At 31.6% G+C, this 72,089-nt stretch overlaps 1 protein-coding gene across 1 annotated transcript; it reads left to right on the top strand.

Moving 5' to 3' along the window:
• Positions 1-42,547: 42,547 nt before the first annotated feature.
• LOC137810772 (uncharacterized) lies at positions 42,548-43,500 on the top strand. Its single transcript, XM_068612193.1, has one exon. The coding sequence runs from the start codon at positions 42,650-42,652 to the stop codon at positions 43,220-43,222; it is 573 nt and encodes a 190-aa protein (XP_068468294.1). The 5' UTR covers positions 42,548-42,649; the 3' UTR covers positions 43,223-43,500.
• The last annotated feature ends 28,589 nt before the right edge of the window (positions 43,501-72,089 follow it).

Here is a 72,089-nt window from a genome sequence, read left to right as displayed (position 1 = left end):
TTTTGGAAATGTTGCTCTTGAAAAGATTGGAACGCGCAACTTCTCTTCCTCTTTTTATTTTATACTTGTTTTTGGTTTATGTAAATAAGATGTCCATAATTTTTGTCATTCATATTTTCATTTGCCTCCAATTATCACAAAAAGTTTGGGATTTAAATTAAATGATCATTTGACAATTATGTTTGGAACTTAAATCTACTTCTACTTAAACAAATTGTAGTTACTTTTATACCTTCACAATTAAAAGCAAGTAAGGACTCCTACAAAAACTAAGAACATATGACTCAAGCAAAAATAGTAAGAACAAAAATGGAAATAACATAAACATTCAAAAGTGAAAAAGAAGTGCTAATGAATAAAAATGCCGAAAAGTAAAGACAAGAAAGTAAAGGCTGAATTTAAATTTGCTTGAATGTAAAGGAAAAAATTTAAATTTTCTTGAATGTAAAGGCAAGAATTTAAAGATACAAGAAAAGTAAAGTGCCAAATCAACTCAAAGCAAATATGCTAAATAAACCAAAGCTCTGAATACCACATGATGTGAGTTGATTTTAGATTTATCCATTTTAGATGTGACACTTTATTTATGATTGAGATTTTATCAATTATATGGTGAGAACCCAAAGATGATCCCCACTGGATACGAACTTAACCAAGTGGTTAAGTAAGTATGAAGGTTCACTTTTAGAGGGCAAAGGAAAAATACAAGTATATGGTGATTGATAATGAAGCACGAAAATTAAATGAACATGGAAGGAAACATAAAAGCATGATGGAAACCAAATTGACAATGGAGAAAAATAAGAACATAAGAACACAAAGATAAGTGGAATAGTGGAAAAATGGAAGAGATGAAGGAAGGAAATGCTTATGTGGTGGAAGAGAGTTGGTCACGTCACTTGAAGTGTGGTTTTCCTCCAAGATAGTGTTGATGGTCGCCACTTGGAAGCTCTCCAATCACTCAAGGTGAGACTTAATACTAAGAGGAAACAAACCTCACAAACACCTTACATAATTTGTGCGTAGTAACTTTTCTATTGTAAATACATGGAGTAAGGCACCATATTCTAGCCTATCTTGCTATTTTGGACCCTCGAAGTGAGCCCAAACATGTTTTTATTTTTAAGAAGACCAGAAGAAAGAACATTTGATGTTCTGGTCTTTGCCCATTTCTCCTTCTGATGAGGTCTGCTAGATCCTTGGTGGGGTCTTCATTTGAAAGTTGAGATGACTTCTCATAGTATGAATGGAAATTTGAGGCCTTGTTCATCTCCTTATTGGCTTGGATTGTATCACAAAGTATCAACCCCCCACCTTGCCATTAAGTTCCCCTCAAAGAGTAAGATTCGCAACAAGAGTATCGTGACTCTTCATGTGGATTAAAAGACTACGAGAGAGTGTTATGTGGCAAGCTTGAGAATTCCTGATGGAGATCAAGCTCAAGTGGACATGGAGGCCAATCATCAAGAGCAAGAAGAGGTTGAGGCTCAAGTGGAGGACGCCCATGGAGGTCAAAGCCCACCTCAAAGGCTTACAAGGAGCATGTTCAAAGCTTTAGGAGCTAATGGACGTTTATTTTCTCTTTTTGTAATTTCTTTGTTTGAAGGTGCTTAGAGGGAAACATTAGAAACCTCTTTTGTTAAAGCATCTTTAGGTCTTTAGTTAGGAGTCTTAGGGGGGGTGTGCGTTAGTAGATAGGTGTAGGAGTAATAGGGAGGTGCCAAAGTGAGAGAGAAGGCCACACCTTCCTCATGACTATAGTTGGCGCCACTTTCATTTGTATTTGGGGGGAATTTTGAATTTAATTAACTTTGCATTTTAGCACCTTTAGGCTATAAATTAAGGTGCTGCCTTTGTTTTTTTCATATTTGAATTTTGATTAGAGAAACTATACTCAATTTTTGAGAGAGCATTGGAGAGCTTTGTGCCTTCCTCACTAGTCTTATCTTGAGAGTCCCATGGTTACCTCAAGTGGCGGCTTGCACACTCATCTTGGAGTCACCATCTTCTAAGTGGCGTGATCATCCAACCATTCCTCCATCTTCATGAGCTTTCTCTTCTCCTTCCTTCCTTCTCTTTTATGTTCATGTCTTACCTTGTTGTTCTTGCATTTTTCAGTTCGGAAATTCTAGTTCCTATGGTTTGCTTCGGTTCATTTTAAATTCTGCTGTTCATCTTCGGTTCTTCTTCCTTTTCTAGCTATTTGATCAGTGCAATTTAGTTTTTACACATTTTATTCGGTGCCTTTGCTTTTTCACTCCATTTGTTCGGTTCAATTTGACAATACATGGAACTTCCATATGATTTTGGGTTTTGGTGCTAGTTTTGGTGAGTTCTTGATTATAGAACCTTGATCCAATTCTATCTTAAAGTGCCTATCTCATATCCAACTCAAGATGATTCCTAAGAATGTCAAGAATCATTCAAATTGTGCTATTGGAGTCATATCAATTCCTCCCTAGGTTACCATTATGAATGGCCTGGACCTTAGAACGAATGATGAGAAGTGGAATCCAAGGAGGAGACCACCTCATGGCAGATGGGTCAACCAGGACAGAACATCCTCCTAGGAACAAACCTGAAGAAAGAAAAGAATAAGGTAATCACAACCATGCTGGTAGAGAACTGCGACCTATCCGCTTAAGCGTCCACCGACATGCCAGGAATAGGTCCCAAGTTATTTCCCTTAAACTCTCAATTTTCAAGGAGGCTAAACCTATAGCCCAGAAGAAGAGAAGGATGGGAAGGAGAAGAGGTTGGCCACAGAGCAAAAAGTTCGTAAACTCTGTAAGCGGGTTTTATCTCAGAGGTACAATATACCACGTGGTTGGGGAATGTGGTGTTAGTCAAAATAATAATGGGCAATGACGGATATGTACTAACTACACAAATCTTAATAAGGCTTGCCCTAAGGATTCATACCCATTTTCAAGTATTCATCGACTAGTGGACGGAGTTGCCGACCATAAGGTACTAAATTTTATCGATGCATACTCTAGGTATAACCAAATATCTATGAATAGGGAATATCAGAGAAGACAACTTTCCTGACCGAAAGAGCCACTTATTTTTATGAGGTCATGTCCTTCGGGCTGAAAAACACGGGGAAAACCTACCAGAGATTGATGAATTGAATATTTAAGGAACATATAGGAAGGATGGTAGAAGTGTATGTCGATGACATGATTGTGAAGTCCAACAGTGCCAAACAACATGTGGTCGACCTGGCCGAGATATTTGGTCGACTCCGGCAGTATGGCATGCGGCTCAATCCGAAGAAGTGTGTGTTCGGTGTTGAGGGAGGAAAATTTCTAGGCTTTATGTTAACCAGCCAAGGGATAAAGGCAAATATTGACAAATATCAAACCCTTGAGAAAATGAGAAGCCCGCATAACCTAACGGAGGTCCAGCGACTAGAGGGAAGACTCACGTTGCTCTCCAAGTTCATTATTGCAAGTTATATACACTTTCAAATGGTGTGAAATTTTATATATGAGAACTCAATATGTTAATGATATCCTGTTAAAAAAGCATATCCTAATTCCCAATAGAAAATATTGATAAATTTTAAAAGACTGAATGTTAGGACTAGAAAAGTTTGAAAGAAGTGTGAAAATTGCTTAGTTTGTGTTAGAAATATGTGGTTAAAATTTGGGAGAAAAATTCAATTTATAAAAATTCACATAAATCCTGGATGTATCATTGACAATTCTGCTCTAGCTTTGTTTTTATTTTTTGTGTAATCCAATCTAAGACATATCTTTAGGTATTTCTTCTTTAGTGCCTATTTCTTTGATTACCTTTAATTTTTTGCTTGTCTTAATTTTTGGTTAATCTTTGTCACTTGTCTCAACTCTAATATTTCTTGAGTTTTGCTTTTCAAATTGAGCTTTTATTGCTTTTATTATTGACCTCTTAAAGTGGAATACAACTTGGCAATTCGTTCTTTATGAGAATTGAGCTAACTTCTAGGTATCATCTTAAGAGAAGGAAAATGAAATTGCAAGGAGTACTCTCATTTGGAGGACAAACAAGTAGAGGCTTGGAGAGAAAACACTAGTGAGAGAAGAGAATTTATGAAGATAGTTTTGTGCTATTTCAAAAATTTTACTTGACCATTTTTTACTTTAACCGCTTTCTTTATAAAATGTTTTTAGATGGTGAGTGTGTCTTGAAGGCTCACAAGTTCCAAAAAGTCTCGCCATTAGGAGTTGTCTAGTTAAATTTTTGCAATTTAAATTCTTAGGTTTTAGATTTTCTTTTAGTTTCTTTCTTTAGAAATCTCTTTGTTTGTGTTGGAGAAGTTTCTTTAGAAGGAGATTTGTGTAGTGCATTTGGAAAAGTTCTGGCTAGGAAAAACCTTAGTACTTAAGAGATCTACAGTGATTTAGCTCTCTTTCTTGGGAACTTGCCTTGCGTACTAAACCTATTTTCTTTCTTGAAAAAAATATTTAAATATGACATTTAAAATGTTTAAGTACACTTCTCATCATAGTGTAAGTGACTCAAGTTCTTCATCAAAAAGTTTGAAAATTCATCTAAAGAACTTAAGTCACATAAACTGTGTAGAAGGAAAAAAGGAAATTTTGAAAGAAAGAGATGTTAAACTTGCCATTCTTAAGGAGAAACTTAGAATCTTAAGGAAAAAAAAAGATAACATACAAAAAAAGAAATAGAAAAGTAGAAAAAATTCGCAAAAGAGTATAAACAATTCTACTCCAGAGATTACATTGGGGGACACCCAGGCACAAGAAATTTCACACCATTTAAAATTTATCAATATTTTCTATTGGGAATTAGGATATGCTTTTTTAACAGGATATCATTAACATATTGAGTTCTCATATATAAAATTTCACACCATTTGAAAGTGTATATAACTCCAAGGAACTTCTTAATGGCTTAATAACAAGTAAACAAATCAAATAAAAAAAATTAAAAGCACACGAAGCACCAAATTACTATAGTTTTATCAAACAATTTTTTGGAAAAAAAAATGTTGTTGGACATAAAAAGTAAGAAAATAAATTTGAACAAAAGTATTACTAGAATTTTATGACATTTATGGAATCACATGACTTTGACAAAGTGGGTAGATTTTAAAAATAAAAATGAAACACAATTAAATTGAATTAGCCAACTAAAATAAAATAAAAAGACTCAAAAGAAAACAGAAAAAAACATGGTTTCACAAAAATAGAGCACATAAAACAACATCTGGATTGTTCAAGTAGGAACTAGTGATTTGAACCAAAAATTTGAAAAAAAAAATATCAATGGATAGAATGAAACCAAAACATGTTCTAGACAATCTAAAAACAGTGAAGATAACACAAAATATATGGAAATAAAATTTTGAAGAAGAAGAAGAAGAAGAAACACTTCGCTCACAAAACCATGAATCTATTACCAAATGATAGAAAAAGTTCTTCTTCTAGTAGTGATATTTTTAATTTCTTCTTTGGATGGATGATGAAGGAGTTTTGAGGAGAGGAAGCATTATAAGAAACTTAAGAAGAGTATCAATGGTTTGAGGTGGAGTTAGGAATTTGTTTGAGTGAGAGGTGAGGTCAACTCACTAGGAAAGAGTCTATGCTAACCTAGGGAGAACTTAGGAAGAATTAGAATGGCAAAAAATGTGCAGCATTTCATTACTGATTCCATGTTAAAAAATACAAGAGAGGTTCACTCCTGTTTCTAGGAGACTTGGTTGTCTAAAACGAATTTTAACCTAAAACACTCTCAATTGGCAAGGTGACAAGTGGTGCACATGTTCCATGCTCATGATCCTTTCAAATGAGAGGGTAACAAATTTCTTTCTCTCATTTGAGAGATTCCTCTCAAAATGAGAGGTTGACAAATGTCACCTCTTAATTGGTGAGGATCCTCCCAATTGAAGAAAAGTCATGTGGACATTCATGCTTCTCATGCCACACCAATGTTTTCCATGCCAAGTGGTGAGTCACTCTACAATACGCACTCACTTTATTACTATACACATCCACTCTTCTATTAACACAAAAAAAAGGTCAAGAATTAAACCAAGGCTTTATAGATGGCCCAAATAAAATCCTAAAATAATTTTTACAATTATTTAAACTAAAGCCTGACCCTAAAAGATATTGACTTGGTTTTGCTGAAGCCAACTGAGTTTCAGTCTCCTTGCACTCCTCTGACCAAGACTCTAGAACTCTTTTATGGTGTTGAGGTCTTCTCTGATATGATATGTACATTCCTTCCTCCTAGATTTGTCCTTTTTTGGGGCCTACAAAAGATAGACAAAAGTCAAATTAGGCCCATTTATGCTAATAAGTCTATGAAAAAAGCTCTAGGTATTTATCCTCCTTATTCTCTGGATGTTGTTGTTGGACGGTTTCTATCAACCTATTAATATGATATTTATGAGAAGACTTCTACCTTCTTTTGTATTTCTTCGTAAGAACCACTTTAATAGACATATTGTGTCGAATTCTTTTTGGCTAATTTTTTCTACTTCTTAACAACAACACATTTCATCCTTAGTTATTTGAATAAATTCTTGAGTCTACCATTTGCAATTGTCATCGTTTCAAAGAAGAAGAAAAATCAATCAAGTTAAAACCATACGAAAAAAGTAAAAAATAGTACAATAGAGCATACCAACCAAATTTGAATGGTGTTGAGGAGATAAATAAATACTGACAAGTTGTTGAGTGGCTAGGAGACATGAAAAATTGTCTAGTATATTCAACATCTTGATTTCTGCTAAGGTCATGTTAGATTAGGGTCAAACATTATACCTTAGTGGATTCTTTGTCAAGTAAAATGAAAACTTTGGTGTATCACTATTATTAAAAAAACTTGCAACCATACAATTCAACTAACACCTTAATGAATCTACATTTGAAATTTTTGTAAGATGAAGTGAAAGGAGTGAGTAGTGAAGTATACAATTTTGGTAGTGCCACATTCCCTAGTAGAGTACTGAAGTAATGCAAAAAAAACTTGGGGGTCGAGTAAAAACGTAATGCCTTACATATAAGACTTAGAATGATGCCTAAGTGTTTGGATACAACTGTGTTAGTGCCACATTCAACACACACCTATTGTAAACTCATTAAAAGGGAAATTGATGAAAGACCCTGGTGGAAATCTATTTGTCACAACATTCATAAAATAAGGGATTTATGACCTAGAGCCTTTTTTAGGGACTTAATTGGTGAAATGCATATAATTGGTCTTTTACTTGTCTTTTGTAGGCCCAATAAAGAGGAAAGCTCTAGTAAGAAAGCATGCATATAATATATTAAAGAAGATATACATTCCAAAGAAGAACAACTATAGCATTGGACAATACACTTACATGAAGAGTGGAACTTATTTGAGCCCAACAAGGTTAAACTCTTATCATTTTGGGTCAAACTTGTGTTTGAATAATTGTATAGAGTAGAATATGATTTATTTCATTTTAAAAAATGTTAAATAAATTGGGCCTTGTATTTGGGGCAAGTAAAGTAGGATTTTTGGTTTTGTATTTTGACCTAGGAAAGATTAGGGTTAAGGTTTGCGTTAGGGTTCTAAACCTACATAGGGTTTCAATTGGGCTTCCATTGGCCCTAAGGAAACCCGAGGATGGTCTTGGAGGAGAAAATAAATGCACCAATCAGCTGCAAATACAAGGAAGCACACACATTACACATGAAAGGGTATGGAGAGTGTGACTCACCACATGACACTCTCTCATTGGCTCTTATAAATCTAGGGTTTATTTGTGAATTTGAATTTTGGCTCCCTTTTGGGTTGACCATAGCACTATAAATAAATATGTTCAACTCATGTATTTTAACTTCTATTTTAGTATTGAAATGTTGTATAAATTTTGAGATACTTCTACTTGTCAAAGTTCACTCTATGTTAGCACATTTACTTGTGCCTAGCCTAGCCACTTCTAGGAGTTGGCCTCAACTCTTCTAGACTTTCTTCTTCCCAAATTACTTCATTTTCTCCACTGAATTTTCATTTCTCCATAGCTTTCTCAAGGCAATACCCAACTCCATTCAAAGACAACTCTAAAACAAAATAATGGAGTTAATCTCAGTTTGCATCAGACCCCTAAGCAAAGGACCAACCACTAGAGCTATTGCCAAAAGAATACAAGAGTGCGAGTTAGCTTACCCCAGCAGAGCCAAACACTTACCATGTTCATTCAAACTTTAGTTTGTACAAATGTATAAAGTATAATAGGTTTTCTTTGAGATTGTACTTATTAAATAATTTGCACCTTGCATTTGAGTAAAACAATATAGGTTTTGGGCTTGTATTTGGACCTATTGTAGACTATGGTTGAAATTAGGGTTTCTAAACCTACTTAGGGTTTTAATTTTGCTTCTCTTGTCCCAAGAATAACTCTAGGCCGGTCCTAGAGATAACCTTGCGTGCCAAGCTAGGGTTAAAATTTGTTTAACATGTACGCCTAATCACATGGAAGGTGTGACTAGGTTTAATTTGAATTTACCCTCCATTTTCTTCTTGACCGAGTTTTGCACCTATAAATAGAGGTGTTAAGGTTATGTAATTTTCAGCATGAATGAATATTGTTATGCTGCCTAATTTTTGCCATACAACTTGTTCTTAAGCTCTCTCTAGGGTAGTCTCCAAGTTAGTTAACCCTAAACTTCTTCTTAGTGAGTTAGCATCACCTCTCACTTTGCTTCTTACCTTCTCTCCACTTCAAACATTGAATACTCTCCTTATGATTCATTGCTTACATCATTCAACTTCCATGTTTACATCTAAAGATACAAATTCAAACAAATGCAAAAAGAAGAAACCTATAAAAAATAACAAGAATATTGTCAGGTCTAAAAATATAAATTCATATACATATAAAATATTCTTGTTATAAAGTGAGATCGGGATATATTGGATAAAAGTATAATCATGTTAATTATTCAACAATTTTATTCAAATCAAATACAAAGTTCTATCTTAGTCAAAACTTCATATAATATTTGTAAGATTACTCATTTAACAAATGGTTCCATCTAAAAAAAAATTGTTAGACGACAAAGTTTGGTATGTTGAAATTTTTTCTCAATTTTACCTATTGAGTAAGAACTGAAATTTCAATTTTTGTTTTGTTTTAAGAGTATGATTCATAAAATACATATCTATATTTACATATTTTCATAAGATACATAGTTATAATTGCATATATTTACATGTGTATCTACAAAATTTAACATCCATAATTACATCTTATTAAGAAATTTGATCCATTAGTATAATATAAAATGGATTAACATATGTTATGGTGGCTAGAACAATAAAAAATTATGGTGATTGATTCAGTGATAGAGATGTTTGTGGCTCTAGCTGATAAATTTAAGAAAGACGATTCATGGTCTCTAAATGTCACGATATTATTTTGTGCATCTACATTACACTGGAATCTTGGAAATGCAGCATTCACCATCACAAAGATTGTCCTATAAATGGAGATGTTATCAGTATGTATTTAAAATTTCTGTATTATCTCACAAGAAGAAAACAATACACAGAAAAAAAAAGGAAGTGAGAAAAATTATCAGATAGTGGGATATGTACCATTAGACTCACTAGTTTATTTATATGCATCAATTTAAATTATTCATGTAGTGACTAGTAAGGATAAACGAGCTTTAATGTAAATGATCATTCACTCTGAATCATATACCATTCATTTTGAATCCCCAGACAACATCTCCAACCACATATAATTTAATTTGCACTTCTAAAAGTAGAGTTCAACAAAAAGGAACTTAACTCAAATTCAATAATATCAATCAATAATAATAATATGGTTCAGGACACTTTTCTTGACAAAATATAAATTAAATAATATACCAAATAACAAAGTGTATCCAATAGCACTTTATGCAATATCAAATCGAGCATATTAATGGGTTAGGGACACTTACTTGACATAAGGATATATATATATATATATAACGCACATATATAAATATACATAAAAACACACATATACATAATAATACTTTTCTCATTCCCTTATTAATATTTTTTAAGATTGATATGTTCATCCAGGGACATTTCCTACCTTCTAAGTTTGTTTCTCTTTCAAGAGTGTGTGTACCCATGGTAATGATCGTATTTATAGTGTGTTATGTAATGATTACATCTCTCTTAATTCGAATTCTGGTTTTAAATTTTGGTTCTAATTGAATTCAAATTTTAATGGTTAGTTTGTAAGAGATAAATCCTCTAGATAATTGGTAAAAACATAATTAAGTAATTTACACATGTAAGGTTTTCAATGGAGTAGAAGAAAATAATCTTAGTAATCTTATCTCTTACATTAAATTTTTCATATCATGAACATTAATTAAGAACTTCTTTATTTGTATCCTCGTAAGAAAGATCGTAATATATAGCCTTGAACTCTCCAACATACGACCACCTATACTTTAAGAAATACTCTCCTAAACTAGGCTCCAACCACTCATAACCTTCCCTTATTGATAAATTACTCATTGTCTCCTCTATTGAATTGAATTAGAAAGTGTAAAATTTTATTATTGTTAATTTTTCAAATCCTGCTTGAATGTTGGACTTTGGTCAAGTGATAACATTTATTTAAAAAACAAAGAATTAATGTTGAAGTTCCTATCTAGTCACCCAAGCGATAAAGTCATTCATTCAAATTGTGACTTGAAGGTTGAACAAAAGAAACTACATCAATTTTGTTTCCTCATGTACTTTGGTCGTTTAAAATATGTATTATCACTCAAGTGATGATTGATCAGTTTTTTTATAGTTGTTGTACTAAGTTAGGACGCTTAAGCACTAGTATGACACTTAAGTGATAGTGTTATTTCTCACTCTAGTAGAAGGTTGGATACTCAAGCATTGGTGAGTATTAAGTGAGGGAGTTTAATGGGATTCCAAGTTCTAATGATACATTAAGTTAGATAAACAAATATATCATATGGTGAAAGTTAATGGAGAACTTTGACATCAAGTTGGGGTGAAGAGTCAGTGATACCAATAGTATGTGTAAGAAATTACATTGTTATAGGAAATTGTTAAATGAAATCTATATCGAAAAGGATTGATTGTTAGGCAAAATAGGTATTGTTGATTTTTTGATGCATTGTGTGAATATTAAGTTATTATATTCAATGAGATTCTAAGTTATAATGATACCTTAAATCAAATAAACAAATATATCATGTGGTGAGTGTCAATAAAAAGTTTTGATATCAAAAGGTAGGGGTGAAAAGTTGGTCAAACCCATCAAGATATGTAAGAAATTTCATTGTTATAGGAGATTTCTAAGTGGAACTATATTGGATTGAACGTTTACCAAGCTATAATTAATAGTCAAGGTGCAACTCTTTCTACTGAGCGTAGCAGTCCAAGCACCACGCCTCAATTATGACTTGGCCCACCTAGCCTTCACCACAGGACAATTGATGTCACCTGCAAAAGTCCCCCCCTTAACAAATGTTTCACTTGCCCCACAGGACAATTGTGCAACCTGTAACAATCTCCCCTTGAAAAATTATCCCATTGGGAATCAAACTCGACCTTGGCTCTGAAACTAATTGTTGGATTGATCATTTACCCCTAGGCCAAAAGTTATAGTTAATAGTTAGAGTGCAACTCTTTCTACTTAAGGACGTAGCAACTTAAGTATCACGATTCAATTGTGACTTGACCCGCCTGACCTCTATAACAGGATGATTGCAATTGATGTTACGTACAACAATCTATACTGAAAAGAGTATATTGTTAAACAAATATAAATATTGTGACAAACGTTAATCTCTAAATTTGAACTTAATATTAATCTTTTAGAAGCATCAGGTATTATATATTTAATGTTGATGAGATAAATTACCTTTGATTGACTAAATGAATAATTATACATATATTAATATTATTATAAATTAAATGATTAAATGATCCTTGTATTATATATATATATATATATATATATATCTTTATTTTGTGATTTTATTATAATTATATTTTAACACATAAGAAGATAATTCTATAAATATTAAACCTGAAAAAAATTATAATATTTTATGATGTGTATTAAAAATAGGTATGACAAACTTATATTGAATATATGGTTGACAATATTATATGTAATTTCTAAGTTCTCACATATGTTTAAACAACTAAATGAAGGTGTTACATATTTTATATCATTTCTTAAAATTTATTTTGAGTGGTTATAAATTAATATATATTTTTTTAGTTCAAATAAAATAAAAAATAATATAATATGTGAATAGGTATCATAGAGGAGTGAGTTGGGAATAAGTTTGGCCTATTCTATTTTTATCCTTACGAAGGGCGTGTGGGAATGAATTCATATTTAATAAATACGAGTTTAAAATTTTAATACAAGTTCATAATATATTTATTTTTATATTTTTCATTCATTTCTTCTTCTTTCTTTTACTTCTTTTCATACATAGGATTGAACACATGACAAAATTTATAAATAAAGTACGGTATTTACTCAACTAGTTGCCTCCTTGGTCTTTATTTTTTTTACTTTATTCAATTAACAAAACTTATTTTTTCATTCATTTTTATCATATTTTGTTTGTCTTCTAATCCGTCAATTTTAATCCCAAAAATAAAGACTTAAGCTGAATTAATTAATCCGTATACATTAGGCAGAGTGGCAGTATTATGGGCTGTTATATTATTACTTACACCTACTCACGTTCTAGATCCTAACCCTAGCAAACTTATAATTAAAATAACATCTACAGTAGCTGTTTGGCTAAGATTTTATGTAACACTACACGTGATTTACGATCCTAACTTCTAATTGATTACAAACAATTTGATCGTGTGTAATAAAATTCAATTTATTTCTCATACTTTTTAGTTTGGGTGCACGAGCCACCATTTTAAAATTAAGGTGCATGGTTACTTGTACTATTACTTTATGTTATGGTTTGGTTAATGAACCTCGAAGATTTCGTGATGAAACAAATTGATTAACTACTTGCATTGGTTTTCAAAAGATGCACTTTGCATGAAGTTTTGACCACCCAAAAGTTTTGGATATTAATTAACTTTTTTAAATATTTAAAATCAAAGCAATTTTTTTTTAAATACACTTTTTCTTTCTAAGTTACATTTCCGGACTCCGATAATACATAATATGCAATTATTAGCTCTAATAATATTATTTTAATAAATTTGAGGTTAAAAATATTGACATAGGAACCAAAAAATAGATGAATATTCGTTTTTGGAAAATGAAAAGTGGTTTAAGATGAATTAAGAGTCTCAAAATCTAGAAATCAACCAACATTAAAAATAATTTAAATACACATCTTTTTAAAAACTTTTTTATAGGATAAAACTATTATATAACTCTAAGCTTTAAATTTTAACGTTAATAATTTTTTATAAAAAATTATGCTAACAATATTATAATAAAATAATAACATAAAATATTACTATTTAATATTATAAAAGGCCATGTTGATATTTAATTTTCAAAAGATCAACTTAATTTGTTGTATATATTTAAGTAGTAAAAAAACTATCTTAGGTGTTTTTCAGAAAAATAATAAAGAAATTTAGAAATAATTAATCGGGGGTGTCCTATTTCTTTTTGTAATCCTAGAATGCTGCTGGGATGGCTTTCTAGCTAGATGCGAGTTATTATTCATCAACCGACACTCTTAAAACGAAGGATAATATTTTTATGCTTCAATAATTCTAAATATGTAATTTTAATTCTTATTTATCAAAAGTGATACGGTTTAAATTTATTGAAAATTAAATTTATTTTGTTGTTAAAATGTAAAAACTAAAAATTATATTATTTTTCGTGTAAATTAAAATCCAAATTTAAAATATTTTTGAGGAAATGAAAAAAAAAACCTACACTAACATAGTAAGTTCTCGTGAGAAGTGCATGAAAGTTAATTTTGAATATTATTTAGAATGAATTATTGTATAAAATATTTTGGTTTTAAAATGGTGTAATGAAAAAGAGAGTGGAAAAATAAGAATGTGTTTAACATTTTGGTTTTAAAATGGTGAAGAAATAAGGAGAAGTAGTGAGTGAGAAGTGGAAACTGTGTAACTGTGTTTGAATATTGTACGAATATAATAATGAATTGTCTTTCTTTCGCAGCCTCAAAATTAATTTCTACCTCCTCACTAAGGTGATTTATATGGGAAAAATTATTGTAGTAAGTTTTAATTTTTTTTTTTAGTTTAGTTGAGCTACATATTTTTGAATTTTTTTTACTATTTTTATTTCAATATAATAATCTATTTTTATAACACACACACTCTAATTAATATTTTATTTACTTATTAATAAAAACATATATTTTAATTTTTTAATATAGAATTTTAAATTTTATAACATATCACACCCTTAAATAAAAATACTTTATAAGTTTTAAATTTTAAACTTATTACCGTATTTATAACTTTTACTAATAAAATATCTAAAACATTTATGATATTTGTTCAAATAAATACATTATAAGAAAAACACTAAATAGAAACAAATTTTAGATAAAAAAAATAATTAGTTGTTATAGTAACTAAATTAGAAACTATTTTAGAAACTAAAAATTATTGGTTTCTAAGTTAATTTCTATTATTAATAAATAGTTTTTAAATTGGTATTTAATTAGCTACCAGATTTTAACTACCAATTATTTAGATTTTAAATTGGTAGTAAAACCTGGTAGCTAATTAGATACCAATTTAAAAATTATTTATCAATAATAAAAACTAATTTAAAAACTAAAATTGGTCTTTAATTTAGTTATTACAACAACTAATTATTATTTTTTTCTAAAATTGGTTTTTATTCAATAATTTTTTTTAGTCAATAATTTCAAATTTTTAAAATATCTTCAGATTTTTTTTTTATTTCTAAATGTCACTTTCATACGAAAACATTGTCACCTGACCTAAAATTTAAATAAGATTTCAATACCCATTCTAAGAATAAACCTAAGATTAGAAATACTCTTAGATAATAGTGATTTTTTAAGATTATTTATAAGTATAGTATTAAGAGAGAAAAGATAAAAAAAAGATTTTTTTTAATGAAAAAGAGAGGATGAAAATCTTTTTATTTAACTTAGTCGTTATATATCACTACTAAAAAAATTATTAAATAGAAACTAATTTTATAGAAAAAAATAATTAATTATTATATCAACTAAATTAAATATTATCTTATAAACTAAAATATTATTGATATCTAAAGTAATTCTTATTATTGAAAAAAATTTATAAATCAATTTCTAAATTGGTATCTAATTAGCTACCAAGATTTTACGTACCAAATTTAGAATCTAAAGTAATTTGTTTCCTTGTAATTTTTCATTGAATTCTGAGGTTGTATTGAATAAAATTTTGTTCTAAAATTGTATGTAGTATTTTGTTTTAATTCTATAGTCTTTTTTAATTCAAGTTTTTGTCAAAGAAATTGTTTTTTAACACTTGTTTAGAATTAATATTTTTCTTTAATTATAATATTTGATTAGTTCTTTTAATTCTATTTAATCTATATAGAAATGAATATCAGAATAGATGATTGAAGACGAGTGAAATAAGCGATTGGAGACAAAAATGAGATAGTGAATATGTCAGTGAGTTACTAAATATGTTCAGTAAACCATCTAGTAATGGGAAGTGTATTTTAAAGAAGAAGATCATTTATGAAGTGTATAATGGGAAGTCATCTAGTGAAGTAAAGCTCCGACATGGCGTGGACCACAGTAATATTTTCTCTCTGGTAGTCATGCACAGGTCAAGATATGGAGCTTGAGAAATTATATGTAAAAGTGTTCCTTCATGGCCACATGAATGAATGATGTTCCAGCCGAAAGGTTTTTAGGTGCCGAAACAATCTCCTATAATAAAAGGTTTTATCAGCTCATCATCTCTTAGACAATGGTAAGAAATTTTATACCAGTTCATCGTCTCTTAAGGGTACGATAACAAACTTTTTGATCCATCTATCTATTATAAGAAGGTGGAGAATGTTGAATTTATCTTCTTATTGTATGTAGACGACATTGATAACATCTCGTAAAGAAACTAAGTGGTTAGTCTACTAAAAAAATATGTGAACAACCCTAAGAATGATCATTGATAGACATTCCTAAAATATGTTAAGGGAACAGGTGACATTGAAATTATCTTCAAGGGTGATTTGTAATGTACTCCAACAGGTTTCTCATACTTTGACTTTATGTGGACTCAGATGCTAGATGACCCATAATAGGCTACTCATTCACAATTATCGGGTCATTGCTTAGTTGGAAAGCTACTCCCCGACCAACAATATCTCTATCAATTACTAAAGTTGAGTATATGGTATAAGCCAATATGATTAAAGAGGGTGCCTCTTTTGCAGTAGTTTAAGCACGATATTTTCTGGCAAGGAACATGTGTGACATGGTAGAACAAATCATATCTACATTAGACATGACTTCATTTGTACTAAGGAGAGGAGGATTGAAATGAAGAATATTGACACCAAGAAGTAAAAGAAGGAAGTTCATGTATTACTTGGACTTACTGAATGTAGATTCTTGGTAGTAATTATAGAAGAAAAAGAGTGCAATCTAAGGTGGAGTTTCGTAAATTTTGGTGTTTCAAACTTATTATAAGATATATTGCCTTATATTTTAGATTTCCTCTAGTAGTAGATTTGTATGATGGTTGCAAACTTTGTGTAGTAGTAAGGTAATATAATGACTCAGATTTATATAGTCTGATGAACTAATCATCTTTTACATATATTATTTTTAGTTAGTTAGTCTTTTATATTAATTTTAACTAACTTGTAATCACTTTTCACTCCTATATAGGAAGTAATGGAAGATTCCTGAGTAAGGGACCAATAATTAGAGTTATGACCAAGAGAATAGATGAAGAGTGGGACTCAGCCGAGCTTAGTAACTTTTATCTTTTTGGGTTAAACTTTACTTTGTATATATGTATAAAGTATAATGAGATTTATTTGAGTTTATAATTGTTAAATAAATTAGTCATGTATTTGGGTCAAGTAGAGTAGGAATTTTGGTCTTGTATTTTGATTTAGGGTAGATTAGGATTAGGGTTCTTAATCTTCCTAGGGTTTCATTTAGGCTTCCTTTGGCCCAAATAAAAGCATAGGTCCGTCTTGTGATGAAGTTTGTGTACCAAGGAAGGTTAGACAATTAGAAGGGTGCATGGAAAGCATGTGAGAAGTAGGGAGTGTGTGACTATCCACATGGCACAATCTCATTTGCTCATATAGATCTAGGGGTTATATTTTGAATTTTATTTTCAGAATTTGGCCCCAATTTTTATTGACCATGACACTATATGTAAGTGTGCTCATCTCTTATATTTTTCAACTTGAATGAGAAGAGTTATACTTCCCATTTTTTGTCATAAACACTTGTTCTTAAACTATCCTAGGGTAGTCTCTTGTGCAGTCTCTCCCCTAGACTCCATCCTACTGAGTTGGTCTCACCTCTCACTCTTCCAAACCCATCTCCACTTCAAACCCAGATTATTCATTATTCAATCCAAGCAGCCAAGAAGATGACCAAGGACTCAAGAGACAAATCACACTGTAAACAGTCATCTGAGTAGTCAAGTCAAAGCCCCACCAAATATCAAACGGACCTCACCAAAAGAAGAATTGGGCCTAGACCAAAACATCAACTGTTATTTCTTCTGGTCTTCTTAAAAATAAAATAAAAACATGTTGTAAATAATTTGGACTCACTTTAGGGGTCCAAATAGGAAAATAGGCTAAAGTAGGTTCATTTAGAATAATAGGAGGGTGTGCTTATCATTTTAGCTTGTGCCTAGCCCTTTAGGAAGGAAGGTTGACCTACCTTCTAGAAGACCTAGTCAAAGGGGCGGTTTTGACCTTAGTCAACCCCCATTGGCTGACCCTTCCTTTGCCCCTTTCTACCCTTGCTCAACTTGCCTATCAAGGCACCCTTTCCTATAAATAGGGTGCTTTGCCTCATGTATTAAGACATTGAAAATTGAAGTAAAGAAACTCTACATAAGTGAATTTTTGAGTTTGAGTACTCTCAGTTTTATCTGGATCTTATCTTGAGTGAGTGATATCTCAAGTGGCGACTTTTGCACCACTCATCTTGGAGTTCATCTGTTCCAAGTGGCGTGACATCTTCCATTCCATAAGTTTCCTCTATCTCTTCATCTTTTTACCTTTTTAATTCCTTTTGCTTCCTTTTTGCGCTATCTTCATCTCATCTTCATTTTATTATCTTCTTTTAATTTCGGCCCATATCTTGTCATCTTCTTCTTGTTATCTTTTAATTTTCGCCCTCTTTGCATCATCCACACCATATATCTGTATTTTTCTCTTTACCCTTCTGAAGTGAACCTTCACACTATCACTTGGTTAAGTTCGTGTTCAGTGGGAATCTTCTTAGGGTTCTCCCCTTTAATTTGCTAATCCACAAATTCTAAACAAAAGTGAAACCTTTAAAATGTGAAATCTAAAATCAACTCACATCAATTCTACATCCATTTTTAGCAGCTTCCATAGCTTCATACAAAATTAAAAATCAAAACAATGCAATGAGAATAATGCAGCCATCATTTGGTATCTAGAGCCATGGTTTTATGTGCTAAGTGTTTCTTCTTCTTATATTTTCTTTCTTCATTTCTGTGTTGTGTTCACTATTTTTTTTACGTGTCTTGAACATCTCATTTTAACATTTGATCTGTAGTTATTATCCATTCTATTATTTTCAAATTAATAGTTCCTTCTGGAACATGTGTTGCTTTTAGGTTTTGTTATATTGTGTGTGCTTTTGTTTTTGCTTGACTCTTGTTTCATTTTATTCGGTTAATTCAATTTAATTTTGTGTCATTTTGATTTTCTAAATCTGTTCCACGTTGTCAAGTCATGTTGAATTCATGATTTTCATAAAATTCTTGTAGTACTTTGTTTAAATTTTATTTTCTTGCTTTTGTGTCCAACAACAACAAAAATTCATAAAATTATTAGAAGTGATTGGAGTATTATGTGCTTTTGTTTGTTTTTAATTTTTTGTATTTGAGTTCATATGCTTGTTATTAGACCATTGACAAGTTCTTTAGAGTTAGGTTCCTTTGTGTCTTGATTTAATCATATCCTTTTTTCATTTTCAAGGGTTTCTTTCTCTTTGTTGTTTGCTGATTTTGGGTACTTACTGAAAAAAAAATTGTGAACTAAGTGTTAAGAAATTTTATATGTTAAATTTATATGTTAGAAAGTTTGTGTTAAAAAGGGGCATCAAAATCCAGATGCACAAATTGAAAAAGCTAGCGAGAAATGTAATGCCTAGTGTTTTAAACAATAGTGTGACATTTAGTTTTTTTAGGTCCAATTCCAAATTGATATAAAAATTGTGTGAATATTTTTCATTTGATTTCATCTTGTAAGGATTAAATTTTCAAGGCCCATCATTTATGAATCAAAAGAGATAAACCAGTCAAGTACCACTGCCCAAAGTTTTAGTTTTTAATTTTTGTCGTTTTGTAATCCATTCTAGTGTCATTCTTAGATTTCTTTTGAGTACTTGCTTTACTTTACTATCTTTAATTTTTAATCCTTCTGTCACGAAGAAAGGAAGGTGAATTTAGACTTGCTCGACGAGGTGAGGGAGAAACCACGCATCAAGGCTGAAGCCTTGAAGAGAAAAGTGGAATATAAGCAGAAGTCCAAGTTGAGACCCTGGCAGTTCCAGGTCACCGATCAGGTAATGCGGAAAGCTCACCCCTATCAGTTGAAGAATAAGTTGTCTCCCAAATGGACTGACCCATTCTGTGTGATAGAGGTACTCGAGAATGGAGCATATAGACTCGAGACCTTGGAAGGTGGGATTATTCCCCGAACATGGAACAGGGCCAATCTTAAGTTTTATTTCATTTTATTATGCTAGTGTATGCTAGTGTATGCAGTGTGAACGTTTAAGGGGACACTTTTTTTCCCTTATCAGGGTTTTTTAATGAGGTCACCCAATAAAAAAGTTATTTGAAAAATATGCTTGCAGTATACTTTGATAACATCGGAAATATCTCCCTTAAGGGAGCAAAAAGGTTCATAGCGATTCAGGTGCGAATACCTTTTCCCCAAAGAAGCTCTGAGCTCAGGTACCCCTGATCGTCGCTCACCATTATATTGGCACGAACCATAGTGAAATCTCCCTCTAGGGAGCAAAAAGGTTCATAGCGATTCAGGTGCGAATACCTTTTGCTCAGAGAGGCTCTGAGCTCAGGTACCCCTGATCGCCGCTCGCCATTATATTGGCACGAACCAGAGTGAAATCTCCCTTTAGGAAGTAGAAAGGTTCAGAGTGATTCAGGTGCGAATACCTTTTTCTCAGAGAGGCTCTGAGCTCAGGTACCCCTGATCGTCGCTCGCCATATATTGGCACAAACCGCAGTGAAATCTCCCTCTAGGGAGCAGAAAGGTTCATAACGATTCAGGTGCGAATACCTTTTGCTTAGAGAGGCTCTGAGCTCAGGTACCCCTGATCACCGTTCGCCATTGTATTGGCATGAACCACAGTGGAACCTCCCTTTAGGGAGTATAAACAGTTATAGTGATTCATGTAAGAGAACTTATTGCCTAGAGCGGCTCTGAGCTTAGGTACCTTGAATCACAGTTTACCATTGGTTGGTTTATCATGAGAACCACGTTGAAATCTCCCTTTAGGGAGTAAAAGGTTCATAGCGATTCAGGCATGAATACCTCTTGCTTAGAGAGCTCAGGTACCCCTGATCGCCACTCGCTATTGTATTGGCTCGAACCACGTTGAGATCTCCCTTTAGAGAGTAAAAGGTTCGTAGTGATTCAGGCGTGAATACCTCTTGCTCAGAGAGCTTAGGTACCCCTGATCGCCGCTCGCCATTGTATTGGCTCGAACCACGTTGAAACATCCCTTTAGCAAGTATAAACATTCATAGCAATTCACGTAAGAGGACCTGTTGCCCAGAGAGGCTCTGAGCTCAGGTGTATCAAAAGAATTTGTCTTCTGTAAGTGAAATTGTTTAAGCCGGGGACGTTGTCCTGTCATGGTAAAGACTTCACGGCTCGGGAGTGCAGGTAAAGGGTGCAGAGCAACCCACATCGGCACAGGAAATATGGATTTGAGGGGAGAATTAACTCCTCGACCAGCCATCCTTATATTCAGGGAGGGAAGCATGAAAAGAAGGTAAAGTGGAATACCCACTACAGCCATGAGGTCCAGGTCGACCATGTCAAGAGTACGGTAACTCTTTACAGTAAATCAAAATGATTATCTTGTTAAGACAGTTAGTTGTGCATCGCCAATCACCTTTGTCATGTTAGTATTAATCATTAGATTTAATCATGATATCAGTATTGCTTAAGCGTGAAGCGTCCAAATGCGTTATCATTAGCTGGTTAAAGTTATGGTAGTCGTGTCTATTAGAAAGCAGGCATTATCAATGTGCTAGTCAAGCTATGTAAAGGGAAAGCATAATGACATAAATAAATTGTGCATACATATATACAAAGAATGGGAAATTGTTTTGAAGGCTACAGAAGGAGGTTGATCACAAGGAAACCTAAGGATGCTTTTCCTCTTCGTCTACTATTCGACCATCTACCACGATCTTGCCCACTCCAAGTTGGGAGAAGTATGACTCGGGGTAGATACATGTGGCTTGGGCAACAGCATCCTCAAAGCCTGCCATGTAGGAGTCAGCGGCATCACTCATCAGGTCTTCTTGGTTTTCTGCAAGAGCTCATCCTTATGTGCCAGCTCCTCCTTCTGCCTGGCCACATCCTTGTCCCTCCCAGCCAACTCTTCCTTTAGATTCTCCACCTTAGTGCGAAGATCATTATTCCTCGCATATAGCCCCAAGGCCTCTTGGAACTTCCCAAACAGGAGAGCCTTGGTCTCTTCAAGAACTTTTCGAAGCTCCTCCACCTCTAGCATGAGTCCGCTGACTTGTCGTTTGAGCCCTGCAGCTTGGAGGGCTTCCTCTTTGGCTAGTTCCTTCATTTTCCACAACTTGGAAAGGATAAGATAGTTTGAAACTAGGGTTTCCCCCAGTTGCCTTGTAGTGTGATCCATCAACGGACCCTCCTCCAGGTTTTCCAGTTTTCCTTTAACTTTGGAGGAAAGCAGCATTCTTTGAAGGAAGGAAGTTGGGTCTGAGGAGGGATCGCACTGACCTTCCTCAGATAAAGAAGCACATGCATTTTAAACAAAGGCACGATGAACTAAAAAACAGAGGCATTTGCAATCATAAAACACGAGAAATGTAAACATTCCTAGCGCAATTATGAGCAGATTAAATGCATTTGAATATGTGGCAAGTTAAAAGCAGTTACTAGATAAAAAAAGGCACCTTGAGGGGATTGATGAAGTGAGGCGAGGAGGTGGGTTTGAGGAAGAAAGAGAGCAGAGTATTCGAAAGAGAAGCGCGAAGGGGAATGAAACTGTGAAGGGAGCGTAAGATTTCGAAGGGTTAACGTATAGTGGAAACGCAAGCGGCAACATTTCCCAACCATTGGTAATAGCCACGTGTATGCTTGTGATGGAGTGTAGTGCGACGTCACCTCAAAACATTGTGTGCATCGCTTCGCTCATAAGACACGTAGGTCACCATGGGTGAGAAATTAGCCTCTTCACTGAAACAAGTTTCAGCTTGAGCATGCGGGGCTTGTGTACTGGACCAAAGCACAGGGCTCAACGCTCGGGTGATCGGACATCGACACCTAGGTTAAGCAGGTTAGCTCAGTGGTTTGGTCGAGTTAATGGGCCACGTAAGTAAATATTTGGGTTGATCATTCATATATATAAGGTCTGATCAGCGAAAAAGTGCATGTGGTGTGTATAGTACATTTGGGTCTAGCACAAGTAAATATTTCCCAAGACGCCTAAGCCCAAGAGCGCTAGGGTTTTTTGGGATAAGCTGCATGCGTGATATGTGAAGGCTAGTACGCCTACAGTAAACAGATGGGCCACATGATGTTGGTACATGAGTTGGTACCCTAGCGGCCATGCTGTTAAGATTATGCACTCCAAGGAGGAAGATTTTGTGTAGTTGTTGTACGAAGGTTGTGCACATTGTAACAGACTCTCCTCCCATCAAACCTACTTTCACTCGAGATAAGGTTCTCATGAGAAAAGGGTTGTTACAAGAAGTAACCTAAAAGTAGTCTATAAAAAGGACTTGAGATCCCTGGTAAAGGTACACTGTTTCTAAGACTGAAACTACTTGCTTACTTACTCATTGTTTATTAGCCTAATACTAACTTGATCGTCGGAGTGCAATCAACAGGTAGGGCCCCCTCTGTTTCAACCGGAGTCGCATTCCAACACCCAAGGGAAAGATCAAAATCCAGCAGAGGCAAAAGAAGTTACAACCTGTTCCTAGAGTCAACCGGCGACCAGGTCAATCGGCAAGAACAATATTGATAATATTAATAATAATGATAATTAATAATATTAATAATAATTAATATTATTAATAATGTTAATAATATTATTATTATTAATATTAATATTAATTTTAATTTTTAACAAGTCAGTTTTTATAATTCGTATGTAAAATTAGTAGGTAACACATTACTTTATTTACTCGTGAATCTAATTACCATTACATATGGATAAAATTGGTTGGTAAATTTTCCTGCCATAACGCACAAAAATTAAGTATGGATTGTTGCCGCCAAACAACTTTATTGTTACATACGAAAAATTCTGTAGAGAACTCAATTTTGCGTACGGATAATAATTCATATGTAAAATTCGTAGGCAAGTCCTAATTTATGTAAAAATCCAAATTTGTAGCTAATTTTTAGTCGGTAACTTGAAAATTCCTTGTAGTATTGAAATAAATTTTAATAATAAGAAGAAGTATATATATATATAAAGAAAATTGCAATCAACAGATCACAATTATTCAATCTCCTTCAAATACCAACCATACAACATCAATAGAGACCACACATAGATCTATACCATTAAGGATATTCAACAAGCGGAATATTGACTAACATTCTTTAGAAGACTAATATTAAGTATGCCCTACTAGATACCACAACATCTAATTCAATACCCAAGACTTAGATTTATAAGCAAGCCTAAGAGAAATCGTCAAGGTAAGTTCATTATAACCCAAGTCATATATGTACAAGTGATCACAATTTGAGAAATCCATCATTAACTTCTCACCATCTGATCTTAGTCTATGCGACTTAGACCATAAGCGGAGCTAGAGGATCTCTATTACAACATAAGCATTCATACTTAACACACAATCAAACGATACATAACATTTAAAAAAATTCACAAATCAATTAAATATACAAACAAGTATTCACTTTACATTTTGATAAGTGTCAATTCTACTTGTTTTGGACACTTAAGTTGCTTGAATTGAATCAAATATTGACATTAGAAAGTTGTAGTCACTTACAATTTGCAAAATGATTTACGAAGATTCAATTGAATTTCATGAACTATAGAAAAAAATAAAGAGGCAGTTGATCAAAAAATGACTTTCGGCCAACCTTTTGGCCTAGTCAGTACACTAGCCCTCCTAGGTATAAGGAATTGAAAAGACGATATTCCTTTTTGAGAAAACGAAATGTCGCCTTATATGCTTATCAGATTTTGGGAAATGATTTTGATTTTGGCATTTATAAGATTTTGTGTATTAAATGCACTTTTGTACGAAAGATTGCATCGTCTTGTGTGTGTCACAATTACTGTACCGTTGAGGTGAAGGCTTGTCAATTCTTGATAATTGGATGCATTAAAATTTGACGAAGGTGATGTTATGGTGTTTCTCTTGAAATGGGTTTAGAAACACTATAAATATTTGGTATCAAATGGTATACCCCACTGCTTCTACTACATTCATATTCTTGTGTCCAAGAGATATTAGCAACTATTCTTAGAAGATATTATGTCTTCCTCAAGCTTTGTTTCCGTTTCTGATAGGTTTTCGGGGTTTTTGAGCGCAAGTGATGGGGCTACCGAGAAAGTGATTGAAACCAATAAAGATATTCATTCAGTTGCTTCATCAACTACCGTATCTCTTGTAACAAATAAAATTGGTACTGGTATGAGTTCAAGTGATGAAGCAGTGGATCTTGAGGCTGAGAGAGCATAAGATAATTGGAGCCTCCCTCTCAGTTATGACTAGGTTAACCCTAAAGTCCAGGAATACTTCTCTCGGTATCGCTATTCTTCAGCCCTTCGTAGTTTTTTGTCTAAAAATTGATAAGTGCCAATGTGTAGTTTTTATGATTATAAATTTAACACTATGGAACTTAATTGTTGCTTAATATAAGAAAATTACCCTAATCTGAGAATTATTGAATCTGATTATATATTTTGAACCAAGAAACAAATGAAGAAATTTAATCTCAATTTTTGTTTAAATTGCAGATGAATATGAAGCATTGAAAGAATGTATTCAAGTTGGCATTGAAATAAAGAAAGCAAAAACTTAATTGGATCACAAGACGATTTAGCTCAAGCTAGAGGATTTAGCTCAAGCTAAAACTGTCCAGAGTTGATTAAAGGTGCAGTACTGATCTAGCCCAGACTAGAATTGCTAACTCAAGCTAAAACTGTCCAGAGTTGATTAAAGGTGCAGTACTGATCTAGCTCAGGCTAGAATCGCTAGCTCAAGCTAAAAATGCACCGAAAGATCTAGCTTACGCTAAATTGGCTAGCTTGAGCTAAAGTTCGATATATAAATTTTGAAACACAACTCAAAAGGAAGCAGGGGAGAAAGATTGAATTTTTATAGAGAGAGATTAGTGAGAGAAGAAGGAAAAACCTTTGTTCTTAGGAGAAGAACTTGCTCAGATCAACCCTTCTTATGCAATCCAAATCAAGAATGAAGATTGGAGGAGTTGTCATGAGTGGCTAAGTTCTTTCTAACTTGGGATTGAATATAATTTACCTTGATCAAATGTATTCTTGGTGATATATATATATATATATATATATATATATAATATTCTCTTTTCTACTTGTTCTTGGTATTTTCGTTTTATGCTTATTGCTTGATTCTGTCTGATCAATAGAGTCTTGATTTTGATCCTTAAATTTAACTAGAAAGTACCTTTAAGGATCTGAAATAGACGAAAATACTTGATAACTTGTAATGTTAGGAATAGATTCCAGGTTATTAATTGCATCATACTTTTGTTCATAAAGCTGGATGATTTGTTAGATATATGAGGAATCAGTATTTGAGAAATTATCTTATGAATTTAATTTGTGAGGAATCAAGGTGAATGACTTTAAATTAAGCATCAAGAATAAGTAGTTTTGAGTATTATATATTGTATTATTCAAAATACAAATGATTGAGATAAACGCAATTCAATCCCAAGTATCTTTCTCTATATTTGATAAGTTAGTTTTGGTTTTGGTTGAATCAAACCCTAAATTTCTGAGTTACTTGTAAAATCTTTAAATTGGTTATGAACATGTTCTCAAAATTATTTTCTATACTTAATGAGTTTTATAACAGAACATCTTAATTAGAATTGTTCCCTGTGGGTTCGACATTCGTACTTTAAAGAGTACTATATTACAGTTGATTTGGTACACTTGCCGAGAAAAATCAACAAATTTCTATTTATTCTTCTGATGCTACCAAATGAATTATTTGTTTTCAGCATGTCTGAGCTATCGACAATGTTTGCCATGGTCGTGAAGGCGAGTCTTGTGATTTCTTTTATTTTTATGAAATTCATGTTCGATTTCCTTTGGATGAATTTCAAATGGGTGTTCTTCGTCTCTTTAACGTTGCTCTCACTCAAATGCATCCCAACAGTTGAGCTTTTATGCAAGCTTTTAGTGTTTTGTGTAAATATCTTTCGTTGTCTCCTACTCCAGGAGTTTTTCTTTACTACTATAGTTCTCGGCCAAACGATCAAGTTGGTTGTCTCTGATCAGTAGGTCTAAAGTTTGTCTACTTGCCCCATTTACCTCTTCGTATAAAAACTTTAAAGGCGGTTTTTTCAAAATTCTGATTGACAAAAATGGGAAGAACTATTTTTATAATGGTGACATCCCAAAATTTCCACACAATCCCCTTTAAAATTCAATTCATGGTCATATCATTCAATGAATGCGGAAGATCGACATGCTCTTTCAATTTTTAATCACTTATCTCAGAAAATTCCTACTCCCACTCTGCTACGAATATATCTTTCTCGAAAATCGGAAAAGGATTTTATCGCTATGTATTTTTCTACAATTTTTCTTTTTTTAGCAAGAGAATTTTAACTTTGCTAAATTTTCTCTTGGATTTCAGGTTTGATGGTCGCCACTAATTTGAAGGGACGAGCATATTTCTCAAAGCTATTAAATAAAACTAGTGGTTCAACCACACCTCAACCCGAAAGGAAAGTTCAACCCGAGAGAGAAGTTGAAATTGCGGAACCTATCTCTCAGGTTGAAGCTATTATTGAGACTGTTGATGTTGGTAATACTATTGTTGAGCCTTCTAAGAAGAGTAAAAAGAGAGATAGAATTAGTAGGCAGTCACATTCTTCTTCCAAGCGTCGTCGTCATGTTGTCGGAAGTTCCTCTCAACCTCTTCCCGAAACTATTTTCGGTGCTTCAACATGATTCTCAAAATTCGTGCACACTAATCTTGATGGACCATCTCGAAACATGTTTCAGGCGACCAATGTGTCTTCTCTGAAGGATTCAGTGGTTGAGTTTGCCACTCGATCTTTATTGATTGCGAAAAGACTAAGAGAAGAAATTGCTAATGGTATCTCTACCACTGAATTTGAACACATGTAGAAAGAGTTGGTTAAATCTAGCAAAAGTCTTGAGTCTACTCTTGAGCAACCAAGTCAAGGAGCTATCAAATGTTCATGCTCATTGCGAAGCTAAAAAAGAATAATTAAAGGATGAAATTGCTAGCTTAACCGCCGAAAGGTTAGGATTTCAAGGTGAAATCCAAAAGTTGAAGGGAGGCTTATCTAATTTATCAGTTGCCAAACATTTTGGCGCCGAAAAGATAAATCAATCGGAGCTTGAGATAAGACAGTTGAAGAAAAACCTATCAGAAGCTGAAAACATTGTTGTTGATCAACATAAATTTGTTTCTCCAAGGCTCTTCAACAAGTCAAATACTTTTACAAGATTCCTTTCGACGAAGGAAATTTTGATATTGACTTGACAAGCTCATTCCTATTAATGACATTTCTTATGATGAAGCACTGGGAGTGGAAGTCAAAGATGACGACGAGGATATTAATGTTGAAGAATGATTTAGTTATAATTTATTTTTTGTTATACTTCCCGGTCATTAGCTACCGGTTTGATATATTTTGACTTGGCCTCTGTTTGCCATTTTTGTAGTTGTTAAACTTTAATATAATAGTTTTAGCTTTCACATTTTCCTTTCAACCTTTCGACTTAACGTGACGAGTATATGAAACGAAATGACTAAGTATGTACTTGAAACAAACTTTGTTATTTTTTACCTAGGGGAGTTCTCAACTAATGATAAAACAACTCAAACGTTAAACAACTTAACATATGCTTAAACCTTTCTACTTTTCGACCTCCCGGCCTTTTAACATTTTGAAAATAACTTGTTGGAAAAATAAATTACATAAAATATTGTTTAAAAGTTCTTAGTCCTTTCAACCTTTAGCCCCTTTTGAATGTATCATCATAATAAATTATTAAATGATTAAAAGAGATAAGTTATTTTCTCAAAATTAAAGATTTTTTAATTAATCCGGAAAGTTTATCTTAACATTTAGATGTTGCAAAGAGTTTCTAAGTGTTGGATTATAGAGATTCGCTTAGTATACGTAGATAATACTGATTTTATTTTAGTGAATTAAGGTATCCAAACATAACAAAATTTCAATATGGCAAAACAAAACAAGTTAAGAACATGATTTTTCTCAATTGACCACCAAGATTATGAGAAATCATAAAAAAAATAGAGAAACATAAATATTTAGAGTAAATAGGAATTTATTTTATTTAAAAATATGATTAAATAAAAAATGATATTTGGTTCATGAGGTTCTATGAGGTATAGAAAAAGAAAAGTTAGAGAGAAGTTTGAAAAAAACTTGTTTTTGTTTAAATGTCTTGCTTGCCCTTTTCATCTCTCCTCGTTTCATTTTTCAATTTTCCCTGTTGTTTTCCAACAGGAATGAATGTTCTATTATTTTCCACTTTCACCCGAAAAGTGAAGTTAATTCAGGAGTCCCCCACTAGCCACTCCCTAGTTTATAAAATTGAAGCAAACCAACAACCACCTTTTTTTATCCACAAAGAGTACCACAATAATGCATTGACTAAGGATCCGTGAGGGCACTTCCACAGCTTTTAGTCGCTTATTTGAGAATTTAGTAGTGGGAGAGAAATTTAGAGTGATAAAGATACAAAACTTTAGCTTCAAGTTTTTCATATAGGTATTTATGGTGAGTTTTTTTTGTTGTAACTAAATATAATTGCATAAGTTTTGAAGAATGAGAAAAAAAATTATAGTTATTTTATCTTTTACAATAAATATTTTTTTTATGAATTTATGATTATTTTTTTAATATTGAATGTTTATAAATATATTGAGAAATAAAATATTATTTGAAATGAAATTTATTGGAAATTATGTAAAATGTATCCAATATTAAAAATAAGAAATACCAAAAATAGAAAATGCATGAAAATAGTAAAAGAAACTTACAAAATGTATAAAGTAAAGGATGGAAAATGAAATGGTTGAAACAAATAAAGTGTAGAAAAATAAGAGATAAAGGGTCCAAATATAAATTATTAAAATGAGATAGTTAAAACATTGTCGTAACTCATCCAAATTTAAGTGAGTATTGCAAATTCTAATATTTTATTACAATTATAATATTTATAGTGTACAAATCATAATTACTTTTAACCTCGAACCATTTCTATCTTTGTTAGATTTAATCTTCAATCTCAAATGTTAAGGATATAATGACCTTCATTCTTTAAAATTTTGGAATATAATAATGTTGTTTGGGACTATTCGATCATATCAAAATAAGGTGTTTTTGGTGTTATTTGTTAAGCAATGATAAGTGTATATTTTTTTTTTGAAATGTGTAAATAAAAAAAATAAAAAAAAGAGACAGATAATTGTATATAAAAATATTCAATTTCATACCAAATTAAGCTTTATAGAGTACGTAACATTTTTTTTCTTTATGAAATGCATGCAAATTATAAAATCTTGACCAATACTTCGCTTGTAATATTTTTTTATTAAGTTAAATATAATTTTAGTCTATATAAAGTTTAAAAAAATCTATTTTAGTACTTATTGTTATAACATATGGCTAAAACAAGAGGCGGTGAATAATTTCGCAAAGACTGAAGTTAGATTGAAAAAATCAGTTAAAATATTTACAGTTATGTATATAAAACAATGTTTATTAGACTAAAGAAGAGAGATTCACACATAGAAATTTATATTGGTTTAATCTTAACAAAAAACTACATTCAATCCTCAGCACATCACTAAGAATTCACTAAGTAATCAAAACTAGATTACAACATAGCCAAAAGTCTTGAACCCTTCAAGAACACACAAACTCTCAACAAAACTATATTTTTCAAAAATACTATCGAAAACTATTTTAAGAGAGAGAAAGAGAGAAAGGAACTCTTAGTGTAAACATGGCAGATATTACGTTCTTGTCACTAATTTCCCTAGTGATTTCCATGAAAAGGAACTATGGAGATTTTTGCAGAGGTGGGGAAGAGTCCTAGATGTCTTCATTTCCATAAGGTTAAACACAAAAAAGTCGTTTTGGGTTCGTTAAAGGGATAAGGGATGCATTTTTCTTAGAGAAACAGTTGGACTCCATCTGGATAGGAACTTGGAAACTACAGGCAAATTTACCACAATACAGTAGGCAGGTGATTCCAAAGAAAGACTAGATGTCTAAACAACAACACATTGTACCCCGAAAAGTTTGGAGTCAGAAGGATAATCAACGGTCTTTCGCTCAGGTGGTTAAGAGTGGGAGTGTGAGTAATTCCCTGGAGGTAGCCATTGACACTACGCCCCATATTAGGGTGAAGGTGGAGACGACTTCGTGGTTGAAAAAGTGTTTCGCAGGAAGGCTATCAGAGGCAGCGGGTTTGTAGTTTGTCAAAGAAAGTTTTTGTCTGGGAGGGTTCAATTTTGTGAGAATATGATATCTTAGGGAGAAGTTCGTGCTTCTGTTTTGTGAAGAAGAGGGCACTATTGAAAGGGCTATTATGAAGAACAAAGAATGGTTTGATGGTGTTTTCGATTCTTTAGTTCCCTGGAACGATTCTTTTGTGGTGCCTGAGAAGTTTGTCTGGGTTTGGTGTAGAGGTATTTCGTTGTCTCTCTGGAGCAATCAGTACTTTGAACGCATTGGGGCTCTTGTTGGCACTCTTATAGAGGTAGATGAGGTAACCATTACAAGAGAGGTGCTGGAGTACGCGAGGCTACGTATTAGAATTTTGGTGGGAGAGGAGGCAAGATCGGTGAAATCAGTTAGAATTAACGATACATTGTGTCAGGTGTCTTTTGAAGAAGAGATTTGTTTTCTAGACCATTTGAGAGAGTCTTTCCTCAAGGAGTGCCACACAGGTAACGAGGATGATTCAGAGGCTTGTTCAGATGCCAGTCTTGGTGAAGAAGGCTTTTTCCGAATCAGAGTGCTTGGATTATGGAGTAGGTTTGGTGAGAAAGGTGGAGAGGAACAAACCTTTCAGTTTTCGGAGGAGGAAGGAGAAATTCCAAATGGCGGCACGTGCATTATCGAAAAAATTAATTCTGTAGTAAATAATTAGAACGTGGCATTGGAAATGAGGAAAGAGAGTAATGATTGTCTGGGGAAAGTGTTGGGGAGTAAGATGAACAACTTCGTGCTCGTGTCTCATTGTGGATCTATTTTTAAGGAGTTTGGTTTGATGACCTAATTTGTAGTGGGTCTCTCCCGGCCCAACAAAGGGTGGAAAGCTGGGTGGGGGGAATCAGTAGTCATTCTGCTGATGTGGCAGAGCATGTGGGGAATGTTGCTCCGCCTTTGGTCGTGGATGATGGGGCAACATTCGCAATAGTGAGGATGGGCGGTGGGGGACTCGCGAGGAGCGGAGATGGCGTTGCAATTATTGTAACACCGGTTTCTCCTCCCAGAGTAGTGCTTGGCAGGTCAGAGTCTCTTTTTGTTAGTTGCCCTTATGAGAAGGATGGTCGACACTGGCAAAGGAGAAGGTCTTACATCTTTTCCGATTAAAAGAAGCTCTACTATGGTTGGGAGGGCATCTAAGTCCGCTTCTACTTGGGAGTTGAGGCCAGTAAATTCTATTACGGACAGTGGGGATAGAAATTGTAACAGATTGTTCTGGACGAATAATGATTTTGGTAAAGTTAGAAGTATGTGGAGTATTGGCAAGGAGTTGGGTTTTTCTTTCTTAAGGGAAGAAGAATTTGCTATAAACAGGTTGCGTTCTATGGAAAACCGGGACAATAGGAGTAATAGGATGGAGTTTAGTGTTTCTAAAGATGAATTTGCTTAGTATGAATATAAGGGGGTTAGGAGGAAGAGTCAAAAGAAAATATTTGTGCGATTTGATCCACAAAGAAGAGGTAGGAATGGTTTGCCTACAAGAAACAAAATGTTCTGGGTTCGAAAAGGAGAACTATTTTCTTCTTTGGGGTTCTAATGATATTGATTGGGTAGAAAATGGTGCAGTAAATAATCTCGGAATGTTTATCACTATGTGGAGAAGAACTGCTTCCAAATGACTAGTTCTTTTAAAATGGAGAAATTTCTCTATTCTAGAAAGGGTTTGGAAGGTTGGAGATGGGTTACAAGTAATAATAATAAATGTATATTGTGCTGGTTCGTTGAGGGAAAAAAATGAGGTGTGGGTAGAGATTAGCGAAATCAGGAAGAATCAACATGACAGGGCTTGGTGTGTCGTTGGAGATTTTAACTCTACCAGGTGTAAAGAGGAAAGGAGAAGTGTGATCTCGATTTTTTATTATAGTAGAGAAATCATAGGGTTTAATGATTTCATCGAAAAAACAGATTTGGTGGAACCGAACGGAGCAATAAAGAGCATAACTGACAAGATTTTGGTGTTCAAGGAGTGATGTGAGTTGATTTTAAGATTGCACATTTTATGGTGTCACTTTGTTTATGAATTTTTTATTTTTAGCAATTATGGTGACAACCTTTCCCACTGGACACAAACTTAACCAAGTGGTTAAGTAAGTGTGAAGGTTCACTTCAGAAAGAGAAAGAGAAAAAGACAATAATATGGTGTGGATGATGCAAGGATAGAAATTAAGACAAGGATAAGTAAAGAAGAAGAATAAAACAAAGAACAAATTAAAGACTAGAAGAAAACATACATGGAATGGAATGGAAGGTGCAAATAGAGATAAAAAAAGGAAGAGTTGAAGAGAGCTTATGGAGGAAGAAAGATATTATGCCACTTGGAGAAGAGAGGACTCCAAGATGAGTGGTGTAAAGAGTCGCCACTTGAATCACCCTTGCAGAGTTTCTTTACTTCAAATTTATAATGTGTCAATACATGGAGGAAGGCACCCTTTACATAGGAAGAAGTGACGTGGAGGGCAAGATGACTTAGGTCGAGAACAACCTTTGTTGTTTGTGTGGGGGTCTAGAGGAGTCGACTAGTCATTTTGTTCTTTGGATGTAGGATTTCTTGGCTAGTTTGGAATCTTTGCTACGCGTGGTTAGGAGTGAGCTCGATTGACCCTCTTTTGCCTGTCTCACATTTTATGCAGTTCATTTTTATTGATGCGCCTTTATCTGTCAACCTTATTATGGGTAATATTTGGATTGTGGTGGTAAGCGAGATCTAGAGACATAGGAATAATCATATGTTTAAGGGCGGAGTGATCGACCATCCCGAAATTTTTTCCTTGGCACAATTAAATGTTTGGTCCTGAATATTTCAAAGTTGCCTTCAATGGGTTTTTTCTTCTCTGATTGGTGCTTAGAACCACAGGTTTGTATGCTCTCATTAAAAGAGGTTTTTAGGGTGGCAGGATGTTGTCTTTTGTTTTTTAAGGGAGTTAGCTTTTGAAGCAGTTGGGTGAGGTAGGCCTTTGCTATTCGATTTTGCCAGTGATGGTAATGGAGGTTTCATGTGGGGTTTGGTGTGTTCGGAGAGTGGAGTGTTTGTTTCTATGTACTGTATAAGGGTTGGATCACCCTTTAAGTGGGTCACATATATTTATTTTTTCTTGACGAAAAAAAAATAACACAATTTAAAAAGAGTGAATTAGAATACACTTGGGCTTTACACAATTGAAGAACAAAAGATGAAATAACCCAGGATCCTATTTCAAACAAAAGCAATGATCCAAGACTTCAAGAATGATTAACAATTCTTTGATCTTCTCTCTTGAAAAACGTTTTCAATAAATTTTTTTTTTTAATGTTTAGAAAACCGTCCTTATAAAGACTTTAAAAAATGGTTAAAACGGTTTGATCATTAAATAAGATGTGTTAAAAGCATTTAAAAACGGTTTGAAAATCATAACAAAATTTTGTTAAAATTACTTAATTGATTTTTAAAACAAACGGATTGTTTTCGTTTTCTATTCAAAATAACTGACTGATTTTACTTTATAAAAAAGACAAAAGAAAACAAATCATTTTTAAATCCTTTTAAATATTTTAAATGTTATTCAATCGATTGTCACGATAAATTAGTCTGTTGAAAAACTTGTTATAGTCACCAAACTTGAATAGAAACTTTTTCAACTTATTTAAAACACGAAATAACTAATTAAAATCAACACGGATTTGAAAAACAAACAAAAATAGATTTTAAATCATACGAACTTAGATTATAACTAAGTGCAAATTAACAATTCAAAATTTACTTAACTACACACATCAGCAGATTCTTCAAGCTCTACACACATCAGCAGATTTTTCAAGCTGAATTTAGAAATCATCAAAGCAATCTTGGTGAACACTTGTACCTTTTTTTTTCATTTATGTAGAATTTGAAATCACTTTTTTAATCCTTATAAAATGTGTGACTTTTAGTTTTAGTTAATGTAAAATATTTTTCTTTGATTTCAATTCTCCAAAACTGTGAATCACTAATTTTAGATTTTACTATTCATTTTACAATAGATTAATAACGTTTATTTTACAAATCATAAAAAGTCTTTTTTAAGAAGTTAAATATATTGCCATAAACCCTACACTCTAATCATTATATTTCACCATCAATATATGTTTGATGAAATGTTCTTTTAACATTCTGTTCAACACATAAGTAACTAGCTAATATTATATAACATTTAGGATAAAAAAAAGTGATAATTTAGAAGGCCAAAATACAAAATAGCTTTACTAATACTCATTTTACATAAAATAAAAATATTTTATTTTTTTTATTTTTGTTTTCCATTAATTAGATAATACATCTTATTTTAGTTAAGTTGTACAAATTATTATTGAAAATGTGTGAAAATATAATTATTTTAAATGGTATGTGGTGATAAATGGATTGTACACGTACTATACTAATATGTTTCTACTAAATTTTCCTTTGTTCCAGTAGTTATAAATTCTCTCATATATTAAATGGATTAGAGAGTTCAATTACTTTCTTCATTGCAAAATGTTAATATTAACTTTAATAATAAATAATAATATTACTATGCTTTAAATTGAAAAAGATTATTTTTACCATTACAATGTAATGCCGTAAAAGATTAATGTTATAATAATATTTATAAAAAATATTATGATAAAAGTCAACGTTGTCAAGGTCGTTTTATGATTAAAATGAAATTGGAGCACTAAATGGAAATTTAAATAAATGGAGTCTCCACTCCCACCCAACTGACAACATAGCCGTTCTCGTATTTGTCCTTTAAACTTTCATTTCTTTTAACATTATATTAGATAATAGATAATGATTTCAAATCATTATGCCGTGAATTTTATTCACCCTCAAACATAAAGTTCATGGAATTGTATTTACAAATCTTAGTAATTTCACTAATTTAATATTTTGAAAATAATAAATATACCTTTATTATTATTATTATTATTTATCCATAAAAAATAAACTTATGTTAGGGCCTACAAAACTTATTCAATAGAATCATTTTAATTCTGAGATAGCTTCGTTATTTTTTAACTTTTTATAAAATTATAAAATTCAGTTAGCCTTTATCTTATCCAGGAGTGTTGGACAAATCAAATTTATATTATTTACATCTAAACATATTAGAATTTCAACTTTAGAAGATGACTATTGGATAAAATACTTTTTGGAATGAGGAAATTATAATTTATTGTTATATTAAATTTTGTTTTATAATGTATTTATTAAAATATTTCTTATAAATATAAATTTATTTTAGTAGTTATAATGTTTTTAATGTTTTATTTACTTTTACTCCTTAACTTACTTATGTTGGGTCATCTTATTTGCAAACATTTTCACTCTCATGTAACACCTTATAATCATAGTTGATACACAAATAAGAAAATAATATAAGTTAGAATTTGAAAAAACATTCATACAACACTTTGTATTAAACATTAGTAAGTGTGCATCTCAAATTAAATCTCATTCATTTAGATATTTCACATAATAAAGTGTATTATGTTAAATGACATTGAAGAGATCATACAAATGTGGGGTTGACCTTATTTGTCAACAACTTCTTCTTAAACATTCTAGAGAACTAAGGGAAAGAGGTGATATGTCCATCCGGGATTCCACTTAACCATATTAGAATTATTCTAGTGAATGTGCCCATGAACATCGTACATCGGACTGCATCCGACCCCTCAGAGATAATCATTTGAGCCCTTAACGCTTTTAAATGATTTTCTTGGTCCTCTACACCCGAAAAAAGGCGATCTTGGGTGTGATATAATGAGGTGGTACAAGCTCTTCAATGATTTGCTGAGAGAACGAGTTTGGATCGTACCTTGATGACAAGTCCGAGGAATGTTCCCGGGTGGGTTGTCGACCATGGCAATGCATGTCCCTACGCAACTCCTCATTAGCCCTACGCAACTCCTCATTAGCTTGTGTGTGTTCTTCCATAACTCTTCGGGAAGCTTCAATTTCTGCCATAAGGCGTGCCTGGTTCAGTCGTATTTCCTCACGAAGGCGTTCTTGCTCTGCCATAGCTTCTTCCTGAATCCGTTCTTGTTCACGTTTGTATTCCTCGCTTTTCTCTTGGAGAGCTCTTATGGCCTCCATAATTTGTTGCAAGGTTGGGGTCTCACCACCTTCAAATCCTTGTGTTCCTTGTCTGGTACTTTTCATCACGTCGGATTGCTCAGTCGTAAATGCAGGTGGGGTCAGATTTTATTAGATCCCTCGATGGGCGCCAAATGTTCTCACCGGTTGACTTCGGTCAGACTTGGTGGTGAGGTCCGATTTGACTCATCTTCACGTGATGCTCCGAGATGCTTATGCTTTGTGACAAAGAGGGCTCTACCTGTTGATCACACTCTGAGCATTCAAACTATAAATTTGTTTCAGTCTACAGTTCTCAGGAAAAAAAAACTTACCTTTATTCAGGGTATTAAACCCTTTTATAGACATTCCTTCAACAACTTTCATCAACCAGAATATTATTTCAACAACAAGAATATAATTTCAATAGCAAGAATATAATCTTAACAGCAAAAATATTTTGTTAATGAGTACCTTTATTTTTTTGGTACAATGCAACATTATTCCTAACAAATTTTATATTGAAAGTATATATATGCTTAACTACCTCAGTTATTCACCATGTGGTTTTGTTTTTAATTATCCTCTTAATAAGGACTGTAATCATCTGGGCCGACCTCATGACGTGTCATTGGGCCCATGATCACCTTTGGCCGATCTAGGTATTTTTCATATGGGTCTGTCTAATTCGAGCTAGTACACTTAAGTGATTGGATCAAGGACCCGAGCACATCCGACCAGTACAAATAAGCTAAATACGTTGTGGTAAGGCGTATGAATTGCAGTTATAGGTGAAATTTCAAAACAGAGGAATAATTGCTTGTTTAAGAACAGGAAGTTTGATCATAAAGAAATCTTCACAATGGCACAGTTAAAGGTATGATTGTGGTTGTTAGCAAAGGAAAATTATGCATCTTTCTCATATTTCGAATGGTATGTCATTTGCATGAAATTGATACATAAGCAGCGTAAGGCTGAAACAAGTTGAAAACAGGGTTAACAATAATGAGGATATAGGAGTTCTTTGCTTGATGCGTTGAGTTAGGGTGTTTGCTTTTAACCTTGAATGTTACACTAGTCTTGTGGTCAGGATGTGTTTGGTTTTCTGGAGATGAGGAACAATAACGAGGCAGTCAATTAGATGTTCGGAGGGGAAGGTCGGTTTAGGAAGGAATAGAGGTAGGAACAAAAGGCTGTAGTGTTGGAAGAAGGAAAGCAATCAATGTCCAGAAGGAAAGCCCAAGCTGATGGAAGACTCACATAGAGGCAACAGTTTTGCAGCCGTCGGTTATAGTGAAAGACAAGGTTGTTAGAATTATAAGGCTAAACAAGAGGGGGGGTGAATTGTTTATAAAAGTTTTTCGCAAATATTTGATTGAGAATGAAACTTTATCAATCAACCACAAATAAACAACTAAGAAAGACAATTAAACAAAGATTCAGAAAATTGTTTCAGAATTTTAATCAGTTAAAAATACGTTTTAACCGATTGTTTATAGTAGCAGCAGAAGATGAATTTACATAAACAGTTATGAGAGTTAAGAGATAGAGAGATTCCCACAAACAGATTATACTGATTCACTCAACCCTGAGCTACATCCAGTCCTCAGAACAACCTCTGAGTATTCCACTATGTAATCAATCACAAATTACAACAACACACCACAAAGAGGTGACTTTGAAACCCACAAAGCCTACTCACCCCCTTTGCACCAGCACACACCTCAAGCCTACTCACACTGACTTTACAGGATTTTACAAACATGTTTACAATATCATAATACAATTACAAGAAACTAAGTAAGGGTAGAAAACACCTGGAATTACAGAAAACCATAAGCCCTATGACCAGTTCTTGAACCACAACAAAGCTTAAAAGCAATCTTGCTAATCTTGGAAAAACTTATTTCACAAATAGATTGTAATCTCTCTTTTTTATCTCAAATAAGAGAGTAAAACTTCTCTATAAAATATTTGAAAGAAGGTTATATTTATAGCATTTGAAATCTAGTCGTTTAAGGCAACATAACAGTCAAATTAGTTTTGTTCTCATTTCAAACAGTTGAAACAGGTTTTCAAAAAACTGTTAGCACAACACTCATTTAACCGGTTGAAACCACAATTTAACCAATTGAATGGGTCAGGTAGTTGCAAAACCAATTCAAAAAACAGTTTCAAAATCTCATTGTCAGCTAAGTGACTAACAACCGGTTGTCTTGACAATTCAACTGGGTTTTTTCCCTTTTCATGGAAAAAACACTTTGTTTCTTTTAAAACTGATTCATCAAGCTTTGTGTAGAGATCAAGGACTGATCTTAACAAAGATTCTAAACAACCTAATTTAAACCCAAACCCAGAAAGCAGCACAACGTCAGGCTTCATGTGGATTTGATACATCAAAAGCACCCATCTTCAATAAAGATGAGCTAGAAGGCAAACGTTGGAGGACCGTCGGTGGCAAGTGTCAACTATGCAGCCAAGCGGCGAATGGGGTTTTTTCCCAACATGGTTGTGGGTCTGGGCGAATGTGTTTCTGAACATGAGAAAGATCATTGAGGTAGTATGAATGTGTTGTTTCAGAATAACATGAACCTCACATATCACTACAAGAAAATCGCTAAATAAAAATAAATTTTAGAGACAAAAATAATTAATTGTTATACTGACTAAATTAGAAATTATTTGAGACTAAAAAAGTTATTTAGATTCTAAATTTGGTAGTAGAAACTTTGATAGTTAAATTAGATACCAATTTAGAAACTATTTATCAATAATAAAAACTAATTTAAAAATAAAAAAAAATTAGTCTCTAAAATAATCTCTAATTTAGTTAATATATAACAATTAATTATTTTTTGTTTTTAAAATTAGTTTTTATTCATTCTTTGTAGTGAATTATGCGGATAAAGAGGTATTCTTTATTTATTTGCAGCAACACTTTGTGAGTGGAGAGCCTTTTTAAATTCTTTTGTTTCTTGGATATTGATTAATTTTAATGGTTAGAAAGTTTTGTAGAAGTTGTGTTTTATGCACGAAACGAAGAGAGTGTTTGCATTACTTTTGCAATTGCTGCAGTATTTTGCTTTAGTTGGTTAGAGTCTTTTTCTGGACTGTATAGTAGAAGGTATTGAGGGAGATTTATATTGTCAAGGAGCTGAATTTTATCTTATGTAAAAGGGTTGAGATGTTTTTAAAATATTTTTATTAGTTATTTTTTTATAAAAATATAATAAAGTGTATTATACAATAATTAAAATTTATAACTCATGTCAGAACTCCATATAATAGAACACCTCCAACACAACCACATAGAATAGTAATTAAGTTCTCTCATATCATAATCTACCAAACCAATTATCTTTCAAACTATAAAATCAGTCGTATAAAATCTCACCACCTGATAATTTTTAAATATGTGATTCCAATAAATATGTCTACATCATACATCATATCTTTTAACATACATTCATATATTTCTAACTCAAATCAAACATCACTAACATGAAATTCATATAATTGCTTACTCTATAGAGAAATCAATCACCCTAAACCAATTAATATTATAACTTTAATATGAAAAAAAAAATTCAACATAAAAATCAAAACAATAAAAAAAATAAAAAATAAGTATTTTTGTCCAACGTCTGGTTCACCCAACAATCACTCAATTAATAAAATTCACCTAGGAGATTAGGCTTGTCCAATTACCAAAGTTCTCATAATTTTATTAAAAAAAAATCGTCTTACGAGATTTTGGCTCGCCCACAATCAATCTCCTGGAAACTTTTATTTAACCTCTCGCCTAACAAGGGTTGGCTCGCCTAATCATCCAGCCACCGAAGACTTAATTCGCTCAACGAGACTGGCATGCTCAACCACCAATGCTCTTGACTTTTTAATTCTCGATTTTCATCGAGTGAGTCTACATAACTAATAATTTATGAAAATTTTTAAAAAACTAATTTAAAATATTGAAATTAAAATACTAAAATATTCATTATTTATTTTATTTTTGTGTCAATGTGACATTAATACAAAATCTTCCTGAGTTTTATTCATGATTTAAATTCTCATAAACTATATTTATGTTCTGATCGATAAAAAGGAAAATAGGTAAAAAAAAAACGTAGAGAAATGAATGCCTAGTAGAATAAAAATGAAAACAAGAGACATAAATGTGAATTAAAGTGAAAATAAAATTGTTTTTAAGAGTAAATAAATTATATTCTACTTGTAAAGATCTACCTATATAAATTTCAGATTATGTCACTTAATAAGACCATCATCAAATATGTATTATATATTTTTATAAATAAGACTAAAATAGAGTATATAAATAAGTATAAATTTCATATTATAAACTTTTTTATAAGAGTAAATTAAATTTAAACTTGTAATTTTATAGGATTAATCTCGTGCTCCCAATTCTTTTGCTATTTTTTACAATTTTGCACCAAAAGAAAATGCAGTCTCCTATTTCATTTTCTCACTTTATTCATACTTTCACTTTTCCAAACCCTTCTTTTCACTTTCTATAACTCTCTGCCTTCTGACTCTCTTTTATCTGTACTCTTAACTAACTAACACTTCCCATCTCTTTTCCATGAAAGAAAATATTTGTCTTGTCTTATTTATAATTCATTAAAATTTGAAATGATAAAAGATAAAGATATTTCTTTAATTTCTTCTTCAGTTCAATTTTGAGAAAGAAATATTGTGTATTTTGTTAAAAGAAAAATGAATTTAAAAAAGAAAAAAGAAATCACAGTGGATACGTAGAGAAACAATTAAAATAGTTGAAGAAAAAGAGAAATGTGAGTGGTAGAAAAATATTATCCACACACTTAATATCATCTGAAAAGAAAGAATACTAAAATAGTAGTTGTCGCTTATAATTCGTTCGCAAGTTGTCACTATCTTTGGGCCTTTTGATACCATGCAAAGGCAAAGCGCCACGCTTTCCCCATTGCCATTCATCACCGTCGGTGCCCGCGCTCGCACGAATCCCTATTCTCATCCAATCCAACGGTCACAACTCAAAGTAACACTAACCTATAAAACAGGCTACACGACACTCCAAACAAATCCATGTCCAACAATACCCTTGAATTAATTAATAAATTAATTAATTATTATTCCTCTTTTTTCCGTTTTGAAATCTTCTAGGCCTCTAGTCCAACAATAACAAACTGACTTTACAATGTTCCCCAAATTAAAATATTCTGTGAATCCCCTTCTTTCTATTTTCCCATATTTTGACCTTCTCTTTCTCTTTTCCCTTCTCCTATATAATCTTCCACCCCCCTCATCTCTCTCCTCATCCTTCACCCATTCCCTTCTTTCTCACTCTCTCACTCTCTCACCATACCCTAATGGAGGAAACTTTGGTGCCAAAGAGGCCTAGAGAAGAACCCCAAGTGGAACAACAAAAAGAGTTGGAGTTTGAACAAGACTACTCCTCAAAGAGGCACAAGCCATACACCCACATCCTCTCTCTTCTTGATTCAGAGGAAGAAGACTCCACACAAGACCTCTCCCCTCTCATCACAACCCTCCAACAAGAAATCACTTCTGCCTCCAACAATCATAATTTCCAAGATGCCCTTTTGCTCTGCCCTACTCAACCAATTGACCTAGACACCCTCACAACAATCAATGCCTTGGAGAATGGGCCAACACCAACATCACAACAACACCAACAACAAGTGGTGAAGGAAGAGGAGGAGAGTGACAAGGAGAGGGTCATGAGACACCTCCTCCAAGCCTCAGATGATGAACTTGGGATTCCAAGTACTGGGGATGGGGTGTTTGAGTTTGTTGGAGAAGATGGCTTCAATAGTGACCATGGCTTTTCATCTTTGTGTGACAAGTTGTGGGAGCTTGAAGATGAGAGAGCCAACTACTATGCTTTTTTGCAATCTGAACTCTTCCTAGGAGGACATTGAAAATGGTAACATAGTAGGAACAAATATGGACGATTTTTTTTAAGCTGTCTTTTGTAAAGATCACCACAACTTTATCTTCTCATTGCTTATCATCTACAGTTAGGTTAGAGCCACTTTTGCAGCTCAATCTGTACTTCAGCACTAGAAAATTAATTAGATACTCACATTAAGAAAAAAAAGGAACTTACACTTTTTTTTTCTTTCTCTCTTTAATTTCTCATCATACCAAGATTCGATGGAGTTTCAAATACGGGTCGCCTTTTTTGCTTGCTCCGTCACCCAAACGGATTAGACCACATATAAATAAATATAATTGTAATTTTAAATAATTATTTATTATTAATAAGTTATAACATACATTAACTAAGTTTTTAATGAAAAATTATATATTCAACTATTCCAATATACATATATTTGGGACTCTTGATTATACTTTTTACCCTCTTTTTTCGAAATTTACTTACTTTATAAAAAAAATTTAAAACCCTCCCAAACATTAGTTTCTCTACTTAATTACCTATGGTTAAGTGATAAACTTTTATATTTACCCATTACTTAATAATTCGATGAAGAATGTAAAATTATTTAATTTAACTGTAAATTGAGACATCATATCAAATTATAGTTAAATTCATAAACCGTATGTAAAAGAAAAAATAATTGATATTTCCTTGTAATATTTTATTTTGATAAAAATATGTTACTTAAATATATAATTATGATAATTACTCTCAAATCGTGTATCTAATGAAAAACAAGTAGGAATACAAGTTTAAACTAACTGACAATTTATTATTAGGAAGCGTTTAGTTATGTTAAGTTTAAATAGACCGTATACCACATATATTATTAGATTATGTACCTATAAAAGTTTCTCAAACATAAAAATAATAAAAAATTCAAGTATAATATTGGAAGTTGCTCATATATTTTTTTTTTTCTCTTGAAGCAAGTAGAGATTATTTTTTCCTTTTTAAACATATAGAGATCGAGGGAGTAACTTCATCTCTTTTTTTTTATATCGCATTTGGTTGTTTGAAAGAATCAGAGAAAATGAAAATAAAATAAAAAATAATCATTTAAGTTTCATTATTTTTAAAATGATTTAGTTTCTATTATTTCTTGGAAACGCACCTTTACAATTTTAATATCATTCATTACTTCTTTTTTCATTTCCTTCTTTTCATTTTATGTAATTAAATAATAAGAATTAAGTAAAATTAAATATTATAAAGTGAAAAAGAAAATCTTTTCTTATTTTCAAGGATTAAATATCTTTAGAAAAAAAATAATTACATTATTAAGTAATGGACTTTAAATTTAATTAGTTATGAAGAGATGTGTTGAAGATCTTATTTAATTGAAAATAAAAATATTTTATGATTTGATTGGATAAGATTGAATCACATTTAAAATTAACTTCTTAATATATATTTATTTTATTTTAGAAATATATTTTTTTAATTTAAAATATTTTGAGTCTCGATTAATACTACAAGAAAATTATGAAATAGAAACCAATTTTTAGAGACCAAAATAATTAGTTGCAATAGTAACTAAATTAGAAATCATTTTAGAAACTAAAAAAAAAAATTGGTTTTCAAATTAATTTCTATTATTGTTAAATAGTTTCTAAATTGGTATCTAATTGGTAACTACCAATTATTTAATTTCTAAATTTGGTATAAAAAATCTTGGTTGTTAATCAGATACCAATTTAGAAACTATTTAACAATAATAAAAACTAATTTAGAAATCAAATTTTGTTTTAATTTCTAAAATGGTCTCTAATTTAATTATATTGCAACTAATTATTTTATATCTAAAAATTGATTTTTATTTCATGATTTTCTTTAATGTAAATAAAAATTATATTTCTATTCAAAAAGTTTTTTGCTTTGAAAAGATATATTCGGACATGTGTGTTTCACATATATGTTGTTTCATAGTGGACCACTTCCACCTCAATCACACGTTTCACAAATTTTATTAGTTTATATTTCTATATTTATTCTAATTGAGGTGAAGAGGAAAAAAACTATAACAGATAAAGTTTTGTTTGGTATGGTATTTTATTTCTAGTTTTGCTAATATTTATCAAATTAAAGACATTTGAAAAATGCGTAAAAATTATAAAATATTATTATTCTGCACATTTATTTATATAAACCTCGAAATCAAATAAAACGGCGCTGGTATTTTTCTAATTTTATTTAATTAAAATAAGGAATAAAAACGTTTCATTTGTCCAACCAAATGGCCCAGAACCCCCATCACATATAAATATAAAAATTTGACATTATTTTTAACATCAACAGGAATAAAATAATATAGTACATGTAATGTTGTCAAAATTAAATCAAACAACGCATAGTTTTTTTTTTTTCTTTCTGTAAAATTTATATATTTATATTTAAAATAATGAAGTTTGTGTGTAGATATCGAAGAAGTTGATAACGTAAATGAGATTTATGAGGTTGGTAAGGCATGTGGCTTTTTCTTTTCGTCTACTTTGTTTCTTCTTCTTCGTCCACGTCTCTTCTTTATCCCCGTCTGTGAGTTCTTTTTAAAATTGTTTTTCATCTTTTTCACAAAGAGAAATTCTGTCAATTAGAAAATAGTTCCAATTATAGGTTCTCAAAATTAAATCAACAACAGATGCTTTTTTTTTTTTGTAAACTTTATATATTTACATGAAGTTTGTGTATTGAAGTTGATAATGTAAATGAGATTCATGACGTTGGTAAGGCATGTGGCCTTTTTTTTTTCGTTTTTTAGTTGAGTATAAAATACTTTTAACTAATCGTAATTCAATTTATAATAATGTGTAGTAAGGGAAATTATTTTGGAATTATAAATGAAAGTATTCTCTCATAACAATGATTAAATATTATTTATTATTAAAAAGTAAACTTTAAATATAATTTAATCTTATAAAATAAATTTAGTTTTATAAAATAAATTTAGTTTGTAAAGTGAGATTATATTATAATTTTATTTTTTCTATTTTTTTATAATGGTGTAATATCTCTAATACACTCTTATATTATTATTCAACATATTCAACGTTTGATTAAATATTTATGAATGATCTAAATATTTATCAATTGAATTATATTTTGGTAAATTAAGAAATAAAAGTTTCTAAATTATAATTATGACATATATATATATATATATTTACATTATGATACTTACTATAGGATAAATCATATTACAATCAAATTGGTACTTGAGTTGTTACTTTTAAGTAACAAGAATTATGCTCTGACTAAGAATTATATCTTTTGTCCTAATAGTAAATGTTTGGTCCAACAATTATCTCATCTACAATTATATAAATTATTTTTATTTTTACATTAAAAAAATTTGAATTCATGTTATAATGTCTAATCAGAGTAAATAAGTTTTACCAAACTTAAAAAATAATACAAAATTATTTTACTTTTCTTAATATTCACTCAATTAAATTTCCAAGATCAAAGATTCAACTATAACTTCATCAAATATTTAATTTGTAACTGTAAGCTATTATCACACACAGACGATTCTACATCAGCAAGCAAGGCAAAAGTGGGTGAAACAAGGTGATCTTAATACAAAGTATTTTAACTCATCAGTAAATTGGAGGAGGGCAAGGAACGTGTTACATGGGGTATTCGTAAATGGCAGTTGGAACGAGGATAAGGACGTGGTTAAGGACAAGGTTAGAGAATTTTTTTAGGATAGGTTTGTTTGGAAGGATGCTTGCCAAGTTAGGTTGGACAACGCTAGCTTCAATACTATCTTAGAGGTTGACAACGAGATGTTGATTGGTGCTTTTTTTGAAGAGGAAATTAGGGAAGCTGTTTGGAGTTGCGACAATTCAAAGAGTCCTGGCCTGGATGGATTTAACTTTAGTTTCATAAAGTTCTGTTGGGATATTTTAAAGAAGGATGTGGTGGTGGCTGTGAATGATTTCGCAGTTAACGGTAAATTGCCTAGGGGATCTAATGCGTCGTTCCTGTGCCTAATTCCAAAAGTTGACAATCCTCAACAGCTCGGAGAGTTCATACCCATTTTGTTAGTTGGTTGTTTATATAAAATCATTTTAAAAGTGTTGTCTTTACGCTTGAAAAAGGTGATTGGTAAAGTCATCGACCTCAGGCAGTCGACTTTTCTCGAAGGAAGGGGTTTGCTGGATAGTGTGTTAGTAGCTAATGAGGTTTTGGAAGAAGTAAAAAGCAAGAAGAAGAGTTGTGTTTTCTTCAAAGTTGATTATGAGAAGACTTATGACTCAATCAACTGGGAGTTTATTTACTATATGTTAGGAAGGTTAGGTTTATATGGTAAATGGATTCTTTGGATAAAGGGCTGCTTGGAATCTGCTTCTGTGTCCGTTCTAGTGAATGGAAGCCCTACTAAGGAGTTTTTTTTCCTAAGAAGGGGTTATGTCAATGTGACCCGTTAGCCCCATTTTTGTTTCTTATAGTGGCAAAGGGCTTGGCAGGGGTGTTAAGAATGGCTGAAGAGAATGATCTGATTGATAGTTTGGAGATTGGGAGAGTTAATGTGCGGGTAACACATGCAACAATACGTTGATGATACTCTGTTCTTCTGTGAAGCCAACAATAAAAGCATATTCAACATAAAGGCGATTCTGCTTTGTTTCGAGCTTGCCTTTGGTCTTAGGGTGAATTTCTTGAAAAGTACAATTGGAGGGATAGAGATTGATCAACTTTCGCTTCAGCGTTTTGCGGCGATTTTGAACTGCGATGTGATGGCAACTCCTTTTACCTACTTGGGATTGTCGATCGGGGGTTTCCATAAGCGTGGTATTTTTTGGAGTAGGGTGTTAGAGAGAGTGAAGGCTAGGTTAAGTAAGTGGAAGGGCATGTGGTTGTCGTTAGTTGGGAGGCTTTGCTTGCTTAAGTCTATTCTCTCTTTTGTCCCGTTATTTTTTATGTCCTTGTTCAAAATGCCCTCTGAGGTGACAGATAAGATTGAAAAGATGCAAATAAGTTTTCTTTAGGGGTGGGGTTCAAAAGGAAGAAAGATTGCTTGGGCCTCTGGGAAAAAGGTTTGTGAGCCTCGTGAGAGTGGGGGTCTTGGAATTATTGATTTAAGGATCTTTAACTTGGCTTTGTTGGGGAAGTGGATTTGGAGATTGAGGTCAGATAAGGGTGGTCTTCGGAAGGAGATTCTTGAATCTAAATATGGGGGTTGGAGAAGTTTGAGAGAGGACTGGAAATTTCGCAAGGGTTTGCTTTGGTGGAGAGATTTGAAGGAGGTGTGGGCTTCGAAGAGTTGGCGAAGGAATTTTGAAGACGCATTGGAAAGTTGGTGATGGGAGAGAAATTTTGTTATGAGAGGACAACTGGTTGAGTTGTGGCACGTTGAAGAGGGTTTTCCCGAGGCTGTATTCTTTGCGTTCGGCCAAAGAAGCAAAGGTGGCACAATGCGAGGTTTGGATTAATGGTGTTTGAGCTTGGCATTTGGACTGGCGAAGGTCGTTCTTTGAGTGGGAGTTGTCGTTGGAGTGTCATCTTCTTCAGGTTTTGTAGGGGGCGAGGTTAGTTTTGGATGAGAATGACAGTTGGGTTTGGGAGGTTAAAGAGCCTCAAACATATTCAGTTAATTCCGCCTATGTTTTGTTAATGTAGGATCATGACGAGGAGTCGTCTTCAGTGTACAGTAAGCTGTGGAGGAGTAAAGCCTTGCCTTCTGCTTTTTTCACTGCTTGGAGGGTGTTGGAGAATAAAATTGCTACTACGGTTAACTTGGATAGGCGAGGTATTATAGTCAACAATATGCTGTGTTGTTTGTGCGGGAAGGAGAAGGAATCCCATCGCCATCTATTTTTCGATTGCAGATTTGCTTGGCTTGTTTGGTGTCGTTGTTTCGAGTGGCTTGGAGTGACGTCTGTGATTCACATTGATCCGGTGTCAAATTTTTCTCAGTTCGAGTTGTGTAATGCTTCAGGTTTGGTTAACGAGTTTTGGGGCGTAATTTGGGTTGGAGTGGTAAGTGAAATCTGGAAGCACATGAATAACGTAATTTTAAATAAGGGTAAGGCTGATGTGTCAGAAGTGATTGCAATGGTTCAAGTTAAGTTTTGGTCTTGGATTTACTCTAAGTCTCGTGTTAGGTCGTTCTCTTATCCTAACTAGTGTTTGAACCCATTGGATTGAATGCAGTTGGATCGTTGATGTTATCCATAGTTTTTATGTAGATTTTGTGTTTCTCAGTGTTTGTGGATTTGTCTATTTTATTGTCTGTTTGTTAAGGATTTCTTGGGAGGGTGAAAGAGATTAAATTGCAATTGTATAAGGGTTGGATCACCCCTGAAGTGATTCATATTTATTAATTTGTTTTGTCGATAAAAAAAATCTCTCCATGCATACATATACGAGAATTTTGAGTTTAACAATTATTATCTTTTAAAATATATAGATATATTTATACTTATTTAAAAAAAAAGGGATATTCTAAATTAAAATTAAGAATTACATATAATAAACAAATATATATATATATATATAAATTAAATAATATGTAATGGTTAAACATGATAGGTTAAAAACACACCACCAAATAATATAATTAATAAATAAATATTAATAAAATAAAATGAGATTAGAGACACTTTAATAATACTATAATATAAATAATTAATTAAATAAGATGATGTTAGAGACTCGAGTAAAGATAATTATAAAATAATAAATAAATAAATAAAATGATAAATGCCATTCTTTTACCTTACTAATTAAGTACACATTAGGATTAGACTAATAGTTTTTTTTTTCTACAAGCTCTTTCCTTTATTTTTTCTTCTTACTCTTATACTTTCTCTCTTTCTTTGATACTTTCATCACATCTCTTTAATGTATTTATAGGCACGTAAAATTATATTTTTTTATCATGATTAAATGAAGAGATATTTTATCTCTTCTTTATCTATTAGTAGAAAAATGATAAGATTTTAAGGCAACTATATATATATAACTTTGTTTATATTAACTAAAATAATTATTTATATAATATATCAAAAGTTTTTAAAGTAATAAACTATTTAAATTATCCAATTATAATGTGATTTAAAATATTGTATTATAATTTTGGAATGTTTTACATAGTGTTTGATAGTATGTGACACGATAGATCTAACAAACTTTACTAAAATAGGCATTGTTATCATTTTCGAAAGTGGATTTTAAGCTTAACTAAACTCACAAAACTGACTTGTAAGACAAGACTAACATCCACTTATATAATTTAATCTTATATATATTTGATGTGGGATCTCCAACATTTGATATTGAAATGGTTGAATTGGTGTCATAGGATGTTTAGATTGAATTATTTGCCTTTTTGTTTTTATTGATTTTGAACATGATAGTTGATTTGAAATAATCCATTTAAATTAAATTAACTATAACATGCAATTTGTGTTCTAAGGATACACAAATATGCATTTCAAACTCACTCGAACGAGTAACATGATTATTTTTTAAATTGAAATTTGTTTATGAAATTTTACAAAATTTATAGTTCTACCTAATCCGCCTAATAGATGATATTTAGCTCAACAAATCTCATCTAGTGAGAAAATGATTTCATGAAGACTTGTTTTGTTCAACGAATAATGATTCGTCCAACAAATTTATGGATTTTTTCTAGTTAATGAGAATCCAACCAATAAATATCAATATGAGAACAAGAGGATAATTTTCTAGGCTAGCGAAGCATATCTTGCTTAATCAATTTGATTTATTCGAAAATTATATGTTTTATTGAGATATATGTTCTGCAATTGCTTGAAATTATTTATGTATATGAATTGACATGTGTATTGAGATTAGATTTGATAGCTTTATTGAATAGATGTATATTACATTGAAATTGATGATTTGAGGTTAAATACTTGGGATGGTAGTTGCATGATTGTATGGTTTGTAATTGTTAGATCCAAGTTCAACACATCATACCCTTTTGTATAATTTTGATTTGTGCTTGAAAGACAAAGTAAAATTTTTTATGAGTATTAGATCATGTAACATGCATGTTGTGGGACAAAATAGATGTAAGTGCAATTTGTTGTTCGCTTCATCTAGCAGATGCAATCGTTGTGACAGACACAATCGTTGTGCATATGTTTTTCATATAATAAACTTTTGCTTTATAGACGCAGGTGAGTGAGTATACTTTATCTAATAAACCTTTTCTTGGACAATAAATATACTTCTACTGGTAGACATAAACTTTAAGCATGTCATAATACACATTAATCTTATAAATACTTATTTACGATTGTAGAAAATGTACACTTCTTCATACTATCAAGAAGATCACACAAAATTTGGTCAACAACAACATCCTTTAAGGAACATGTTGAAAGTTTCTCCATACAAACAACTTTTCTGGAAAAAACGGAATGTTAGTGTTGCAGAGTTAACTAGTTGTATTAGACCCTCTACTTTACTCAAAAGGTGGAGGGAAGCTATCTACCTTAGCCTGTGAAGCTCTATTATGTTCCAGAGGTGTTTCCAAAGAATTACCACACATTTAATGCTATGCAAGGAGCATTTAATGTATTTGAGCTACAAGTTTGATCAGAAACAAGAAGAAGTACTAGTAAAAGATGACCATTGTAATGACTATAAAGGTTTTTCAATAACTCTTTTTTTCTCATGTTCCATAAAGAGGATCCTTTTGAAGAAGGAAGATTGACACAAATCTTGAGACAATAATGTGCACAAGCTCATGTTCTCTTAAGTAATATGTGTTGAACAAGGTGCTTTGATGTCTCCAAATCCAAGAGGAATGCTTGAAGACTTTGCTACTAGTTTTATGTGTGTCTAATAGTCTTTAAATTGTTAATCCACTCTTTAAGATGATTCAAGGCTAATTGAATCTTAATCTTTTTGAAAAGATGAGTTAGTATGAAATTTCAACCTGTTGAAATATCGATTCAACCGATTGTTTGACACTTAGTGGCTTTTAAAATGAGTTTGAAAAGCTTGGTTTTGTTTTGACTTTGCTGTCAAACTAATTCAACCGGTTCTTTCGAGAATTCAACTAGTTATTTTTTTGAAAACCTTAACAGAATTCTATTAAGTTGTTCCAATCTATTTTAAATGATTCCAACAACTTTTGGTTTTTGATTTAACTGTTTTTGACCATTTGATTGGAGTATAAAAAAATTGTTTTACGCTCTTATGCATTAACTAAGAAAGAAAGATCAATCAAAAACAATTTTCAATATTTCAAAAAGCTTTTGGATCATCTCAAGTGTGGAATAGGATTGGGTCTTGTACTTTTGAACTTTAAGTTTTGATTTACCCAGATGTATTATGTTCCTTTTCTTCATTGAACATTGTATTTTTGTGTGTTCTGGTGTGGTGTAGTTTCAAAAGGTGTTTCTGGAAACTGTTTGGGTCGTCAAAAGTGGTATGTGTTCTTGAAGGGTTTAAGATCATCACTTTTAGTGTGTGTTTTGTAATCTAGGTTTGATTACATAGTGAATTCTCAGTGGTTAGCTGAGGACTGGATGTAGATCTTGGTTAAGAGTGAACCAGTATAAACACCTTGTGTGAATTTCTCTATCCCTACACTTATTAAATTGTTTTAACTTTGCTTTTCAAATATGCTTGTATAAACAACTGATTGTTTCGTGAAAACAACAGGTTGATTTTCTGAAATCAAGCTTAAAAATAGTTTTCTATTTGGCTGAACAGATTTTCAATTGATTAATTCTTCATAGTTTTTCACTCTACCTTCAATCTTTGTGAAAATCTTTAAAAAACAATTCACCTTCCTCTTATTTAAGGCCTCTAATTCTAACAATATGTGGCCTTGTAGTTGTGAGAAAGAACATTGTTTGTGTTCTTAGTTATCTAGACGAGTGTGTTTTATCTTGTAACTGTCGTAAGATGTTACCCCCTTTCTAATGAACAATCTAGTGATTTTTAATATCATTTCTTTGTACATATCTCGGTCTTTGTTAGGAGTGGTTACTGTCCACCTATAGACGAATCTTTGAGAAAACTTTTTAAAAGTTTTAAAACATATATAATTCAATCTTATCCTTGTGTTTTGACTTATTTTCCACGCTAATATTAAGTATAAGATCAATTTTTTGAAAAAAAGGACACTCTTACTTAATTGATGGTCTAAATAATATATATTAATAAATCAATTGATGAGAAGTTGATAGAGAGTTCTTACATAAATCTTATTTATGTTTGATTGTATAATGGTTTATGTAATAATAAAGTTACTTATAAAGTTGAGGTCCTACAATACATAAAAAAGGATTAGAATGAATATGATGTTAGTTTTGGTTGATTGTGGATATAGTTTCTAAGTTAATAATTTTCTTTTTATATAAATTACTTTTATTTGAATTATATAGTATGTTGATCATAGATTATTAATAGTTTGTTATTTTTGTATTTTTTTAAGTGATTTTCTATTACGAGTATACTTGTTAAGTGATAAAAATTGTATATATATTTTTTTTCAGTATTATATATGTTCCTATCAAAAAGATTTTGGAGGGTGTCTCGACGAGAACTGGATATTCATCAGGGAATGAACTTTTAGTTGATCTCTAACAAGAGGGGAAAATCCACCTACAAAAGGCTTTTCGATGCTTAAGTCAATCGGAACACAAAGATGATGATAAGTGTTTAACAGTATGAGAGTTAAGAGTATAGAATAGAGTTTAGTGTGCCCCTTACTGAGAGAGTCATCACCTATTTATAAGTTTTGTTGGACTTAGACCATTAAGAAAAACATTAAATATTTATCATGAGATATAAATGGATTTTATAATAGTAACTTATATATGCTAGTAACCTATAACCGATTTATGGTATGACTTATGTGTCTTAAATATAATATTAAACAAACAATTATTTTCTAAATGTACCCAGTTGTAATTGAGGGTATTTACAAAAGTCTCCCTAGCTCAGAATTTGAGAAGATGTACAAATGGATCAATTTGAAGGATGAATAAGCTCAGTTTGGATTTATCATAGGTCAACCCTTGATTTCGATTTCGAGTAATGTCTGTTGATTTATTCTAATAACCGTTAGTACTTGACCATTTGGTTCAAGTTTGATAAAGTTTCTCGATGTTCGTTTGAACTTGGATTGTAACTTGACCGTTTGATTCAAGTTTGATAAAGTTTTTGGATGTTCGTTTGAACTCGGATTGTGACTTGACCGTTTGGTTCAAGTTTGATCAAGTTTCTCGATGTTCGTTTGAACTCGGATTGTGACTTGACCATTTTGGTTCAAGTTTGATAAAGTTTTTTGATCTTCGTTTGAACTCAGATTATGACTTGACCGTTTAGTTCAAGTTTGATGAAGTTTCCCAATGTTCGTTTGAACTCGGATAATAGCTTACAATAAGTATCATTGTAAACCGTTATGTGTAAAAAGGAACTTTATTTAAAAAGAATAAGCCTCATTAAAACCTTACCCCAAAAAAACCCTCCTTAGGGATAAAAAAACGAGGTAAGAAATCAGGTTATTTCTCCTGTAGATGTTTGGGGAGTGTCTTCCAAAATCAGGTTATGCCTGTTGTACGAAGTGGCCAAAAGCACCTGATCGGATAAGTTCTTCGATTGGATCTCGTACCTTGAAGCATTTTTCTGTAGTATGGCCCATGTTTTGATGATAATTGCATGTCTTGGTCGAGTCAGCTGATGGATGACTGGTTATCGGAGGCGGAAGTTGCATCAACCTGAGGTTGCACGCTTCGCAAGATCACGTCCCGACTTGTATTCAAGGGAGTATAATCTTCAAATCTCTCATTTCTTTTTCTTTTGGGATAATGTTCTGAAGTGGAAACTTCTGAGGTTTTTATTATTTTTCATCTTGCATCAACATTCTTCTCAATGTTGATGTATCGGCCAGCTCGACTGTGAAGTTCATCCATGTTGACTGGAGGATTCACGTAAAGGGTGTCTAAGAACTTCCCTTAACAAAGTCCTATATTAGGGCGTGCATGGCTACAACCGAATGGAGGTCAAGAATGTTTGATGTTGCTTTTACAAATCGTGCCATGCCTTCTTCCTCACCTTGCACCATATTGTGCAACTATTGGTTTGTAGTCAGTGAATCTGGCCAAGAACCGTGCACATAGTATGTTAAAGGAATCAATGGAATTTCTGGGCAAGGAATAGTACCATTCCAAGGCCACCCCATCAACGTGGTTGGAAAAAGTCTGCAATGTATGACCATGTTCCACGAGAACAGGTTTGCCTGGGTCATGTATGCTTTGATGTGAGCCTCAAGGTCTGAAGTCCCGTTGTATTTTCCTAAGCTCGGCAATTTCCATTTTTGGGGTAGTTCAGCTCTCATGACCTCAGAGGTAAAAGGGTGGAAACCTTCTAGATTGACTTTCATCATTTCATTGAGAGAAGAATTGGGTACCACCTTAAATGGTATTTGCTCGTGTCCTCGAGTTTCCCTCCACGGTGATCTTGGAGTCAGAGCATAACGAGTCTTCCTCCAGGATGATCTTGGAGTATATGTATAAGGAGAAGCATGTTCTTGCCGAATATATGGTTCAAGCGATAATTGTTGGGACTCTGTTGTCTACTGGGTAGGATTCCTACCAGTCCGAGTATGATCATCATTTCTTACCACCAATTGATCTTGTAAAACTTGTATCTAAGCTCGGTTCTATTAAGCTTCCACCCTGTGCTGCTCTTTCAGGGATGCTATATCCCTTTCATTCTTACCAGGCATTTGTCCGAGGACTTTCTCCATTGCCTTTTACATGCTTTCCTCATTCCTTTAGAGGATAACCTCGAGTTGGGTGGTCATGTTGTTTTGTGAAGAACTCATGTTGATAAGGTACGTCATAGTTGTTATGGTGATCCTATGGAAAAGTTTTACCAGGTCCCACGATGAATGTCAAATGTTCATATAAAAAATGAGCTCGGAGGGTGTCTCGACAAGGACTGAATATTCCCCGGAAAATGCGTTTTCCGTTGATCTCCAATAAGAGAGGGAGGTTCACCTGTAAAATACCCTTTGATGCTTAAGTCAGTAGGAGCATAAAGACGATGATAAGTGTTGCTTAATAATACGAGAGTTAGGAGTATAAAATAGAGTTTAGTGTGTCCCCTTACTAAAAGAATCTTCACCTATTTATACATCTTATTGGACTCAGACCATTAAGAAAAACATTAAATAATTATCATGAGATATAAATGAATTTTATAATAGTAATCTGTAATCTATAACCGCTAGTAACATATAACCGATGATTTAAATATATTTACAATTTTATTTATTTACAGATAAAGAAAGATTACTTATAAATTATCAATACATTTACAACTATTAAAAAATAGAGTAAATTATATTATGGGTTTTAAATATAATATTAAATAAATAGTTATTGTCTAAATGTACACAGTTATAATTAGAATATTTATAATATATATATATATATATATATATATATATATATATATTAAATATATTTTATCTGTATAAATTCTTTATTGAACGTAACTTAAATTTGTAAGCATTATAAACATATGTAGCTTAAATTTTTAAGCATTATAAACATGCGTAAGTTAAATTTGTATATGTATATAGTTATTTGAATTGTTATCAGGTTGACCCGAATATTTAAAAGTTTGACTGGATATTATTGGAGTTTGTTAGAAAGTAAGGCCATTATGAAGTAGTTTTCTTAGAGTACAAGAGTTGTTGTGATATAAAGGAAAATAAAATGATTGATAAATATTATTCTGTAATTTTAGTTTGATAGCCAAATGGTTTTCTTTACTACTATTTTTGTGTGTTCTTTTCCTTTTATTTATAGCATCTATTCTTCTTTGCTTGTCGTTTTGTCGAGGACTGAAAAAGTCATGTCACACATCTAAAAACTAGTGCCCAACTTAATCTAAAAAAATGTATGAAGTATTTATCAATTTTATTAATAAATAATAGCTCTCCTATTCTAATACCATTTTATTTATTTACAAATAATGGAAGATTACTTATAAATTATCAATACATTTGCAATTATTAAAAAATAGAGTAAATTATATTATCACTTTCCGATAACATTTTAAACTTGCAAATATTTTTTTTGTACATTTTCAATAATATATATTTTTTAAAGTAATTTTCTGTATGTCTTAAAAAAGAGGAGTATCAAACTGAATAAAGGAACTACGAGTATAGTTTCTTTAGAATAAAATATCTACTTTATTCGTCTATATGAAATTGAAATAGCAATGTTCTTAGATTCAAAAGAGTGATGGATTGATGGTTCTTGTACAAAAACTTGTTCAACCACGTGGAGACAAGTCGTCGGTTCCATTTCAATTCTCTTTAGAAAAATTAAAAAAAATAAAACCCAAGTCTTGTCATGTGACTTTCCTTGCCAACAATTCACACAATAAAATAATTATTATAATTATTTTTATATATAGAAAACTCACGTATATAACAAAAAACTGACTAAAATACAATTATTTTCCAAAATTTACTTTAGATTTTATTTTAAAAATTTAGTAAGTTCCTTTACAAATTTTTTTACAAAAGTTATAGATATTGTATAAGTAAATGTAAATTTTATCTGATAAAAACGATTTTATATTAAAGTTATTTATAATTTATTCTAGTGAGATTTTGTTGGTTTTATCATATCACTATCAAGCCGCTTTCAGACCACCTATAAATATATAGTTTCTTGCTCGAGTTAGAAAGTTTTTATATTAGGAGATGTGTTATAAATTTCAAATTGACTTAGAATAATAACATTTCATAGTATATAAATGAATACAAATTTTACGAGATATGAAATTAGAAGAGATATTATATATTTTTAGAAGGTTAGAAAAGTTAATAAATTTAGTTGATTATAATGATATATTAATTATTATTTACATATAAAATATATTCTTATGAAAGAAAAAAACTTTAAAATGAAAATTTTTAGTTTAGATAATTTGAAAAGTTGAAAGTTTAAAAACGAAGAGTATTTAGCATTAGAAAAGAATGAGGGGGTGATTAAGCATAGCAATAGTTGTGGTAGTTATTGCACTAGGTTTTGCTGGTGGGTGTTTTAAGTATGGTGGTGAAGTGTTTCACCAAATCAGGAGTGCTTCACATTGATGAAGAGAAGGAAAAGTACTGTCCAATTTTCTGCAATGTTTTGATCACATTCACGATTTGGCCAATGAGGATAGAGGAATCTCTTAGCCAATTTATCCAAACTCAGATATGCATGTTCAAAAGTCTCCTTTTTTTTTTCGTAATTAAGTGCAATTTTGGCCTATTCATTTTGCCATAAATTTTTTTCTTATTTTTGAAAATAGAGAAATTTAATTTTAATTTAAAAAAAAACATGATTTTGTGTGATATTCCGTTTTATTCACTCTTATTTCTTACATTTTTAATAAATTAAGTCATTTAAAGTATTATTAAATAAATATAATTTTTTAAAAATAATTAATTGTTATTTTGACTAAATTAGATATTATTTTAGAAACTTAATATTTAAAACAGTTTTTAATTTAATATTTATAAATTAATTTCTACATTATATCTAATTAGCTAAAAAAAATAAAGAAAAAATTACTTAACAACAAATTTTAATGGGATATAAAAGTGTTCTATTCTCTACCATAATATTTATTGTGGATTTTAATATATAAACGAATGAACAACTATTTCAAAAATCTAAAAAATAAATAGATACAAAATGTTTAAATAATTAACATTTTTATTTATAATTTTTTTAACTTAAATAATAAATATTATACTTTTATCTCATTTAAATTACTTCTATTATTAAATAAACTAACTCGGTCCTTACAAATTAAAATTATAAAGAGTTATTTTTTTCTAATCTTATTCAAATTCATGATAAATAAGATTTAATCCATACGCTGTAATTCATTTTGTATTCCCTCGTCATTTATCCTTTTGTATTGTATTAAACTTATACTTTCTTAGAAGAGACTGTTTTTATAGGAAAAACATCCTTTTGAAATCAATGATATTTTTAATTCAAAATAATATTTCATAATTTAGTTTTGAAAATAGTGGCAAACATCTTCCATTGCAAATATGGTTGAGATATAATTATACATATCATTCCATGTTCATATGTGTGTTTCAAGCTTCAGAAAAAAACCATTGTTTTAGTAAAGTAAATTAAGAAACTTTAATTTGTTTACTATTTTATAAGATATGAAAATGAAAATATTAACGGATATCCGGTAAAAAAAACGCAAGAAGAAAACGTTAGTGAAAAAAAAAGAAAAAAGAAATGAAAATACATATTGTTTAATTGAAGATAAATGAATAAAATAAAATAACAATTAGTTTTTTTTAGATAATTTTGTTTAAAATAAAAATTAATTTTCTTAATTATAATAAAAATAGGTTATTTTAAAATACTAAAGTTTCTAATTTTCTTAATTGTGTAAGAGCATATCGAGATGTGGTTTTTTAAGAAAACCTCCGATTTAAGAAAATTTTCCTAAGTAAAAACGCTAATTTTCAAGTAAAGTTAAACAAATGTAAAACTTATTTAAAACATTAGTAATTAAAAATAAAAATACGAAAATCATTTATTAAAAAAATGTGCTAAAATATTTTTCTAGTATTACAATATTTGCTACCACTAAGGTCTCGGTGATGAAACCTGCATTTCTCAGTCTGATCAATACTCATCAATTTACAACAATGGACCATGAGGATCCATATACACATTTGTCTATATTATATGAATTGGTGGAAACAATGAGTTTTCAATTTGTTTATTTGTGTTTGTTTCCTTTTTCATTGGCAGGAAAAGCTAAGGAAGGGCTCAAATCCCATTCAAATGAGTGCCTCACTAGTTGGAAAGATGTAGAGGAGAGGAAAATTTTTTACATCAAAACAAAGTTTTGATATTTCTATGTTCAGACAATGATCAAATGAAGCCTTCTGTGGAATATGTGAGAGATTCAAAGTGATGCTAAGAAAATGCCTAAATCAAGGGTTTGAAGATATTTCACAATTGAATATCTTTCATGATGGCCTCATATATGATACAAAATGCTTTTAAATGTTGCAACTGGTGGTACGATGATGGTTGTTGATGTAGAACATGTGACAAAGATTATTGATTTATTAGAATAAAAAAATTATCAAGCCCAAAATGATAGACAAATTGAGCCAAAGAAAGGGATTCTGATCCATAAAACTTCAGATGCAATTTTAGCTTAAAACAAAATTCTGACACAATCGATTGAAGAATTGACTAAGCATATATCTAAGCTTCCGCAACAATTACAAGTTATGCATTCTTATCAGAGCTAGATTCAATCAATGAAGTGTGATTTTTGTAGAGGTGATAATCTAAATGGTCACTGTTCCTTTGAGAATAATCCATATGAAGAAGAGGTCCATTACATGAGCAATCAGGGAAGGCAAGATGGGTTCTCCAAGAATAATAATTATCCTCAAGGTTGGAGAAGTAATCTGAATCAAAGTTTTTGGTGGAAACGAGATGTTGGTCCATCTAACAAGCAAGTCCTTTTTCAACAACAACAACCATTATATCCTTCAGTTCAGGGGAGAACAAGAAAATTGGAGGATACCTCAAATAAATTTATGCATGCACCACTGTCTAATTTGAATAATATTGACGCTTCATTCAGAAGCTTGGAGACACAAGTGAAATAAATCAAAACACTTGGAGGATACCCAGAATGGTCAATTTACAAGCAACACACAGAGAAATCCCAAGGAGCAATGTAAGTCAAGTACTACTAGAAGTGAAATAGTTATAGGAGAGGGAATCAATGACAATTTGATTGTTTATGAGGAGAAAAAAGACGAGCAAAGAAAAATTGAGTGCGAGGAAGAAGAAAAAAAGAAAAAGAAAAACTGAGAATACAAAGAAGAGTGCTCCAATTCTAGATTTACGTTATTCACATGCTCCATCAAGGAAGGATAAATAAGGACAATTTATCAGATTTCGTGATATCCTTAAGCAATTGTAGATCATATCCCTTTATTGAAGTTTTGGAACAGATGCCAACTTATGCCAAGTTTATGAAAGATCTATTGACAAAAAAAGAAGGTTTAAGGAACAAGAGACAGTGGAATTAGAAGCTGGTTGTAGTGCCATCATTAAAAAATCTTTTCTAGAAAAATCTAGAGATCCAAGGATTTTTACTTTGCCAGTCACAAAGGAAATTTTATAGTTGGAAAAACATTATTAGATATTGGAGCAAGTATAAATCTCATGCCTTTATCCATGTTGAAGAAAATTGGAGATGTTAAAATACTACCTACAAGGATGACATTGCAGTTAGTTGACAGGTCAATAAAGTATCCATATGGTGTGGTTGAAGATCTTTTGGTGAAGGTAGGGAAATTCTATTTTCCAGTTGAATTTGTAATCATGGACATAGAGGAAGATGTTGAAGTTCCTCTCATTCTTGGATGCCCATTTATGAAAATTGCGAAAATTATGATCGATGTTGATGAAGGAAAAATGAAAGTCTGAGTACGAGATGAAGAAGATAGATTTAATGTGTTTGAAGCAAGGAAACATCTAGTTAACCAAAATAATTGTTTTAGGGTAGATGTTCCTAGCAAACTTTACTGGGAAAATCAGAGGCAAATGTATGATGTTGACCCATTGATAAAAGAAATCCTTAACAATATTGAAGATCTAGAGGAATGGGAAGAAGAAGTCAATGATTGCTTAAAAGAATTGTGTTAGGTTCAATAGTCTCAAAGTTCAAGAGGGAGGGTGAATTGAGCTTCTAAAAATTTCAAACAAATCCAGTCTTTTATCAAAACAGAGTAAAAGAATCAATTTAAATTGGAAAAAAACAAATTTATTTTTCTGTTTACTTTAACAGAACAATATTTCAATTATAACATTTCTAGGTATTGATAGAATTGATCAACACGCAATGTATCACATTAATATGCACAAATGTAGAACAAAGAATTGAAACAAGATACAATCTTTGAATATTAAACTTCACATATGAAAGAATTGGTTCAATTGGTGTATTTGATTTTCACAGACCTACACACTTCAATGATCAACAAATTAGACATACTGATTACAACAATATGTTCAGATTGATTTTCCAGAAAACAAGAACAGTATAAACACACCCAGAAAGAACAAATTCAATTTTAATTGAACAAATTTATTTTCTGTCAGATTAAGACGTGAAACAGTTAATGAGGGCAGAGATTAAGGAAGATTGAACACCACAAGATTATATTGGTTCACTCAAATGAGCTACATCCAATCTCACCTTTTCCAAGGTGAAATCCACTAAGAAACAATACAAAACACTTACACAACCTAATGTTCTCAAACCCTACAAGAACAAAGAACACCTAGCTAAAACACCCTATTTCGGCACACCCAACTCTTCAAGAAACCCTATCAAGAAGAGTGTTACAACCACAATTACAAAGAATAGAATGATGAAATTAATACACCTGAAAAGAGAATGCAGAATTCTGACTAGACTAGTAGAACAAATTAAAAAAACCAGTGACAACTCCTCCAACCAAGCTTATAACAAAACAAGAACAAGCACACCTTTTTCTTTTGAAAAAGCTGTTTTAAGAACACGTGCTATTTCTCTAAAAACTCACAATCTCTGTTTTAAACTTGTTTTCTCAACACTCTTTTTAGTGAGTTATGACTCTCTTTATATAAGAAATAATTTATAACAGAATTTCAAAAAATAGTTTAAAAAGATGTTATAAAAAGAACATACTGAAGTTATAATGAATAAATTTATTTTCAAAAAGACAAAGAGAGATTTTAAACAGTTGCAACTTAGTTGTTTTGATAGCATAAAAGGCCGATCCAAGATATTTGGTGCACAAAACAAAGTTTTCAAAAAACAAGGCACCAGTTAAAAAAGAATCTATTCATTTGAGAAATAACAGATTCATTTTCTGTGCAGTAAAGCATATTTTGGAAAAAACATGAGAATTTTTTTTAGAAAACATTGTGTTTGATCTTATCATCTTGATAAGGATTAAAGTTTGAATCTTTATTCATGATTTTCATCCTTAGATTTGACTAGAAAGTACTTCTAAGCATCTGACCGAAATAATAATGCTTAACCTATTTGAATGCTAGGAATGTATTTGAAATGATAATTGCTTTATAATATTTATTTGTAAGGATAAGGAGTTTTTATAAATATGAGAGGAATCAATATTTAGGAAACATTCTTAATAATTTTGTATGCGAGGAATCGATATTTAGAAAACATTCTTAATAATTTTGTATGCGAGGAATCGATATGAATAATTTTTATATGTGCATCAATGTCAATCAAGATAAAATGTTATATGTTTTTATTCATTTAAAATACAAACAAGTGAGAATGATGAATCTCAACCCCAATCTCAATCTTCTCAATTGTCTCATCCAAATCATTTACTTTGCTTTTATTTAATTTTTCTTACAAAGTCATTATAGAAACAACCTTTCAAACAAACTTTTACACATTTTTTCATAGTTAGTGAATATTATACTTGATATTTTAGAACTATTCCTTGTAGATTCAATATTTATTCTTAGGGAAAAATTATTACTTGATTCAGTACACTTGCCGTTAAATAGTCATCATACTCGATAACTGATATGTATATGTCTAAATATTTATTTACAAGATTTCATGCATGATGTAATATTTGAAGTTAATAAGTAAGGATGTTACATATCTTACCAAACTTAGTGCTCTTACCAACCATTCAAAAGATTTTTGGTATATCATCAATTTTTTTCCCTCACATTTATTGTGTATTTAATCACTAACCATATATAATTTCAAAATAATATTTGTTTTACTATGGACTTATATGAATCAAATTTATTTTTTTTCTCATTTAGGAATTAAAAAAATTCACTAGATACTATTTTTACTATACACAATATTTATTTTTGAGTTACATTCTGTTTCAGTATGTCTGATAGAGTTTCACATTGCTCAGGAGTCGAGGTCGAGGACAATTTATATACACTTTTCTCCCTTAATCCACCGAGGCGTCTTTTAAGGACAAAACTATGATAGAGCTCTGAGCTCCAAAGCGGACAATACCTTGGATGCGGTGATTGACCCTAGCGATGTTATCTCCCAGACTTGAGTTCGAAACACATTCAATATTTTGAAATTATTTTCTCTCTTTATCTTATTTCACGAAATTTACTATTCACATAAATATTGAAAAACATCAAAGTATAAAAAAAACAAAATAAAAATAAAAATCATATTTATTCAAAACTTTCTACATTATATAATCCTTAAGTAATTGTGTTTTAATACAAATTGATTATATCATAAATATTTTATTATTATTTACATTTATAAATGAAAACTTTCATATATTATTAATATTGTTAGGTCATGGGTCTGGCCTGATAGTTGGTCATTTATGATCGTTTCTCGACTTATGTATCTAACGTTATGAGGGAGCACAAGTCAAGGGATCCCAATCAATTAGCCTTAATCACTCAATTAAGACAAAATCATGACTAAATGCGGAGAGGTTACAATTCAGTCTATATATACAATTTTATGTTCTACAGAAAGGATAATCCAATACACAATACAAAGAGTACTCTCAACTCATATTTTATCCTATATTCATTATATTTTGTGCTCTTACTGACTTGACCGTCAGAATATCATTGCAGGAGGAGCCCCCTTCGTTTCCCGAAGGTTGAATCACTAGAGCTTGAAAGGATACCACTAAGAGCTCATCCAGATTCCGACCGACCTCGAGCCGACAAGAACATTGGGACCCACCATGAGGCTAGGTAAAACTTTTCCTACCTCCACAATATATATGTAAAATTTTCTTTATTCCATAAGGATAATAGTCTCACTCTCTAAATTTTGTTTTATATTTTAATATTTTCATGATAACAACTAAGGATGACCCGTTGGTTAATTTTCGGGAGATGGATAATCCTAAATATTTGGAGCGTTTAAATCACTTTGCTCAATAATAAAAATTATTTTCATGGATTCGGTTATGTTATTATAATGGATAGTCCAACTTAAATTTGATATATAGTTATATCGGATAAATGTTTTTTCTATTTTAAAAAGTTTTTAGTTAATGAAATGTTATTATGATATTAATTTATAAAGCCTCTTATTTTGCTTATTATGTTGATTGAAGCAATTTAAGTACTACTTAAATAATTAAAGAAATTAAAGAAAGAAAATTAATTTGATGCCATAGTAATAATTGGGAAAAAATCTGTTAGAAATTAGAAAATAAATACGGCCACACATTTTTCAATTAGAAGCCAAAATTTATATGACTACAAATTAATTATTTTAAAGTATATTTGGTAAAAATTGGGTAAATAAATTTAATTAAATATTTGTGAAATTTGATTGTTGATTTATCTATTTTATATTTGGTACAATTTGATTCATTTGAAATTTATGTTGATTGAAAATAAGATCTTTTATTCAATATACTATATGGTGTACAAGTTTGATATTTGTAAGAGCCCAATTGATGTCCTAATTTAAAAATTCTCACTAAGGTGAAGACCCTAGAGGGTGATGTCAACGATCGATCCAATTTAAAAATCTTCACTCAGGTGAAGAGTTTAGGGGTGCCGACAACGATCGGTCCAATACAAAAAAATCCTTAATCAAGTGAAGAGTCTGATAAGGTACAAAAAAATCTTTAATCAGGAAGAGCCTAATAAGGTACAAAAAAATCCTTAATCAGGTGAAGAGCCTGATAAGGTACCAAAAAAATCCTTAATCAGGTGAAGAGCCTGATAAGGTACCAAAAAAATCCTTAATCAGGTGAAGAGCCTGATAAGGTACCAAAAAAATCCTTAATCAGGTGAAGAGCTTGATAAGGTACCAAAAAAATCCTTAATCAGGTGAAGAGCCTGATAAGGTACCAAAAAAATCCTTAATCAGGTGAAGAGCCTGATAAGGTACCAAATAATCCTTAATCAGGTGAAGAGTCTCATACCAAAAAAATATATCTTTTGCAGGTGATGGAAATGACGATCTATCAGATGAAGAAAATGTCAACAACGATCGATCCAGTTTAGGAAGGAGATGTCGATCTCACTCATTTCAGTTTGTAAGTTTTAAATTATATTTTTTGCAGGTGAAGGAAATGGCGATCTATCATATGAAGAAAATGATGACAACGATCGGTCCAGTTTACGAAGGAGATGTCGATCTTACTCGTTCCAGTTGGTATGTTTTAAATTATATCTATTGCATGTAAAAGAAGCGTTGAGCCTAATCATGTGGTGAAATGGATTTGATATCGATCTATGTAAATAATGGCTATGAATGTATTAGCCTCATTGGCTTACGTTTGAGGATGGGGGACATGTTAAGTCATGGGACTGACCTGATTGAATATAACAAATGGTTCATCTTCCGACCTTCAAACTCACTATAGCCTCATTGGCCTACGCCTGAGGCTGTGGGGCATGTTAGGTCATGGGTCTGGCCCTATAGATCGGTTCAGTTTGTAATATATTTTTTGCAGGTGAAGGAAATGGTGATCTATCAAATGCAGAAAATGCTGACAACGATCGGTCCAGTTTAGGAAGGAGATGCCGATCTCACTTGTTCCAGTTTGTATGTTTTAAATTATATCTATTGTAGGTAAAAGAAGCGTTGAGCCCAATTATGTGGTGAAATGGATCTGATATCGATCTATGTAAATAATGGCTATGAACGTATTAGCCTCATTGGCTTACGCCTAAGGTTGGGGGGCATGTTAAGTCATGGGCCTGACCCGATTGAATATAACAAATGGTTCATCTTCTGACCTTCAAACTCACCATAGCCTCATTGGCCTACGCCTGATGCTGGAGGGCATGTTAGGTCTTGGGTCTGGCCCGATAATTGGTCATTTATGGTCATTTCCTGATCTATGTATCTACGTTATAAGGAAGCACAAGTCAAGGGATCTCAATAAATTAGCCTTAATCACTCAATTAAGACAGAATCATGACTAAAGGCAGAGAGGTTACAATTCAATCTATATATACCAGTTTATGCTCTACATAAAGGATCATCTAATACACAACACAGGGAGCAGGGAGTAGGAGTACTCTTAACTCATATTTTATCCTATATTCATTATATTTTGTGTTCTTACTGACTTGAAGGTCGCAGTGTCATTGTAGGAGGAACCCTCTCGTTTCCTGAAGGTTGAATCACTAGAGCTTGAAGGAAGACCACTAAGAGTTCATCCAGATTCCGACCGATCTCGAGCTGCCAAGAATAAATATATTATAATATTATATATTAATTATAGAAGTATCAAATTAAAAAAAAATATTGAAATAACTAATAAAAGAAAATTAACTAATTTAAATTTTGATATTTTTATAAACTAATTGAGGTTAATACATTATTTTGAAATATAGTTTTTTATTTGATAATAATTTTTTATTTTAAATTAAAATTTATTTATACTCTATTTTATATTTTTAAAATAATTATTATGTCAAATTATTTTAAAAAATAATTTTAAAATATATAGAAAATTTATTTTATTACATTAATTAAATTAACTACAAACTTTTACTTATTTTCTCACGCTTTCCATTTTCTTTTTCTCAGTTTAAACAATATGATTTTTCACTTTTTTTCTTTTCTTTCTTTTCCACTTTTCTCTAGTTCAAACAATATATAAATATGTGTGTGAGCGTGAGCGTGAGCGCGTAAAGAGAAGAGATAGGAATATGTATTGAAAATATTAGTATAATTTAAAAATTTAATCATGCGTTACTTTTAGGCATGAACCATTTGTTTTGTTTACGTTATTTAACATTACTTTTGTTGAGTAAATGAATGAACGTTACTGCACTTATTTTAATTTTTAACTAGATTTATTACTAATTACTTATTTTTATCTATAAATACAACATATCCAAAACAAGAAAAGATAACAAAAAATACAACAACTCTTATAAAAGCTTTCAATCTTTTGTTTTATATTATTTTTTAAAAATATTGGTGTTATAAGATTTAAAGATCTTTCAATACACTTGATCACGAGTTATTCTATCTTAGAAGAAGAACATATCTTATTTTATTTTGTCATGTGTGCTCAATCCAGACTCATTTTAATCCTTTCTTCATTAATAAATTTGTTTATCATGCATTGATTGTTATAAGAATTATTTGTCTTATGAATTTCATTTATTCTTATCTCTATCCTTTTGCTAACATTCGTAGAAAGAAAAGGTTTTCATTATTTCTTTTATTGTGAAAGTCAATGATAATATTATATCAAATGTCAATTATGAATATGTTTAAGTCACTCTCAAGTAAGCTTGAAATTTTTTTGGGTGAAATTTCTTCTACTCGCAGATGAAATTTTGGCTCTCTAAAACTAATGATTTTTTTTATTATATTAACTGATGGTTCAACATGTTCTACTTTTAAGCATGATGTTTCTGATAAAGATATTTTAAGTAATGGACATATTTTAAGTGTTTTTTCTGATAAAATTTAATTTATTTGTTATTGATGGATGTTGATTAGCAATCAAATTAAAAGGATTTCATTGTAGTTTATTTATCAAGGTGATAAATCATCTAACGTCAAAGATATGATAATATAAATAAGGTCAAATGATTCTAAGCCGTTTTTCAACAAATCAAATAGCAAAGGCAGTGAAATCAATATTCAAACTTATCTGCAATCAATGAAAATTAGCAATAACAGTAAAAGAAAGGGGGATTGTGATTGTTCAATAGTAAAATATAAAAGATGATTAAAATAGTAGAGATCACAAGTTGACTCCCAAGTTTATTCACCGTGAATTCCTCATTGGTTTTCCTAAGATTATAATCCTTAAATTCTCACACAAATGTCAAACTTAATGAAGCAAACGTCAATCAAATTCAATAAAATCTTATCAACCAAACAAACATCTACTGATGTATTCAATATTTCACTAGTTCCAAGCATATGCTTGTGAGATGTTTATATTCTACCTCTCGAACTAAGTAAACAAGAGATTGATTAAAACTAAGATAACAAAACAAGAAATCTAATAAAGAAAATAATTGAATTCTCAACAAGCATTGAAAAACAATTCCTTTGACACAAGTTCAATTTCAAAAAGATATAAAATAAAACATAATTTGCTATAGAAAATTGAAGAACAAAACTTTATTAAACAGAACCTCTGAATTCAATGGGAAATCACAAAGAAATCAACTCAAAGGGTTTTATCCTTCCATGCAAATGTAAAAACAAGAAAAAATACAAAAAGAAAATAAAACTAGGTGTAGAATGTGTTTGTGGCTATGAAACACGATAAAAAAGCTCCCTTCATTCTTCATTTGAAATTTCTTTTTATAATATTATTTTCCTTGCACACAATCATATTTGAAATTTGCCTCATTATATTGTTTTTCAATTATCAAATGTTTCCTTTCTCTATTTTAAATTATTAAGCAGATATCTTCATTCCCAATCAATCCCAAATTTTATCCTCCCTTCTCTTCTAGATATATTGTTTCCAAACTTGCTTGAGATTTGCATATTGATTGTAATTGGTTTTAAAGCTTCTCCGAGAGAGATTTTAGAATATTTTCTTGAATAATATCTTCAAATGATACGTGCTATACTTTTAACACATTTTGCAAAGGAGTTTTAATTGCAGGATTTGAGAGGATCTCCTTGCCTAAGATTAATTGATTTCAATTCAATTATTGCTTCCTTAGAATGTAATCGAAATAGCAAATGATTTTCTTCCTTTTCCATAATAGAGCACCCATGAGCAGGGGTTTTAGGAAGATGGTCCATAAGATGTTCTCATTATATCGTATGGTCAAATCGTTTGTTCTATGAAATAATAGTTTGTCTGTTCTGTGAAATACTCGATTGTCCGCTACGTCTTAAAACACAAAATTAGCAAAAATAACAATTAAGACCAAAATTAATCTAATTAGATGAATCTCAATTAAAACAATGGATTTATTTATGATTTCAATCCAAGAGTTTATGATTAGAGCTTTAATGTACGAGTGAAATTATGTTCATCCATCATACTAAAATATTTATAAAGTTATGGGAAGTTTTTGAACTGGAATATAAATTTGTTGAATTTGTTTGTAAATATTCTTGTGGAAAGAATGATTGAGTTTCAAATGATTTATAATAAATATATTTTTTATCAGATTTATGAATTTGAAAACATTTTGTATGACATGAAATTAAAAGCAATTGTCTTTCCTGACATCATCATGTATGATTTCAAAGTTGTCTTCTTCATGATCTGGTTGTCCTCAAAGTTTAAAACACTAAGTTGAAAAGTTATCTTTTGATGATTTTCTTTAGTTTCTTTGCGTTGAGAAAAAACACTATTTTTCTAAAATATGTATTCAAAATTCACAATCTAATTGAAAAGTTTATCTTGTTGAGAACTCCAATAAACCTTCAGACTTTTATAAGCTTAATCCAAAATCCTGCAAAAGGCATGGTTTTAATAAAAATAACTCGGTTTGATATGGTGAATGTTATGCTTATAAGTTTTGGTTTGCCTAAACATATGTGGGTGAAACTTTATATTTCGCTTGTTATATTTTTAATAGTATTTATTATAAAGATTGTGATAAAATACTTATGGGTTATGGAGGAAAACATAACCATATTTAAAATACCTTAAAGTGTGGGATGTCTTGACAAATGTTAGCATACCTTTTAATAAGAAAAGAAAGATAAAGAATTAAAATATTTAACTGTGTTTTCATTGATTACTCTTTGCATAACATTACTTAATGTTATTAATTGTAAAATGTACTAGACTAGAGCACTGGGCTCAACGCTCGGGTGATCGGACATTGGCACCTGGGTTAAGCAGGTCAGGTCAGCTCGGTGGTCTGGTCGAGTTAATGGACCACGTAAGCGAGTTTGGTCTATATATAAGACCTGATCAACGAAAAAGTGCATGTGGTGTGTATAGTGCATTTGGGTCTAACACAAGTAAATATTCCCTAAAGACGCCTAAGCGCAAGAGCGTTAGGATTTTTAGGGATAAGTTGCATGCATGATACGTGAAGGCTAGTACACGTACAGTAAACAAATAGGCCCCATGATGCTGGTACATGAGTGGGTACCCTGGCAGCCATGCTGTTAAGATTATGCACTCCAAGGAGGAAGATTCTGTGCGGTTGTTGTACGAATATTGTGCACATTGTAACAAACTCTCCTCCCATCAAACCTACTTTCATTCGAGATAAGGTTCTCGTGAGAGAGGGTTTTTACGAAGAGTAACCTAAAAGTAGTCTATAAAAGGGACTTAAGATCCCTGGTAAAGGTACACTGTTTCTAAAACTGAAACTACTTGCTTATTTACTCATTGTTTCTTAGCCCAGTACTGACTTGATCGTCAGAGTTTAATCACAGGTAGGGCCCCCCTCTATTTCAAATGGATTCGCGTTCCAACATCCCAGGGAAAGAGCAAATCCAGCAGAGGCAGACGGAGTTACAACATGTTCCCAGAGTCAACCGGCGACCAAGTCAACTGGAAAGAACATAAAATGATTGAAATTTATAACATTACTAATGTGGAATCTAGACATGTTGTTTTCTTTGAAGAAAAAAAATTCTTTAAAAGATAAATTGATTAATACTAGATGTGATGCCTATAGTTTTGTTTTTCCTTCAAGTGATAATGTTATTTGTGATATCTCTAGTTTTATTTTGTAAATAATACTAATAAAAAATGTTCATAATGAACTTAGGATAAGTAAAAGAAAAAGAAAGCCTAAATTTTTTATCTTACATTTATTCTTTTTTTTTCTTGGGGATCCTAAAACTTATGGTGAAACAAT

Source organism: Phaseolus vulgaris, chromosome 2, assembly GCF_000499845.2.
Source record: "Phaseolus vulgaris cultivar G19833 chromosome 2, P. vulgaris v2.0, whole genome shotgun sequence".
NCBI lineage: Eukaryota > Viridiplantae > Streptophyta > Magnoliopsida > Fabales > Fabaceae > Phaseolus > Phaseolus vulgaris.
Note: the sequence above shows the minus strand (reverse complement) of the source record. Positions and strands in the feature narration are given on the sequence as shown.

What these genes read in the sequence shown, in the direction of transcription:
- LOC137810772 (XM_068612193.1), top strand. Translation starts at nt 42,650, where the DNA reads ATGGAGGAAACTTTGGTGCCAAAGAGGCCTAGAGAAGAACCCCAAGTG.